The sequence below is a fragment of the Chelonoidis abingdonii genome, chromosome 6, assembly GCF_003597395.2.
Source record: "Chelonoidis abingdonii isolate Lonesome George chromosome 6, CheloAbing_2.0, whole genome shotgun sequence".
Lineage (NCBI taxonomy): Eukaryota > Metazoa > Chordata > Testudines > Testudinidae > Chelonoidis > Chelonoidis abingdonii.
The window spans coordinates 103003827-103075915 of record NC_133774.1 but is presented as its reverse complement, the minus strand read 5'-3'; the positions used below and the strand labels follow the sequence as shown (position 1 = coordinate 103075915).

Genomic DNA, 72089 nt, shown 5'->3' with positions numbered 1-72089 from the left:
ACTGCATCGCCACCTGTGCTGATCAGAGCTCCACGCTGGGCAAACAGGAAATGAAATTCAAAAGTTCGCGGGGCTTTTCCTGTCTACCTGACCAGTGCATCCGAGTTCAGATTGCTTTCCAGAGCAGTCACAACGGTGCAATGTGGCCCGGAGGCCAATACCATTGATTTGCGGCCCCAGTAACGCTAATCCGACATGGCAATACCAATTTCAGTGCTACTCCTCTCATCGGGGAGGAGTACAGAAACCAGTTTAAAGAGCCCTTTATATCGATATAAAGGGCCTCGTTGTGTGGACAGGTGCAGGGTTGAATTGGTTTAAAACTGCTAAATTCACTTTAAACGCGTAGTGTAGACCAGGCCTTAGAATCATGAAACTGATGGAGACAGAATATAAAAGTCAAAAAAGAACTATTCTAAGGACAAAACTCAACTAGAAGCCTTTCATCCAAGCCATTAATATGTAAGTAATCCCAGTAGTATAGTGCATCACCAGAGTGATCAAGTGGAATCAAAAGAATAAAAAATCTGACATCCAAACAAAGAAGCTCCTGGAGATACACAGAGTAATGACTACTAGTCAAGAGGTGGACAGGATGTACATCTGACAATTCAAAGGAGTTTTGCTATCTGTAGAGGAAGCAATTGATAATGAAGAATCTAAAAATAAAATGTCTAAGGAGTCAGCCAGAGTAAAAGATCATCTGGTCATGATAACAAGCAGCAACCAATTGTACATCCTTGTGCAAGAAAGCATAAAAGGAGAAATCAAATAGCCAAAGAAAGGCTCAAAAGATGTACACAGAAAACAATGCAAGGACAGTTGTGGAGAAAGAACGAACTCATTGGTGATCCCAGGTAAACAAACTCATGGCTTGTAGAAGGATACTTCAAAAGAGAGACAGAGCCTCATTATGAGTGCAGAAGAGCAGTTCTTAAGGCTTAATTTCATTCAAAACAAAACTGTCTGAAAGAACTGCTCCACAAACTGAAGAACGTGTTCCAAAAAGGAAGAAGATGGTGGAACATGTGTTGAGTGCACACAGAAGCCTGGCTGGGAGAGAATATGTAAACAAACACAACGAGGTCACCAAGTGTCTCCACTGGAGCCTCAGAAGCAAGTACAGATTTAAACTAACCATGCGATATTATGACCATCAAACTGAAAGTGCACTAGTGAATGAAAAGGCTAAAGATTTTATGGGATCTAGCAATTATCACAGACCAAACAGTTCAAGCAGGCTGGACCTTGATCTAGAAAAGAATATAAATGAGACCATGTTAATTGATATTGCCATATCAGCAAACAGAAACATAAAAGACAAACAAGAAGAGAAGATAGTGAAGTCTGAAGAACTCTTCCATTCAGTGGAATAATTATGGAACATTAGAACAAAGACAAGCTCAGTGATTATTGGAGCACTTGGAGTAATCCCTAAGGATATGAATGAGCAGCTCATGAACATGTTAAAAGCACAAGACATCACAAGCCCCACCCACTAGATGACAGAACACTTAGCCACTGCTAGAATTTTAAGGAAAACCAAAGAACAAATGTGTTTGAGCACCTAAAAAGCAGGAAATCTGTGGAAGGCTTAACAAAACTCTTGACCACCCAAACCTATGGAGTTGGTTAGTAGGTCAGGATAAATTTGAGCCAGCAGCTTTCCCCTTCTTATACTTGAAGATCTTGTATGTTGTGAAAGCTATTTGTTTTTTTGTTAAAAATTCTCATGATGCAATACTGAAAGAGAACAACAACAACACAACAATAACAACAACAATCCTCTAGTAGTTGTTTGATGGCCAGGGTAAAGTGAATTGGCTGGATTCAGTAAAGTTTCTAGCAAACAAGTGTCCACATCACATATGATTGTGATCACTAGCCACTAATTAGCACCCTTGTTCTCAGCAGAGAGGCCAACAAATGAATGAACCAGCACAGAGGGTAAACTTCCCTAGGGAATGTCCACAGAGTCAGGACTGACTCACTTTGGCAGAGCAGTGTAGGGGAAGCTTGCCATGCTGCTGGACTTGTTCCATGGAGAAATGGGCTGTCAGTCTTCAGAGCTGGAAATCTGTCAAGTTCCCTGGGCACTTCCTTCAATAAAAACCTGAAAAGCACAAATGACAACAAAGAGAAAGAGAGTACTGTTTGATCATGTTGTATACCATAAAAATATTGGGGGGCTTTAAAAAGTGAATCTCTACACCACTTGTTTGTTGAGACTTCTTAAGGTATATTATTCACCCAAAAACACTGCACACACATATGCACAAAAGAGTTACATTGAAAACAAAAGAACTACATATAACCAGACCTGGCTGCAATAAGCAATTAAATAATGCTAGTGTGATGGAATGTGACTCACATCTGATGGCAAAAATTACTTTAGTGCTACCCATTTCCAGCGTGTGAGGGTAGGTCGTTCCTGACTCTAGTTTAAGAAATTGGCTCTTACTCCATTGGTGCTAATTACGGTAATTTAAAAAAGGATGGTTGTTTCTTAATGCTGCTTTGTGCTTCTGAGAATATTCTTGGCAGTTTAGAAAACAATAAAATACATGATAAAGAGTACACCTACATCATGTGTAAATTATATTTCTTTTGTAGTAGCCATATTGTATAAAGTCATAATAATCCTATACTGGCTCTTCTTTGATGTCTGATATTTGAATGGCTAAGGGAAAATAGAAGTCTCAGTGCCCTGCTTAGCTTTCTCTCATTTTAAGCAAGTCTTTGTCTCCCTCTTGTGTCAATAGCTTATAGTTAGCACCAGATTCTTTAGACAGCAAAAAGTGGAGTAAGCTCTATAATGTTTATGGAAAGAGCTCAACACTGTTTTTAAAACCATATGCAAAATGTTAATCAAATTCAAATGAATACTTCCCAGACAAAGTAGAGTTCAAGTCTGATAAGATCAGGTCAGAATAAATTGCAAACCAGACTGAACAGAATCAATGCAGTAGCTTTGTGATTGCCAGACTAAAAGATTCAAGATTGATTTTTCCCTCCCACTAAAATATTGCACATAACATTTCTTGGTAGCCTGAAATACTGTATTTTGCAAGAACTTAAAAAGCCAATATCTCAAAACCTCTCTTTTGACAGCCTCACAGATAGCTGAATTTGCATGATCTCATCAAGCAATGACTTTTAAAAACATTAACCTTAGAAAAGAGGAAATGATTAATGCAAAGCATCAGTATAACTAATAGTAGCATGAAATATACCAAGTCAAATCTTAAACCAATCAATTATTAAATTCTAAAACATCTGCATTAGAGTTAGTTTTTTTTATTTCCAAAGAGAATGCAGGGATTAAGGGGTGGGTGTATAGCGGTAGTGAATCCCTCAATCCATTCAGTAATAAGAAAACTCCTTTAATGAAGCTCTTTCATATTGTGAGGGGCCTCCAAAGGTATTGTACTCAAAATTTAACCCCGCTTTACTTTTCATTTGCTTTCTTATTTTAACCATCTGCTAATACTAACCTCTGTGCAAAGCAAACTAATTTTCAATGTTATGGGGTTTAATTTGCCCCAGTATGAAGGAAATTCCAAAATCAGGAATCTCACTCTCTCTCTCTAAAATACCCCACCTTGGAATGCACAGTTTCTGATTTGCAAGCTTTTGAACTGTTTGGGTTTGGGAAAAACTATAGTACACAAAAGTAACAATGCTATATCTAAATATAACTACAGTTTTCAGATGAGCTTTGAAAATCTCTGCAAGAGAGACCTTTCCCCAATGTATTGCAGAAGAATGCACATCATACAGACCAGGAGCACACAGCCAATCTGGAAATAATGAAGGATGGTTCCTGCTGAGCCACCATATGTTTCAAATTACAACAAATTTGGAACAAAAGCACAAAACCTTCTAAAATATAACAAGGTATATTATCTGTCTTTCAAAGATCTAGCTCTTGATCTATATCTCCCTTACTTGCTATAACCCGACCTCTTCTATAACATCTAATCCAATCTTCCATGTCTCTTTAACATGTCATGCTGTTAACTATATGAGCCTTTCCTGTCAAAAATGAAGACCTGAGACCAAATTCTTTTCTGAGTCATAGAGAGCCAACAAGGTTACAAAAATATAATTGAGGGCAGAATCTGACCCAATTATTTTAATAAACTGACATCATCTTAATACTGGAAAATCCCATCTGCATCTATATATCTAAAGTATGAAACTCTTCTTACCACAAGGGTATCTCTCCGTCACTCTGGGAAAATCTTGGATACTATTGCTTCCATTTCTTTCACCATTCCCTGATGACTAGAGTAATCCCAGGAGAATCTGCCAGCTAATTACTGCTCTTGTAATTGTTTGACCTAGCAAATCAAGCTGGAAACTGAACCACAAGTTGCCCAGGTGTGAAACAATCTAATCTGGAAGGCAACCTGCAAATAGACTTATTCAACACACACACACACACAATCCTCCTCTCTACAAGTGGACATTACACCTTGTTGTCATGAGTGACTTAAGAGACATCAGTCTATAATAAAACACATAGGGGTACATTCCCAAAACATTGTGCGTTCCTTTTAGTTGTATGATTTTCCTTATCGTCAATGACCCACTTTCTGATCTCCCTTAAAACAGTGAACTCCCATTGACCTCAAAGGAGTTTCACACAGCTATATGAAAATGTATCCCTCAATCCTTACTACATTCCCACCATCCCAAATAATACAAATGACAGGACTTTGTGCAGTCTCAAGGTTTGCAAACCTATCTACTTTGCTGGGAGGAAGTTGCAGATTTCCAAAATTAACAAACCATTCTTTTCTAGTCAAAGGGAACTGTATGCCAGGGATAGAATAATGCCTGTTCACCAGACTTGCTGAAACAGATGCCCTCTATACTGTATTTATGTTACAATTTTTCTCTCTTACTCCTTTCTTCCTTGTTTTTTCACAGTCTCTCCTAGGCAGAGTAAAAATCCAATAACATTCAAGTTCCAACTGAATCTATAAACCTGTTTTGAATGGAATGGAAATTAGAGATAATTCTCCTCTCCGTATGCAATATTTCACTCATTCCCAATGTAGACAGTGAAAATAATAGAATATTTATCGGGGAGAGACAAATACCTTTTGGAACGCTGTCTTTGGTACAAGGAAAAGCTTTTGACTCCCAGAGTTCTTTCATTTGGCCCGTCTAATAGTATCTGAGATATGGCCCACATTGAAAGTATACGGTCAAAATCTGCAGTTAGGGTAATCACACTTTGATCTTCATTGACGATTTTATCTGAGTAAGAACTGTATTATTTGGCCCATAATAAAAAATAGGGTCCAGTCTGCATATTACTGAAAAAAGGGAACACACATTTGGGAGCTTTCTCTGTAGATATATTAATTCACATACTGGTAGAAAAGCCAAGCTTTCAACTATTGCAGACAGCACACTGAAAGAGAACCAGTAATTTCATTGTTTGTAGTAATCTTGTTTCCTGTGATATCCGGCTACTGATAGATGGAGAATGGATTATTCCAATTTGTTCAATCTTCTGGATCTGGTGCTTTGGTGAGCTACCTAGATATGAACAAAACCCTTAAAATCTCTCTCTTTTTTTACAAACTAGTTATCATGATATATAACATATAGGGTGATAATGATAAATTGGAGGAATGATTGGGAATAGTTTATTGCCCTTTTCCTTGAAAGAAAATGATCAATCTGGTTAATACAACCTTATATCACCACAACGTGGCCAAGACGGGCCACTTTTCTTCTAACTGGTACCCCTTCCTGTTCTTTTCTACCTCTTTGTCTGTAGTTGGATTGTGAGCTCCTCAGGACAGGACCATCTATTCTTTTCTGCTTGAAAAGCTTATAGCATGTAAGGGCCATACCAGAAACAAATGATAAATAAGTGCAGATTCTTTAAAAATTACTTGCTATTCTCAAAATCCAGACAACAATTTCAATATTTCCAACCTTCAACAGCAATAATGGTACAGAAAATGTTTTATAGTAAAAGAACAAGAGAAAACCCAAGGAAACTGAAAGGACACATATTTCAAAATGATAAAATTATGTCATTTATGTTATAATGTATAATAAACCAGTGGAACTCACTGACACAGTATAACAATGAGATAAAGATCTTACTGAAATACAAAAAAGAAAAAAAACAGAGCAATTAGATAATTAGAATGTGAGGGTTACACATTCCTCAGAAAAATCTGATCCTGGCCACAGCCAGATACAAAGTACAAGACTGGATGGGTCACCAGTTTCATCCAGTATAACAAACCCTGTGTTCTGGGAAGACCACTCAGTGCCCAACAGAATTATTAATCACAGTCAAATCAGAAAAAGTTTACTGAATATGTAGTTTAAGAAATTTAAAAGGCAAATAGTAAGTAACGACCGTTAAAAATCACTAAGAAAGGTTATGATGGTCACATATCCATTTACATTGGCATTAGCTACCAAGCCTTCTTTTTTATGAGAAATGTTTAATTGATCTTTATTGAGCAGAGCCTTTCCTTCTGATTGTAAAAGAAATGATTGGTTTTCCCCTCTGGTTCAGTCTGAGGAAGTTAATAGTCCAGTTTTCTCTTGCAGCAGAGATAGTTAATGACTGTTGGACTATAATAAGAAGGATTTACTGTCCAAATTACAATCCAGTTTCTAATCAGCCTTCTCCCTTCAGACTGTTCTATTTGAATTAGTTGATTTTTTTGGATTCCTTTGCAGTTGACAAGGACATTTTATGGTCATTTTTTCCTGTCATTCAAATAATGCATGTGCTTTCACTACAGTGGTACATAATCTATTGTTGTAAATTCTTAAGCAGACTGTAATATACATTGATTTGATAAACTCATGCTGCATCTCCTAGACTAGCCAAAGAGCTTCTCAGCAACAATGGTAGATAGGAAGGCAGCAAAAACTGTACACTACAGTAGAACCTCAAAGTTATGAACACCAGAGTTACGAACTGACCAGTCAACCATTTGGAGCCAGAAGTACACAATCTGGCAGCAGCAAAGACAAAGAAACAAAAGCAAATCCAGTACAATATTGTGTTAATTGTAAGCTACTAAAAAAATGAAGGGAAAGCAGCATTTTTCTTCTGCATAGTAAAGTTTCAAAGCTGTATTAAGTCAATGTTCAGTTGTAAACTTTTGACAGAACCACCATAACTTTTTGTTCAGTTATGAATGTTTCAGAGTTACGAACAACCTCCATTCCCCAGGTGTTTGTAACTCTGAGGTTCTACTGCAGTATATGAAATAAATCATATTTTATTTTTAGAGTCTGAACACATGGACTTATATTGCTCTCATCAATGTAGTATCTGAGTGCCTCTCATTAAGCATCACATACACATTTTGCAAATGCTGTAGAGTTAAAAATATTGAAGATAGATCTAATGTCCTGAGAATCCAATAGAATGAACAGGCTTGACATAATGAGCAGACAGAGTTGGCATTATGATTGGAATGCTTCACAGAACAGGTTTAAAAGGGCTTTACAGTGGAATAAAAGCAGCCACTGTTGTGTCTGATTATTTAGCAGTTTAATACAACAGAGAATGGTTCACAGAAAAGAAACTGGGATCTGGAAAGCGAATATTCCAAAAAGCTCCAACATACGGCACATAACATATAGGGGATCGATCTCCATAATTACTCCACTCCTAATCACACACATTTCCTAAATGTATGTGTGAGAAGGAGATTCAGACACAGGGGCCAGATTCAGACACAGGGGCCAGAATTGTCAATGCCAGAGTCTTTCCAGGATAGATGAATCAGTAAACCTACTATATAAGCTCAACCAATAAATTACATTATAATACAGCAATTTCCTTACTCCCTTGGGAACCCATGTTTAAAACTTGACACAATCTTAACCATCTACTCCAAATGCCATTGCTACTATTCCTCAGCTGCTTTCCAAAATTTTACAGCAATTTGAAAACACCAGGATGCCCAAACCCTTCAGAAGTGAGAGAAACTCACAGATTCTTTTCCACCAACTTTTTTATTGTACCTGTCACTGCTCAAAACTCAGTGGTATTTGAATAGAGCTAATTCTAATGAATCCGACTTCTTTTTTGCTGCAACTAAAGATAACACATTGATTCTCTTTTCAAACACATTTATTGTTGTGCAATTGAGTTTTGTAACACTAAAGGCCCAGTAGAGTTCTGCTATGATCACATATTAATTTTTATGCTACACTGCAGGATATTTTACACCTGGATATATAAAATTAGGAATATATTATGTCTTCTATTTTCCTTGTTGATCAAATGGAAGACTTTTTTAAATATTTAGACAGGGAGAAAGGAAGCAAAAAACAATCCCCATTTAATAGTCACTCTTATTGTCTGGATTTTTTGCTTGGTTATGGATCTTTTACAACTGCTCATTGAAGACCGTGATAATAAAAAATAAAATCCACCAAGATGTTTCATACAGGAGTGTTTAAAAGTTTCTTTCATTAATATTTGTAAAGCACGATGAAAACCTTGGCTTGAATGTGCTGTAGGGATAAACTGGATTGGAAATCAGTGAATGTCATAGGATTATATGGTTGTGGAAAACAAAGTGGATTCCTTAACTATTGTTCATTTCCAGATAATCTAAATCTTTGGCAGTTTTGCTGGGTAGAACTTTTGAAAAGAACATATAGTGTTTCGGGGCACTAGTGGAATTTTGTTCAAGCAACTTTCAAACTTGTTCGGATTTCATTTTATTATGTTGGCTTTCCCCTTTGCTTAGATATTGAGTATTTTGGTACAATCAAAGACAGATGCAGAGATGCAGTGTACTACAACTGATGAGAGATCCTCTTACAAAAGGCATAAGCATTAGACTGCGCAGTGGGTAACTGGCTACATGAAATAGATTTTAAGCTCTTTGGGTCAGGGGATCTTTTTGTTACATGTATCCACAGCACTTAATGTGACAGGACCCTGATCGGGGCCTCCAGGTGCTACCACCGTACAAATAAAAACAAGTCATACGTAGCAATTTATAAGAAAAAAGAAGTATTTGCAACTAGCCTACAGTGAGCAACTTACAAGGAAGCTCTCACTTGATGATGGCCATTCTGCATGATAATATTTGTGGCTTTAGCAACCAAGTGCCATCACTCCCTGATGACAGTGTACAAAAGGAATTAGCAGCCTCCTAAAGAAGAGCAAATAGACATCTGCTGAATAGGAATAAAGGCAAAATTCATGCCTGTTTTGTCTTCTGTAAAATAAAGTGATGGGCATTCTTCATCCAGTGCAGTCAAGATTGACTTAGAATCCAAAGTATGCTAGGCACTTTAAAGACAAATAAAAGACATGGTCTGTGTCCTGCAGAGTTTATAATCTAAAAAGAGACATGACAAATGAGGAGTGAAATAGAGGGATCAGGTCACACAGTGGAGGATATGGGTTACAATTACAAGGTCATATGCTTGCTGTGGTGGTTCTGCACACATCTTGCCTGTGTCTTGTGGCTTTTTATGAAACACTTGCAGCTGAGTAGGGACCTGCACCACCTGCACACATTTTCTCTGCCAGCCAGAGTGCCATCTCTAGTCTTCCTCTGCATTTCAGGTTGGTACCAGTGTTGGTGTCACTAATGATAATCCTAAGTAACTTAGAAGGTAAAAGGCAATAAGAATATAAGGTCTCCCTGTTTCAGGCCTCTAGTGAACAAGAGTCCTTCCATGTTTAAACTCTAATCGACCTCAGAGGCTGGCAGAGGGGAAAGGCCAGGTGCACCAGCCCTTATCAGTTGAAAGGCTGCTCAAACTGGTATGGAGCAAAAATAATGAAGCCTGCATACTTTTGGTCAAGGGAGAGGAGATAATGGTTTACAAAGACAAGGTCGTAATTCACGCCAGCTTTAATCAACTGTTCAATGTAACTCTACAAGGGGGAGAGGGAGGGGAAACGGGGGCTTGCTTGTCAGCGAGAAAAGTTCTCATGGATATAAAGGAACAGACTGCTTGTTTTAACTGGGCTGGATCTGAGGCGTACTAAGTCTCCCAGCTCCGCTTTGGGATACCAAATAAACTTGTGTTTTGCTTCTCCATCTCGGTGTGTTTATTGGCGCTAAGCACGCCGGGCACGGACTACCACTGTTGTTTGCCTCAGCAGTCTATCTGCATGCAACACCAGTGTAATTGTACCACAGCAAAGAATAAATCTCTTCACTTCCTATCCTTATTTAGAAAACTGTGCTTTAATTCCATCTCTAGACTTCATGGTCCACATGTCTGGGTGAGTGGTGGGAGAGTCACTAGAGGAGTTGTATTTGGATCACAGGTAGCAGACAAGAGGGCTATCATGTAATTTGAGATGGGACACACAGTAGTAGTTGAGGAACGTAGTAGATGGAGGGCCCCACATATGACTTCACATAGAGCCCCAGAGAAATTAGGGTGAGCCCTGCTGGGAAATATGGGTTCCTGAGCAACTGACTCTACACTGAAACAACGGCATTGTAGAATTGCTCCATGCTTACTAATTAGAACCAACTGTTTTTAAATGAAGCAAAATCAAAGCAGATTATTGAGATCCCTCTGTCTTATAGTTAATGTGTGATAGATAGGAGATAACTTTTTAAAAATTTCAGACTGCTGAAGAATAGATAAATCCAATTTATAACCTCATTTCCCTAGACCTAAAAGTAGGCAATATGAGTTAAGAAATAAGATATTACAAAGTGTGCTTTAATGGGGTATTAATGCATGCCTATTGAAACTGTATGGTACAGAGCTGAAGGCCAACTTGCTTCTGCTACCCAAGGACTACATTAATGGGCAATTAAAGAATTGCTTGAATCAGCTCATTGGTGGTGGAGTTATATTTTTTTTAAGTTCTTTTTATATAACATTTTAAATTGTTTAGTATGGCCAACAGCATACTGCAGAAAAAATATTGTGCAAGTAGAAAGATTTCTGGCAATAGTAAGATAATAAAACTAGCAATGATTTTCCTTGACTACACTTTGCACTGTTCTCAGCAACTCTCAAAGAAAACCATTTCTGGAGAATTAAACACCTTCTTTAAAGCAAGGAATAAAAGTGATGCACCTGTGGATAAAACTATCTTAAAAGCTGTTTCCATAATTTTGCCAGGAGAGGTATCTACAAAGACAGAGACCTAAAGAACTATGACTTTCATATACCAGCACCTCTAGTTTCATTTTCAAGGGTTTTGGTCACTCTAATAGATGTAGTAGCAGCTATTATGAGATGGGACAGCAGTGTAAGGGATTTCTGGATTTAGCCACCTCTGCATTCCCAAAAACAATGGCTCTTGAACAAACCACAGGTGATAAAAAGGAGTCTCTTTAACGGTGAGTGAAATAACCCTTTCTCCTGGGCAGTTAAGAAGTCTAAACCCCATTTTCAAGAACGACAAAAGGTAGAGACTAGAAGGAGAAAGGGAAAAATAAATAGTTTAATCCCTTTTAAAAGCCAGAGAAGAACAATCATCAGCTCAGTCTCCTTTTCACCAGCTACTTGAGACTGTCTCCCACTTGGAGATACAGGTTTCTGTAGTCTAGATTTCTCTCCAACACTCAGGGAAATCCTTGCACATACTGCCTGACATCTACCCCTGCTCAACAGATTAAAAAGCCTGGCATCTGCTAACCTAACTTCTTATATCCTCTTGATGAGGCACCATGCACAGCTGGTGTCTGTTTCATTCTCTGCTATAATCTCTTAAGAGATAGGAGACAGCTGAGGGCCTTCCACTGCTCAGAGAGAGATTTTTAACTTTTTGTCCTTCAGCACAGGGTCTCATCTTCTTCACCTACTGATCATAATTCTATTTGTGATTGTATATTGTCCCTGTGACATCTACAGCAAATGCTTACTGAGAAAAGTAATGTTAGAAAAGACTTTCTATATGTTAATGTGTATCTAATGTCCCCAGACAGGTCCATGACCCTGAGTTAGAACCCTTGGGCTTTGTGGAAGTGGAAAACGGGCCTTTAAGGAGTGAGCTTCCCAGATAGTTTGAGCAGGGTGCTTTGAAGCTTTTGATATTATGCACAGCCAATTGGAATTGGACACTGAATGAAGCATAGCTCTTCCATGCTGCTTAATCCTGGAAGGTATTTAGGTATTATTGATTAAAGCAGGGGTAGGCAAACTTTTTGGCCTGAGGGACACATCGGGGTTCTGAAACTGTATGGAAGGCCAGGAAGGGAAGGCTGTGCCTCCCCAGACAGCCTGGCCCCCGCCCCCATCTGCCCTTTCCCACTTCCCATCCCTTGACTGCCCCCCTCAGAAGCCCTGACCCATCCAACTCCCCCTACTCCTTGTCCCCTGATTGCCCCCTCCCAGAACCTCCTGATTGCCTGCCTCAACCACCCCCATCCAACCACTCCCTGCTCCCTGTCCCCTGACTTTCCCCCAGGACCTTCTACCCCTTATCCAACCTCCCCAGTCCCTGCCCCCTTACCATGGAAGGTATTTAGGTACCTAACTTCTATTGAAGTAGGAGTCAGGCACATCACTGTGCAGTCTAGAGCACCGGGACAGGCTGGCAGCTCACAAGCCGTGCTGCCCAGCAGGAGCTCGCAACCCCACCACCCAGAGTGTTGGCAGCATGGTGAGCTGAGGCTCTGGGGGAGGGGCCGGGGCTAGCCTCCCTGGCCAGGAGCTCAAGGGCCGGGCAGTCCCATGGGTCAGATGTGGCCCATGGGCTGTAGTTTGCCCACCTCTGGATTAAAGCAATGAGTTAGAACTTAGCTCTGCCACAGACTCCATGTGTGACCTTGGACAAGTCACCAAGAGCTAGATCAATAGGCTCAGCGTTATGGTGTCTGAGTTAGGTGTCCAGGCTCTCCACACAATGCCTGGGGAAAGTTAGGTGCCTAAGAATGGGATCACAAAAGCCATCAAGCTAGCCTCACCACCCCTCCTTCTCCAGCTCCCAGCCCCAGTCTCCTTGCCCAGCCAGTCCCAGTTTCTCTCCCCTACCTCTCCCATTTCAGTCCCACCAACTCCTTGTCCCACTCTACTCCTTTCCCTCATGCAAATCTAGGCAGTTTTTCATGCAGATGGCAAGAAGCACATCCAGGAATTGACATAAATGCCTTCTCTCTCCCTCTCCACCAAATTTCATGTCCCTGCTCCAAAGCATGGGGGCTCTTGAACTGATCAGAGATAAGATTACCAAATTTTAACATTGAAAGACAATTATTTTTCCCAAGCCTCATTCTCAAATTGGCACAACTGTTTGGCTGACATTTTTTCCAAAACATTCAGCCTGAGGCACACATCTGGCATGGAAAATTTCAGCTCAAACAGTTAAAATTTGGCAAAGTTATAAGCAACTGAATACAGGATCTTATAATGGGAAGTGTCAAGCAATCTGTAAAAGAAAGTGTTACCAGTCCCATCTATAACATAGTGTCCATTATTATTTATGGAGTGAGGAAAGGAGAGGTGGAGGGAAAGGTTGTGATAATTAGCTACAAATTTACCCAAATTTTGAGCTGTACTGCGAAGAGTGAGTGAAAGTTCTTAAAATATCACAATCACCTATAACAATAAATGTTGATGGGAAAAGGTGCAAAAGGGAGACCGAAAGACTGAATTGTATAAACAAAAAGTGTAATACACTTCTGGTCTAATACAAGGATTGTGTAAAGATCATGCCTGAAACAAGAGAAGTATAGGTCCTGAAATGAATGGACCAAAATTAGTGTGTCAAAAATCAGGCCTAATTAGTGAATAATGTGGGGATGGGCTATTCCAGTCACCACTTCCTTTTGGGTTCTTATAAAAAAAATTTAAACAAGAAAAATTTTTGAGGGAAAATTAGCAAAAGCAGCAGCTGTCTTACAACAACCTCTGCAGCAAGTTTTACCACCATGGCTGCCATGCCTACTGTCTCCTGGGATCTACCATAATATTGTTGGGCCTTCATCGGTCTGATCCTGAGAGAAGTCTTGATCAGACCAGGCCAGAGAAAGAGACCCAGATGACATTGCTGCTTCCACTTACTTTGAGTAAATCACAACCACCACCTGGATCGTGAGACTTTGTCACTGCCTCAGCTCCTGTGTGTCTTTTTCTTCCCTACCTAATTTCTTCTCTTTCTTAGCCATCTCCTTTTTCCTTCTGTCTAGTAAGAGTCTGCCTTAGCCAGCCAAGATGATATATTTTGCAACACTGCTGTAAGCCAGTGATCAGAAAGGGCAGATAGAAGCCAAGTCATACACAGCCCACTGGTGATACAAGTTTACCAGATCCTGACATGGCTAATAAAATTATGTGTAATCCCTATGTTTCTCCAGCAGGGAGGCTGCAAATGAAAGTCAGCACCAGAGACAGAAGATGCATTTTCTACCTTTGCTGGGTGTGTGTGTGTGTGTGTGTGTGTACAGGAGTTTAACAACAGTAACTTCAGCCCATTTCAACTAACTTCTTTCTCTTTTCCCTAAAGATGGAAGAACCCGTCCTTTAATACCATTTAAGAGACTGTCAAACAAGAGGTGGTTCTTTCCAAAAACTCTTTCTGGCTAAAGGAAAAGGGATCTGGCTGAAATTAAGACCTTATTTAATCCTGCATATTTTAAATGTTTTAATTATTTTTCCTCATTTTTCTAAATCTTTAATTAAAGTTTTAAAAGAATTCTTAAGGGATGTTTGCCATGGTATGCAACAGGCTGAGATCTCTGTCCAACAAACCCCATTTAAAACTGTAATAGGGAACAGCTACAGGCAGGGGCGGCTCGAGGCACCAGCAAAGCAAGCATATGCTTGGGGCAGCTCATTTGCAGGGACGGAAGGGATCCAGCATGGGAGATGAGAACCAACAGAGGGCTCTGGGAGCTGTAGTTCCTTGGTTAGCTCCCTGCCTATAGAGCCATCCCTGGAGCAGGGAAAGAACAACATTTCCCAGCATTCCCCTGGCCACTACCAACTGGAAAGGAAGCGAGGGATCTCATGCTGTGACTGGAAAGCTGCATTGTGAAGGGTAGGGATACCATATTTTAACATTCAAAAAATAGGACACTGCACGGGGGGGGGGTGGTAGCCACCACCCTGCACCATCCACTCCCTTCTAACTGCCCCCCACAGAACTCCCAACCCATTCGAACCCCCCCGCTCCTGTCCCCGAATCACCCCCCCAGGACCCCTGCCCTAACTGTCCTTGCGGACCCCACCCTATCTATGTCCTCCTTCTTGTCCCCAATGGACCCCTCTGAGACGCCTCTCCCATGCCCCCAGACCCCACAACCTTACCTGTTCCTGACAAAACACCCTGGACTCCCATGCCTAATCCACCGCATGCCTGTCCCACTGCAGTGCCCACCGCCGAACCCCTGACTATCTACCCCCTCTCTCCTGCCCCTTACTGCCCCCTGAACCATCCACCCCAATCCAACCCCCCCCTGCTCCCTGTCCCTTCATGACCCCCCAGACCCCTACCCCTTCTCCAACCCCCGTCCCCCTACATGCACTCATGGCCAGCCATGTCAGGATCCGCCACAGCACAGCGCATTGCTGGCTCTAACATGCTTGCATGCTTCCCCATGGAGCCACAGGCCCCATCCAGCACCTGCATTCCCAGATTTTGAACACGCTCAATTCAGGAGGCCTTCAAGATGTTTTAGGCAACTGTTACTTATTTCTCCCTGTCAAGTTTCCTTCCCCACTCTGAACTTTGGGTACAGTGTGTGGGACATGCATGGATCATTTCTAAGTCTTATCTTATCTATGCTTAGATCTTGTATCCTGCCACCATTCCAGAATTTTCAGTGTCTGTGTTCACTCCCTGTCCCTCAAACTTTCCCCTCCTGGGTAGCCTTGAGAGATCTTCACATTCTCCTGGTGAGTCCAGATCCCAATCTCCGGATCTTAAACAAGGAAAATCATCCAGTATTAAGAAAAGGTTAATTAAAGAAAAGAAAGGTAAAGAAACCCTCTAGGAGAGATTAGCATACCTATTACTCTCACAGACACAGAATTCAAAACCCGGACTGGTTCCTCTGGGGCACAATTTTAGTTACACAAAAAAATTACCCAATTTGATTTCTACTCTAATTGCATAAGACAGGTTACAAAGGAAATAAACATAAACCTATTTTATTCCTTTCTAAACTTACTGCTTCTGATTACGAGTGCTTGGTTCTTGATCCTTTTTTCCTCCGGCTTGAAACAAACTCCTTCACAAAGGAGAAAAACTCCTCTTTCCTTTTGATTCTTGTTCCCCATTGGTTCTCTGGCAGGTGTTTAGCTAGTGTAGGTTGAACTTTTTACCTTTACGGGTAACAGATTGGCATACCCTTTTAACCTTTGTTATATTGACATTGCCCCCAATCTCAGACAGTGTGGAACCACATGGGGTTTTCTCCTAGAACCTATTAGACTAAACAGATTATAAAACAATGCACTTTAATTATATACCTACTTATGTAAACTTACAGATTTTTCACATTCAAGGACAATTACCGTTACTTGGGAACTTTCACGTGAGAGTTGCTTCAGCTACTTTGTTAGATCCTGAATGTTGTGATTTCAAATATCAAATCTGGAGAGTTAACCTCATCGAAGAGTTTTTTTGTTGTTTCCTTGGCGCTTGAATGCCACTTATAGCGCGCACGGTGTGTTTGTCTTGGAAACGCCATCCCCTACGTGTGGGTAGCTTTTTCAGTCATACACAATGGCGTTAGCATCTTTTTCACTTGATATTGACAGTGGCTTTTCTTCAAACAGTTTCTTGCTTGCAGAAACCGCAGGATGGACATTTCTTGATTCGGTCCTTCCTGCATGAAACTGTCCTTACCACCACGCTCAGATGCATCTGTGGTTACTAGGATGATTTGTCCAGTCTTGGGGTCTTAGCACAGGGTCAGGACATGAGTGTTGCCTTAAGCTGGGTAAGGCTTCTGACACTCATCAGTCCACTTTAATGATTTGGCTTGTGTTTTTCTGGTCAGGTCTGTTAGTGGTTGGCAGCATTGGCTTGTAGCGTGGTTACAATCGCCTGTAATTATCCCGGCAAGCCTAAGAAGGATTGTACTGTTCTGACTTTGGGACAGGCCACTTGGATAGCCTTCCACCTTGCCTGTAGGGGATTTTATTGTTCTTGACCCACGTGGTCGTCCCAAGGTAGTCATTCTGTTTGGCTCATTTTGTACTTTTTATGCTTTAACACAGTTAGTCCTGCCTTGCCTGATGCGTCGAAGACTTTTTCCAGGTGCTCCAGGTGTTCTGCCATTGTAATCAGAAAAATGGCCACAATCATCTGAGGTAGGCAATGCATTCATTCTCCATCCTGTAGGAGCCATTCTACAAAGTCTTTGGAAGATGGCCGGTTGCATTTCGCAGCCCGAAGGAAGCACAATTAAATTCATCACCCCTGCAGGGTGTATATAGGCTACCTTTTCTCTGGCGGTTCATCTAGCGGTACTGCAGTATCCCTTGGTTTTAAGTCTATTGTAGGAGATGAACTGTGGCACTGTCCAATTTTTCTCCAATAGCTCTCGGTTGTGTGGCATTTGGATAGTTGGTCGGACGAGTTGACAGCATTTAGCTTTACAGTAGTCACGCAAGTATATTTCCCATCTTGGTTTGGGGACAATAGAACAACTGGATGATGCCATTGCACTGTTAGAGGAGCGGTTTTTACCCATCTGTTAGCTATGCTTTGGTCTCCCGTTTCTATATGCATCTGAGCATGAGGAACACCCGGTAGGGTGGGGTTCTAATTTGGGTGAGCATTACATGTGTCAATGGAGTGGTATGGCTCCGTTCAGTCCGTCCTTGGGGTGTCTCGAACCATTTGCGTGCGAATGGCTAGTTGCCAGCACTTTGATCTGTGGCTGCTTGAGACGTTAGGTTGTGGGAGAGTTCACCTCTTCCAAGCCGTACTTTTCCCTTCATTTAGTACTTAGGACTCAGTGTCATCTCCTCTGGCTGTAACTGGACAACTTTAAGTCTCTGGATAAAAGGGCTTTAGAGATAATTAACATGGTACACTTTTAGGGTTTGAGGTGAGGATGCTTATGAGATAGTTAACAGCTCAGGTGCTCTTGGGACTTGTGAATGGCCCTTCCCATGACGCTTCCATCTTATAGGCCTGTTGCGTCTTTCAGACCATAACTGGTCCCTACCTTGAAGGAACGCTCTCTGGTATGTTTTATCTACCAGGCCTTTGCTCTTCCTGAGCATCTTAGGTTTCTTAGCAAGGCTAGAGTGTCGGGGGTGCTTTGTAGGTTACAAGTCTAGAATGTGTTTGCTAACATAAACCCCTCCCATTTGCTTGCTTCACCACTGCAATGGCCCTTACTCGTGGCCTACACAAGTCTGATGGTTGAAAAACTAATTCGGGATGTGGTACAGCCCTGTGGCAAAAAGCAATCTGCAGTGCACACTGGTCCCAATCATTGGAGTGTTCATTTACGAATGTACGTATCATGGCCCCCAAAGTTCCATTAAACCTCTCCACCAGGCCATTGGTTTGATGATGGTAAGGGGTGGCAACCAAGTGATTCACCTCATGAGCTTCCCACAGATTTTTCATGGTCCCTGCCAGGAAATTAGTTCCCGAATCTGTAAGGATGTTGGAGCACCAACCTACCCTGGCAAAAATGTTCACCCCAGAATGACCACTGGGATGACCATGGGATAAGCTCAAGAGCTTTACCCGGTACTTAGTTGGAACTACCAACTGTCTTTGAGGATGTCAGTCTTCCTGGTGTCCACCAGAAAGAGTCTCCTTGTATAAAAGTCCTTGTTCTACAACAAACCGGGATTGATTAGAAGAGCTGAGAGGCGTTGGGTGTTCTGTGCCGCCACCCAAGCTTTCTGAAGGCTGTCAACTGCTTCCTGCTCAGCCTGGAACTGTTCCCTTGAGGCTGGAGACATCAGTTCCTCCTTAGACTGTGGACTTGGGCTTGGTCCCTCTGGAAACGATGTAGGTGATGGGGTTGTTTTCGTTGATTGTGAACCGCTCTCCGCTGGTGCGGTATGTGATATTTCAGGCACTGGCTGAGCCTCTTGGGTAGGGTTGTCTGCTGGTTCTGCCAGTTTAGGTCTGCTGGTGCCCTCTGGTGTTGGAGTTGTAGATGGGTTTGCAAGCACCGGAGTCAGTGCTGGCAACGGTTCTGGTGCTGGTTGCTTTGCCAGTTCCGGTTCTGGGACTGGATTCACGATGGCTGTAGCATTCATGGGTAGAAGATCCGGTTCCACCACCTCTGTCTGGGTCTCTGGTAACATAGACGGGGCCCTGGTGGACGGCTCAGGAACAGGGATGGGTGTGGAAGCTTACTTGGCCTGGCTGAGTGTGACCATTCCCACCCTCTTGGCCAGCTTCACATGGGTGGCCAAGTCTTCCCCCAGTAGCATGGGGATGGGATAATTGTCATAGACTGCAAAAGTACACAGCCCTGACCAGCCCTTGTACTGGACAGGCAACTCAGCTGTAGGCAAGTTTAAAGATTTTGACATGAATGGGTGAATTGTCACTTGGGCCTCTGGGTTGATGAATCTGAGGTCCACTAAGGATTGGTGGATAGCTGACACTTGTGCCCCAGTGTCTCTCCACCCGATAACCTTCTTTCCACCCACTCTCAAGTTTTCCCTTCACTTCGAGGGTATTTGAGAGGCATCTGTGCCTGGGAATCTTTGGTGTGATTGTGGTGTAATGAACTGTAATGGGTAAAAGAGGCATTAACCCTTAACCATCTGTTTATGACTCTCCCAAATCAAATATACTGATCCACTGTAACTTGCTGCAGAAAAAGTAGGATAAAATTGAGCAAGAAATACTTCCCAGTGGTTATTAGGACTGGAATTGCTATTTTCAACAGCCATTGCCTTTTTTTGTTTGTTTAAAAGGAAGACAGTGATATTGCATTGGCAAATTCCCCATAGAAAGAAAGAAAGTGGAACAAAAGAATAAGAAAGGCACCTCAACTTTTCTTCATTTATGGAGGACAGTCTTATAATATGCATCCAGATATCCTCCAGTCACACAAGCTGAAAATTGTTCCACTTAACTGCAGTTCTGTAACCATATGGGAACCAATCCTGTCTGTGTTCTGAGCACATCCAAAATTCCTGCTGAATGACCTGCCCTGGGAGAGAGTTACCAGTGACCCAGGGCTGCGGCGGAAGGAGGGTGTAGGTGGGAGCGGGGGGAAAGTCCAGGGCTGGGGCAGCAGAAGGTGTGTGGGGTGAGGGGGCAATGGTGGAGGGTAAAGGAGGAGCCCAGAGCTGGGGAGCCAGGGGGTGTGGGTGCGGGGGGAGAGCCCAGGGCTGGGGCAGCAGGGGGATGTGACGAAGAGCCTAGGACTAAGAGAGAGGGCAGCCAAAAATTTTTTTTGCTTGGGGTGGCAAAAAACCTAGAGCTGGCCCTGGTTACAGGGTCATGTTAATACCTTTGACTCTTTGGGCCCAGATATTCCATTGGAATTAATATAACACATTCCCACTGTTAAGAGAAGTTATGAACAATTGTTTCTATACTAAGATGCTTAATGGTAAATATTTGTTTATAAAAAATGTTAGAACAATCCCATTCACAGAACAGTTACTTACAACCAGGAGTGGCGCCAGGGTTTCTGATGCCCTAGACGGACGGCCGTTTCACCGCCCCCCGCAGTTCCGGTGGAGCTGCTGCAGTCGTGCCAGCGGGTGGTCCGCTGGTCTAAAGGCTCCGGTGGACCTGCCACAGGCATGACTGCGGTAGGTCCACCAGAGCCTTTAGACCAGCGCATCGTCCGCCGGCACGACAGCGGTAGGTCCCCCAGAGCTGCGTGCTGCCCACCCGGCAAAATGCCACCCCCAAAAAATTCTGGCGCCCTAGGCCATTGCCTAGGTCGCCTAAATGGTAGCACCGCCCTGCTTACAACGAGCTTGATTTCTACGTATTCTTATAGAAACACCCAGTCGTTATGGAATGAATGGTTTGTCTGTCCTTTTCATAACAATAGGAGTCTATGTTTACTTAAAACGACATTACAAACAAGGTACAGCATCTGTTAAGTGATGTGAGACATGCTCTCCCCTAGGGCATGAATGCCCAGATTTTTCAGCATTCCTAGCTGCCAACATCTACAAGCAATTGAGACTGGAAATCATACGGCTGATCATTTTTTATTCTTTTGTTCCACTTATCTCTGGTATCATTCCCAGCTCTGTCACTGATTCCCCAAACATATCTGGCCCAGAATCTGATCTGTTACATGACTCCTGTATTACTTATACAGTAATACTTATGCAGTAATGCTGGAGTCACGTAACTGAGATCAGATTCATGTACAGATATGTCTTATTCATTAATACTTAGGTAATATGAGAATACATCAGTATATTTTACTATAAACAATATGGAGGCCCAAGAGCTGGAATTTACGGTGTGTTCCATATTAATTGTCCCTCTCCTTTACACTGATGTATGGCATAGCACTGGCTGGCCAGCCAAGACTGGATTTTTGAGTATCGGTCCTTTTCTTAACCCCTATGAGTTGGATCCACACCCATCTGATAAGAGACCAGCATCAATAGCACCAGAGCTGCTGCAGACCTCGTGAGAGCATTATCATACCTGTAATCAGCTACAACAGGGGTCTGCAACCTCTGGCACGCAGCTCACCAGGCCGAGCCAGTTTGTTTACCTGCCACGTCTGCAGGTTCGGCCGATCGCGGCTCCCACTGGCCATGTTTCGCCACTCCAGGCCAATGCGGGCTGCGGGAAGCGACGCAGGAGAAGGGATGTGCTGGCCGTGGCTTCCCGCCGCCCTCCTTACCCTGGCAAGCCACATGCCAGAAGTTGCCAATCCCTGAGCTACAATATAGTGAGTAATCAGACCTGTATTTGGTAGAGTATTGTGTTATGGGGGAATGGCTAATTAGGCCTATTGCAGTTTTGAATACAGAGACATTCAGAAAGCTCAGCAGCTCCAGCCTGGCTGCTGGCACATACTTTCAATATTAGACACAGTCCGCAGGCACATTGTCTCATGGACTTTCCAGATTAATTACAATTTTTTACTTTGCTGCTGTGACTGAGAGGCTGGGTGTTTGCCTGTTGTTTCCTACTTTGGGATGAGTGCATTAATATTCAATAGGCTGAGCTGCACGCTTGTAAGCAAAAGTTCATCCCCCAGATGAGGGTTCAACCTTTTACACCCAAAGATCTCAACAGAGGAGGCCATTCCTGAGGAGACTGGTCCCCACAACAGCACAATTCTCATGGCAGCCATGTTCCTGTGAAGTCATTTATTTCAGGCAGCCCCAAATTCCACCTCAGAGGGTAGGGATGTGAGGGTCACTGTTCAGCAGCCAACATGCTCTGCAAGATAATACTGTCTGGGTAACTATTATCTTGTCCTGCTCTATTACATACCATTGGAAGTAGTGCCAAACTCTTGACTCCAGCCTGTCCTGCCACTCCATACTCACAAAGCACCATCAGTTTCTGGGGAAGGAGGGGTGATGCTGTAAATCTCCAGATACCCCTCTTCCTTTTGCACCTCTTTCCAGTTAATATATCCTGGATCTGTCTTGCTCAAAGTTTTAAAATTCTCAAATCTATCTGTTCTTATACTGACCAGAGAACTCTCGTCTCAAAGTCACATGTAAAAATTACATAGAATCAACGTGACCAGACCGCAAACTAACATTTCACAAGAATCGGGGCTTTAGACATTTAATAATTAATGAAAACTTGTTAAAATGTAACTAGAGTCCTCTGATTGAACTTTTAGAGGCATCCTCCTGTCACAGCTACAACTGTCCCTTCTGGGAATCTCTCTGAGTGCACCCCACAGGAGTCAGGCCTAGGGTATTTGCCTCTCCTGGAGGGCAACTCTGGAATTCACCAACTCAGACCAGTACTTGGGTTATAGCTTTCTGAGTACCAACCGTGACTAATTCAGGAGGTACAGCCAGGGTTGCTCCCTGCAAGGGTTTCTCTTTGGGAGCCTGTGACAGCATATGTACAGAAATAGCACCTTCAAAACAAAGCGTGATTTATTTTGCCCAAAAGGTATACAGCGATCAGAAAAGTAAACTTAAAACAACCAAGGATACATCTACTCTGTAGCTAGGAGTGAGCTTCCCCGGGTAGACAGACTCATGCTAGCAAGGCCCAAGCTAGTACATTAACAATAGTTGAGCAGGTGTTTCTGGAAATCAGGACCTCAATTCCACCCACCCCAACCCCAGGCTTGACAGGCTGAGCTCCAGCCCACACCACCATGTCCAAATTGTTATTTTACAGTAGTGTAGCTCACTCCCAGCTGCAGTGCAGGTGTATCCAAAGAGGCCTACATGCATATTCCCCTACCTATATCTATAGTTCAAAGAGGTCCAGCTTATTTCCTCTCCTGGTCACTCTGTTTCTGAGGGTTTGTCTCCACTGAAGCTATGAACATACTTTGCAGCTCAGGTAGATAGACAAACTAGCTCTGCTCATGCTAGCATGCTAAAAATAGCAGGGTAGCCAGGGATAGCAGAAATGGCAGCTCAGGCTAGCTCCCTGAATACAGACCAGCCTGGCTCCCTTAGGTACATACCTGAGTAGCTCTCCTGAGCCATCACCTATGCTACTCCCAGCTACACTGTTATTTTTACATGCTAGTGTGTGTGTCTGTCTACCTGAGCTGGAAAGCACACTCCCAGCTGCGGTGTAGAAAATACCCCGTTTCAGTCAGATTGTCAGCCTTTTCACTGACACATCCTTGGCAGCCTCTTGCAGCTCACTCAAAAAAATAAAAAATAAAAAAAAAACAAAAAAACCCACCCATCCCTTTTCTAGGGTCTTCCCCAGGTTTAGCCTGGATGAAACCAGCTAGGTAAATTCTCTCGCCAGTTAATGGCCCAGCCATTGTTATCTTAACTGTTATGAAGCTATGTACATGAGGCTGACTTATCTCAGTCACTTGTTTTAGCTTTCAGGCTGGGTTCTATAACCTCTCTACAGCTTCCTTTGATTTAGTTTTGTGCATTCAGTCAGGCAACATACAAAACTGAACAGCAGGAACTGAGTCACACATAGTAGTCATAAAAGATATTACAGACATCTTCCTAGGTTGTCACACCTCCCAAGACTGAAAATGCATACTTGTATTTTCAGATGTGACTCAACATGTCTATTGGCCAATGGCCAGAAGACGAGAGGAGGAGAATTAGCAAATTAGAGAATATTTATAGGAGAATTAGCCATCTACCAGAATCCCAAATTGGATTCCCTGTGCAAAATTCAGTAGTGATTAAGGTAATGCTGTGGTATAGTGTACACACCAATTTACCTTTTTGTATGAAAAGACAAAGGTCTTTAGATTTCCTGCTAACAATCCATAATGCTTTATTTTTCAATCACTTAGAACAGTGTTTCCCAAACTTGGGACACCGCTTGTGCAGGGAAAGCCTCTGGCGGGCCAGGTTGGTTTGTTTACCTGTCGGGTCCGCAGGTCCAGCCGTTCGCGGCTCCCACTGGCTGCAGTTCGCTGCTCCAGGCCAATGGGAGCTGGTGGAAGTGGCGCGGGCTGAGGGACATAAAATACATGCTGGAAATAAACTGCATAGACTCGACATTCAGCATGCAGGCAAAGTAAGTGTAACTTACACATCCAGGGGCAAAACAACATAGCACCTTTATTTTACTCCTCTTATCAGTTGCTTTTCCTCATATACCTCTGGTCTGTTCCTTTGTTTTTACACACGCAATAAATGTCAAATCCATGCATTTTTTACACTGCCCAGTATACCCATTTTTTAACCAACATGCATGCAACATGTAACTTACAGTACGGCTTACATCACCACTGAATTTGTCTCTGTTTCGCATGGACTTTGTATGGCTTAAGTCCAGATAGCTTGTAGCCCTGTATGTGAAATCCATATCCCACCACAGCTGAAACAGGAAGCAAGAACTGGGTGATTCTCAGGCAGAAGATCTACAGTTGAGTAAAAATGAACCCACTCATTGGCCAAGCCACTAACAGCTGTCCTAACTTTGCTCAGCTGGAAGCCATTCTTCCAAATATGGTATAATGCAAAGGTTATTAACAAAGGAATATTTCCTTCTGATACCATTGGCACAATAGTATATGAATACTGCAGGATAAGTACCTTGAACAATATCAGAATTTTTTCCAAAAAAAAAAAAAAAAGTCTACACCGGAAGTCCTTGAAGACTGTGCTTTGTCTGACATTCGATTCACTAGGAACTCAATGTTGTTGAAAGAAAATCATTTAATTTGTAAGCATAACTGTATCAGCAGTAACTTTCATTGCATTCCACCATATCAGTCATTAATACTGGGGAGTGGAATATACTAAATAGTTATTTCACATGTACTCTCTCCAGAAGCCAGGCCACACATCTCTTTGCCCCACATAGTGGCTCCCTTATGTAAGTGGCATAGAGGGGTTGTAGTGGCTACCCTGTAAGATTAGAAGTTATTGCATAGCCCCCAATGTCCACAATGATTTCCTGGCTTCCTCCGCCTTCTGGGTCACAGGCAATGAGAGTATTAACATATTTTGCTGTGTACCTAGCAGTGGCTATACAGTAAATCTGAAGGGAAGACTGCACACTAAAATAGGTTCAGTTTAATCAGGTTTTTATGGAGATATCACTTCTCTGTACAGCATAAAAAAGTAGTCAACCAAGAAGCAAAATATCAAAGCCAGAATAGGCTCCTAAATAACCCCTATATGGATTTTTTTAAAACTCTTTTTACTGCATCACAACTGTAGAGAATAGTTAATAGATAACAGGTACTCTACAAGTGAGGTATTGAGCTAGTCTGAAATATCAATTAAAGAAGGACCGCAAAATGCAAAGTTTGAAGATAGAAAATTTTGGTCTAAAAGTTCAGGATTGTTCTGAATTTGAATTTTGGTTTGTCCAAGTACAAAAGTAGCATCTGGCCTCAAAATTCATGTATTTAAAATATTTTGTTTTCAATACAAACAGTTCTTTCTCACATATACAATGAACCTTTATAAACTGACTTAAGTACATCTATAAAGCCTCTCAATTTTAATTATCTACTAATGACTTTCAGATTCAAAGGAAAAAGGAGAATCCCATGCCAAAACGTTTGTGACCAGATTTCTTAATTATATTTAAAAATTACAATTTCTAATCATCCTAATGGCAATTTTTCCTACAATTTCAATCTCACAATTCTCTCAACTCTATTTTTGGCAGGTTAATTCATTTACTGAAATACCCAATTTTCTCTTTCCATGCACTGTGAACTCCCAGAAGATCCATTTTATTTTGTGGGATTTCAAATACTGTGCAGCTTTTGTTTCTGTCACATCAAATACACTTTTATTCTTTAGCTACTTAAAAAACAAACAAACAAACAAATGTTCACATGCTACCAGCTTTTCTATATATCTCCCTGAATCTCTTTGCTCAAACCCTTCCAACCATTCAGGAGTAATCCATGGGTAATTATAACTTCTTAGCTTCCTTAGCCTAAAAGGAGACTATTTATCACAAACTGTCATGAATTCTGATTTAAAATTATCAAGAGCCCAATTACAAGCAGGAATAAAAGATACCTCTTGCCAATTACAGTGATTGATTTCATATAAAACCTAGTAACATTTTGCTTTTTAATTATGCATTCTTATCAAATGTGAAGAGATTCATTCTGATTTTGTTTTCCATTCAGAGAATGCAATACAACAAACATTAATCATACGTTGATATAATGCCAGACCTAATAATACTTTCACCATAATCTGACAATATCTAATCTCTCAAAGAACTCTGTCCATTTTTTATGATTATCCCTGCTTTTCTCTGCTAACACTTACTCCAAGATAGGGAAGGGGGTATAAAATTGAATATAGCAAATAATCCATTTAAGAATTGATCCCTATTACTTTTTTTAAAAAAGCTTTTAGAAGTACCAGCTGAAGAAAAGGAAAAATTAAGAGCAAATCTCTTTAAACCAGAAAAAGAAGAAAATTCAGTTTCAGCTGAAACACTGAACATGATCCTTCAAATCATTTGCTACGTGAATTACCCCATTGACTCCAACGGGGCTACTTGCGTGAGTAAGGATGTGCTCATAATTACTACTAAATCCTTGTGTGTCCAGACTCAGAAAGACCACCAAAACTATCCCCTGAAAAGGCCCAATGCCAAGGAGAGAGACAGCCCTCGCAAATTTTTATCTATCAGATTGCAACAAATAACAGCTAACAGCCTCTAATCCATCTATCCCTTCACAGGTGTTCTATCCCTACTAACTGCTGCTCCTGCTGCCTCCACTTCCCATCTCTCCACAGTCCCATTGCCTATGATCAAAATTTCCTTCACCTGGCTCCCTTTTCAACTGACCTCCCTGATCTCCATGACTGCCTCCAACTTGTATTGTTCTTTCTAAATCCTCTCCCATGAATGAAGAGTCCTAGATAGCAGTATGTGCTGACTGAATCTGAAGGGGAGCTAGAGGGACCTAATGGTGGACAAATCCATCAGCAACAGCCCACCAAGGTGGGCTGTCTGCAGCAATACTAGTTTATTTTACGACACAGGAGGGGAGTCTATGCTAGCAGAGAAGGGCTGCTGAGCTGGGGCGCGATGGAAAGTGTATGCTTATTGAAGGAAGTTTGCACATGAGTATGATGCTGGGACTTTTGGAAAAGGAAGTCTGAAAAGGAACTTGGTGTCATAAACAGATAGCTAAGGGTTAATGTTTCTTTTACCTGTAAAGGGTTAACAAAGGGAACCAAACACCTGACCAGAGGACCAATCAGGAAACCAGATTTTTCAAAGCTCAGGGGGGGAATGTTTGGGTGTGTGTCCCTTTGTGTGTGTCTTTTGTCTGTCTCTCGGCTATGAGAGGGATCTTTCTATTTTCAAGCTTCTAATCTTCTGTTTCCAAGTTGTAAGCACAAAGGTAGAAAAACAATAGGCTTTTATTGTAAAAAAGCTTTAGAAGTACAGCTGAAGAAAAGGAAAAATTAAAGAGCAAATCTCTAAAACCAGAAAAAAATGAAATTCAGTTCCATCGAACACTGAACATGACTCCTTCAAATCATTGCTACGTAATACCCCATTGATCCAACGGGCTACTTGCGGAGAAAGGATGTGCTCCTATAACTACTAAATCCTTGTGTGTCAGAACTCAGAAAGAGACGCACAAACTATCCCCTGAAAGCCGCATCAAGGCAGAGAGACAGCTCCTCTGCAAATTTTTATCTATCAGATTGCAACAAATAACACTAACAGCCTCGTAATCCATCTATCTCCATTCACAGTGTTCCTACCTACAACTGTGGCTCCTGCTGCTCCACTTCTCCATCTCCCACAGGTCTTGCTATGATCCAAACATTTCCTTACACCTGCTCCCTTCAACTGACTCCCGATTCTCTCATGATGCTCAACTTGTATTTGTTCTTTTCTAAATCCTTCTCCCATGAAATGAAATCCTAATAGCAGTAGTTCTGACTGAATCTGAAGGGGAGCAGAGGGACCGATTAAATGGTGGACAAATCTCATCAGGCAACGCACCAAGGTGCTGCTCTGCAGCAATACTAGTTTAGTCTTTAACATACACAAGGAGGGGAGTCTAGCAGCAGAGAAGGCTGCGAGCTGGGCGCGATGAAAGTATGCTATTGAAGGAATTCACATGACGTATGGATGCTGGGACTTTGGAAAAGGAAGTCTGAAAGGAACTTGTGTTCATAAAACAGAGTAGTAAGGTAATGTCTCTTTTACCTGTAGAAGGGTTAACAAAGGGAAACCAACACCTGACCAGAGGACCAATCAGAACCAGATTTTTCAAGCTCAGGGGGAAGTTTTGGTGGGGATTTTTGTTCTGTCTGTGCTCTCTCAGCATGAAAAGTGATTCCTATCTCCAGGTTTCATCCAGTTCTCAAGTTGTGAGTACAAAGTAGAAAAACAATAGGCTTATTGGTTTTTTTTATTCACTGTGGTAGTTTGCTGGAATGTTTAAATTGTTTTTTGATAGGCTGTTTACTTCATTTTTCTTATTGAATGCCATGTAAACTATGTCAAACCCTTGATACAGAAGACGATTTTCTTTCTTTTATATAAAGGCTTTCTTTTAAAACTTGTTGATTCTTTTCTATTGAGCCAGGGGAATAGGAATCTCTGTGCCAGGTTACGGTCCATAGGGAAAGACTGGAGGTGGAAATCTCTTGCAGGTTGCAAAGCTACCTTTGAAGGGACTCTGACCTAGGGTGAAAGAAACTGGAGTTTTGCATTTCAAGGAATTGAAATAGGGTGATCGTCCAGGGCCATCCAGGGAGGGGAAGCCTGGAGAGGAAATAAAGAGGAGACAAGGGGAGGGGGTTATTTCCCTTTCGTGTAGACTCAGGGCATCTGAGTCTTAGGGTCCCCCAGGGAAGGTTTTGGGGAAACTAGAGTGCGCCAGACACTGGGAATTCTGGCTGGGGGCAGTGCTATTAGATCTAAGCTGGTAATTAAGCTTGGAGGGTTCATGCAGGCACCCACATTTTGGACACTAATTCATTTTGGACATAAGTTCAGAATTGGGACTTATGCTTATGATAGTGAGTGGCATGAGCAAATGCTCCTGTCAACAGCAAATGCCAATCTGAATGGAAAGGTTCAAACTATTCAATATGCAGGATCAGGACTAAAATACTATCCAAGTGTATTTACTTCTTATTCCCTCACTAAGAAGGAAAAAAAATAGTCTGAAAAGCCTCAAAAGAAAACAAATGCATTGTTCACTCAGTGTTCTGTTATACTATTTTCTCCACAAATTAAACAAATAAATTGACAATGAGTTTTTAAAACAGCTACCTATCAATAAAACTACTACCTATCAATTGGAATTTAATTCACCAGTGATGTAACTCAATTGACTTCAGTGAAGTTACACAGGGATGAAGTGGTCCATCATTAAGATTATTAAAGCTTTAACGCTGTTCTTTGCACTATATAAGAAGCAAAAGACATATTCCTGCCCCAAAAAGCTTACAGTCTGAACAAGACAGAAAAATCAAAACACAATTACATTAGGATTCCCAGATGACAGTGTTAACAGAATCATTTGTTCCTTTGTTGTTTTTGTTTCAACAAAAGGCTGCTGGCATTTTTATTGGCATTGACTAGTGACTGTGGGCTATGCAGAACAAATGAGTTTCAAGGAAAAGTTATGTGTGGAAAGAAGGTCCCTGAAACCTGGGCTAGGGAGGGAGTTTTAGGTGTCCAGGAAAGCATGGATTAAAGGCATGTAGGTGAGTGGGGGAGGGGTACAGTTCTCTCTGGCAGAGAGAAGGAAGCAAGATGGGAGCCAAGACTTACACCAGCTGGATTTGTTCAGAGCCCCACATGTAAGAAGAGAAGGCTGACGTGATGCAGAAAACGAAGGAAGCTAATGAAGCAACTAAGGAGGAAATATCAGGCAAGAGAAACTGTTTTAGCTCCTGTGATCTGGACTGCTAGGGAGCAAGATGGAATTGTGCTCAGTCGGTGAGGAGGAGGATGAAGTAATCAGGTGTTCCATCGAGTAAAACTCGGAAGTCCAGTTTAACAGAGGGTTAAATTAAAAGGAGGGCAGTCCTTGTGGGGAGGGGAAAACACACAAAATTAAATACCCTACACTGGTTTCAAATATAAAATGCACACAGAAACAAACATCTGACACATTGATTTTACTACATACAAGTATGTGTCTTGTTACATCTCTAAATGATAACACAAATAAAAGGCCTGACCATACAAACACTTACTACAATAATGTTTATCACTATATTAAAGTCAGTGGGACTCCTCATGCTGTGAGTAGGTCTGAAGTCAGGAAATGCCAACATCAGTTTCCCCAAGGACGATGGAGAAGCATTCTTGGAATGTATTTGATATACCAATCAAGTATTTTCAATTACCATTAGTTCTAGCCTCATGTGCGTGTTCACGGTATTTATGAAATTCTGTTTATAGAACCAAGCACATGGTACCAAGCACTACTGAAATTTAGTGAGAACAAGGCATTAATTTGAAAAAAAAATGATTTTTACAGTTACAAATAAGAGTAACAAAACAAGATTTTTTTCCACACAACTGAGATAGCTTATGATCACTATTATATCTGTGTAAATCCATAGTAACGCTTGCAGCAGTGTAACTAAAATCAGAATCTGAGCTACATAGATTACAATACTATTCACCGTTAGATTGCCAATAAAGTTATTTGCTTTGCAAATTTAGGGACCAATCTTGTCAGGTATTGAGTGTCCTCAACTTAAATGGAAGTTGAGGGTGCTCAAGATATTGTAAGACTGGGCCCTTCATCCTTATTTAGTTACCTATAATAGGTCTATGAACTAAAACAAAATTCTTGTTTGTTAAAGTTGTGCATTGTATGCAGCATCACAATAAATGTCAAACCCTTTATGTTTTATTTCATATATGTGCAGCATTGCACTAATTCATGCACATTCATGCTGATGCATCTGCATGAAGCTTCTCATGAACGTTGCAAGCTTCTGAACATCTTCTATTGTCACAGCATTATATAAAGAAGCACGTATTCCTCCCACAGATCTGAATTGAGAGCAAAAACAAACAGTTATTTTTGTACATATCAGTAAAGGTGTGCTTATCATTAACTACACACAGCTATCTTCCCCTCCATATGGGGGATAATTCAAATTCATGGGAATGAGGGTATGTCTACACTACAGGATTATTCCAATTTTACATAAACCGGTTTTGTAAAACAGATTGTATAAAGTCAAGTGCACGTGGCCACAGTAAGTACATTAATTCGGTGGTGTGCGTCCATGTACCGAGGCTAGCGTCGATTTCCGGAGCGTTGCACTGTGGGTAGCTATCCCATAGTTCCTGCAGTCTCTCCCGCCCATTGCAATTTTGGGTTGAAATCCCAATGCATGATGGTGCAAGAACAGTTTTGCAGGTGATTCTGGGTAAATGTCGTCACTCAATCCTTCCTCCGTGAAACCAATGGCAAACAACCATTTTGCGCCCTTTTTCCCTGGATTGCCCTGGCAGATGCCATAGCATAGCAACCATGGAGCCTGTTTTGCCTTTTGTCACTGTATGTGTACTGGATGCTGCTGACAGAGGCGGTATTGCAGTGTTACACAGCAGCATTCATTTGCCTTTGCAAGGTAGCAGAGACGGTTACCATCTGTATTGCACCATCTGTCATTGTAAATTGGCAATGAGATGATGGTTATCAATCATTTTGTACTGTTTGCAATTGGAAACTGGCGATGACGGTTATCAATCATTTTGTTATGTGTGGAAAGGTGGTCCCTGAAACCTAGGCTAGGGAGGGAGTTTTAGGTGTCCAGGAAAGCATGGATTAAAGGCATGTGGGTGAGTGGGGGTGGGGTGAGTGGGGGAGACTGTACCACACAGTCTGCTGCTGTCATGGATACTCCTGGCTGGCCTCACTGAGGTCAGCTGGGGGCGCATGGACAAAAATGGGAATGACGTCCCAGGTCATTCCCTTCTTTATATTTTGTCTAAAAATAGAGTCAGTCCTGCCTAGAATATGGGGCACGTGTACTAGAGAACCAGAGAGCACAGCTGCTCTGTGTCAGAGCCCCAGAGATCCCGCAGAAATGATGAGCTGCATGCCATTCTATGGGGTGCCCATGCAAAACCCCACCCGTTGCTTCCCTCCTCCCCCAAACCCTCAGGCTAACCGTGGCAGTATCCCCCCCATTGTGTGAAATGAGTAATAAATGAATTAAGGATATAAGCAAACCACTCGACTTTTAGTGAGATAAAATGCACGCAGGGGAGGCAGCCTCTCAGCACTGCTGTGATAGTCCTCAGGCAGGACATTAAAGGGTGGCGAGGGAAGAGGAAGCCTGCAGCCTCCGAACTGCTGACTAGTCTATGGGATTACAGACATCTTCTCTTTCAGACATGAAAGCGGGGGGGGCTTGAATGGAGCTCCAAGCCTCCCACGGTGCTATGCATGACGGAACGGTTTACCAGCCTAAGACTTGTATACATACTGCCGGGAATGACCAGAAGTCATTCCCCATTTTACCCCAGGACGCCCCCCAGCGCGACCTCACTGAGGCCAGCCAGAAAGCCGACATCGAGCAGGATGATGACAGTTTCACCAAAACATTACCTTGTATCCGTCTGCCATCAGAGAGAAGAAGGAAGGGTAGGGAATGCTCGCTGTCAGCCGCCGCCAGCGACCAACGTCTTACCCAGCAGCAATGCAAGTAGACATACGGTGACAATGAAAAAAGTCAAAGAAGACGATTTTTTTCCCCCTTTTCTTTCAAAGGGGGAGAAGGCGGGTGTAAAATGGAACGAGATATACCCCTGAACGATCCACCCCGGACAATGTTTTTTGACTCTCAGGCATTGGGTAGCTCAGCAAGCAATGCAAATGTTTTCAGAGACTGCCGCGGGGACTGTGGGATAGCTGCAGTCCTCAAGTCCCCCATCCCTCCCTCCATGAGCGTCATTCTGATCCCATGGTTACCGTTACGCTTTTGTCACCGCTAGCCCACGTTTGTTCGCTAAAGTCCACTGCTGTTGCCCCCTGTCTTGTCTATCAATAGCCTGGAGAATTTTTTCAAATGCTTTGTCATTTCGTCTTCTGTAACGGAGCTCTGAATAGAACAGATTTGTCTCCCCATACAGTATCAGATCCAGTATCCTCCCGTACGTGTCCATGCGGAGCTTTTTTTTGGAATTCGGACTGCATCCGCCACCGTGCTGATCAGAAGCTCTAATGCTGGCGCCTAAGCAGGAAATGAAATTCAAAAAGTTCGCAGGGCTTTTCCTGTCTAAATGCTGGCCAAGTGCACTCGAGTTCAGATTGCTCCCAGAGCAGTCACAAATGGTGCACTGTGGGATAACCACCCGGAGGCCAATACCTCAGTCCAAAATTACAGCCACGCTAACCCCTAATCCGACATTGGCAATACCGATTTTCTAGCGCTACTCCTCTTCGTCGGGGAGAAGTACAGAGACCATTTAAAGGAAGCCCTTATATGATATAAAGGCCTGCGTTGGGTGCAGGGTTAAAATCGCTTTAATGCTGCTAAATTCGGTTTAAACGCATAGTGTAGACCAGGCCTGAAAGGCGACATTCCATCTTTTGAACTATCCACGCAGCTTCCTTTGATGTCAATGGAAGCCAAGCATCTATTTTAGCTACTTATATGGCCTCCATTATCCTAGTGTCTAAGCAACTTTACAATCTTTAATGTATTTAATCTCATAACACTCCTATGAGATACAGAAGTGCTATTAACTCCATTTGACAGATAGGGAACTATGAGCAATTCATGTAATCTTTCTGTGTCTAAGTCACACAGAAAAGTCTCTGGTGGTGCTGGAAACTGAACGCAGGCTACCCAAGTCCCAGGCTAACCTCTTAATCTTCCTCTCCTAAGCATGTTCATAAGAACGGCCATAATGGGTCAGATCAAAGGTCCATCCAGCCCAGTGTCCTGTCCTCTGACAGTGGCCAATGGCAGGTGCCCCAAAGGGAATGAACAGACAGGTTATCATCAAGTGGTCTGTGCCCTGTTACCCAATCCAAGCTTCTGGCAAACAGAGGCTAGGGGCACCATTCCTGCCCATCCATAGATTCATGGAAGATAGCCTTTGATGGACCTATCTAGGTCCCTTTTGAACCCCGTTATAGTACTGGCCTTCACAACACCCTCTGGCAAGGAGTTCCACAGGTTGACAGTGCATTGTGTGAAAAAACACTTTGTGTTTGTTTTAAACCTGCTACCTATTAATTTCATTTGGCGGCCCCTTGTTCTTGTATTATGAGAAGGAGTAAATAACACTTCCTGATTTACTTTCTCCACACCAGTCATGATTTTATAGACCTCTATCATACTCCTCCTTAGTCGCCTCTTTTCCACACCTGCACACAGTATTCAAGATGTGGGCATACCATTGATATAGAGAGAGAGAGAGAGAGAGAGAGAGAGAGAGAGGGGCAATATGATATTTTGTGCCTTATTATTTATCCCTTTCTTAATGATTCCCAACATTCTGTTGACATTTTTGACTGCCACTATACATTGAGTGGACGATTTCAGAGAACTTCCACAATGACACCACTCAAGAAAGATCTTGGAAACAGCTAATTTAGACCCCATCATTGTATATGTATAGTTAGGATTATGTTTTCCAATGTGCACTACTTTGCATTTATCAACATTAAATTTCATCTGCCATTTTGTTGCCCTGTCACCCAGTTTTGTGAGATCCTTTTGTAGCTCTTCACAGTCTGCCTGGGACTTACTTATCTTGAGTAGTTTTGTATCATCCGCAAATTTTGCCACCTCACTGTTTACCCCCTTTTCCAGATATTAATAAACTATGTTAAGTAAGACTGGGCCCAGTACAGATCCCTGGGCACATCACTATTTACCTCTCTCCATTCTGAGAACTGACCAATCCATGAGAGAACCTTCCCTCTTATCCCAGGACTGCTTATTTTGCTAAAGAGCCTTTGGTGAGGTCCCTCACCAAAGGCTTTCTGAAAAGCTGAATACACTACATCCATTGGATCTTCTTTGTCTGCATGCTTGTTGACCCTCTCAAAGAATTCTAGTAGATTGGTGAGGCATGATTTCCCTTTACAAAAGCCATATTGACTATTTCCCAATAAATTATTTTCATCTATGTGTCTGACAATTTTGTTCTTTACGATAGTTTCAACCAATTTGCCTGGTACTGAAGTGATGCTTACTGGCTTGTAGTTGCCAGGGTCACCTCTGGAGCCCTTTTTAAAAATTGGTGTCACATTAGCTATCCTCCAGTCATTTGGTACAGAAGCTGATTTAAATGATAGGTTACAGATGACAGTTAGTAGTCCTGCAATTTCACGTTTGAGTTCCTTCAGAACTCTTGGGTGTATACCATCAGGTCCTGGAGACCTATTACTGTCTAGTTTATCAAGTTGTTCCAAAACCTCCTCTAATGACACCTCAATTTGGGACAGTTCCTCACATCTGTCACCCAAAAAGACTAGCTCAGGTTTGGGAATCTCCCTCACATCCTCAGTGAAGACTGGTGCAAAGAATTCATTTAAATTTCTCTGCAATGGCCTTATCTTTGAGTGCCCCTTTAGCATCCGATCGTCCAGTGGCCCCACTGGTTGTATAGCAGGCTTCCTGCTTCTGATGTATTTTTAAAAATTGCTATTACTTTTGGAGTCTTTGGCTAGCTGTTCTTCAAATTCTTTTTTGGTCTTTCTAATAATATTTTTACACTTCATTTGCCAGAGTTTATGCTCTTTTCTATTTTCCTCATTCAGATTTATCTTCCACTTTTTAAAAGGATGCCTTTTTCCCCCTCTCACTGCTTCTTTTACTTTGTTGTTTAACCACAGTGGCTCTTTAGTTTTCTTACTATGTTTTTTAAATTGGGGTTGACATTTAAGTTGACCTTCTATTATGGTGTCTTTAAAAAGTTTCCATGGAGCTTGCAAGGATTTTACTTTTGGTACTGTACTTTTTAAATTTCTTTTTCATTAACCTCTTTGTTTTTGTGTAGTTCCCCTTTCTGAAATTAAATGCTACAGTGTTGGGCCACAGTGGAGTTTTCCCCGCCACAGAGATGTTAAATTTAATTATATTATGGTCACTATTACCAAGTGGTCCAGCTATATTCACCTCTTGGACCTGATCCTGTTCTTCCCTTAGGACTAAATCAAGAATTGCCTCTTCTCTTATGGTTTCAGGCCTAGCTGCTCCAAGAAGCAGTCATTTAAGGTACCAAGAAACTTTATCTCTTCTTGAGGTGATATGTACCCAGTCAGTATGGGGAAAGTTGAAATCCCCCATTATTGAGTTTATTATTTTAATGGCCTCTAATCTCCCTGAACATTTCAGAGTCACTAACACCATCCTGGTCAGGTGGTCTGTAATATAGCCCTACTGCTATATTCTTATTTTTCAAGCATGGAATTACTATCCATAAAGATTCTATAGTACAATTTAGCCTTACATGGAGTTTACAACCAGCTTTGGGCTGCATTCCCAAGCAACCCGACTCCAAGACGACCCAGTCCTGGCACGCTGGGGGCCACTGCCAGCCTCACACCATCCACCGGCACCTCTTAACAGTTTCACGCCCTCTTGCTCCTCCGTACCTGTTGGTTTTCCCCCAGCCCTTAGTTTAAAAACTGTTCTATGACCTTTTTAATTTTAAGCGCCAGCAATCTGGTTCTGTTTTGGTTTAGGTAGAGCCCATCCTTCCTGTATAGACTTCCCCACTCCCAAAAGCTTCCCCAGTTTCTATGAATTCTAACCCCCTCCTCCCTACGCCATCGTCTCATCCACACATTGAGACCCTGCAGTTCTGCCTGTTTAACTGGCCCTGCGTGTAGAACTAGAAACATTTCAGAGAATGCTACCATGGAGGTCCTGGACTTCAATCTCCTATCTAGCAGCCTAAATTTGGCCTCCAGGACCTCTCTCCTATCCTTCCCCGTGTTATTGGTACCTACATGTACCACCACTACCTCCTCCCCAGCACTACACATAAGCCTATCTAGAGGTCTTGAGAGATCCGCAACCTTTGCGCCAGGCACGCAAGTCACCATGCGGTTCTCCCAATTGTTGCAAACCCAGCTATCTAGGTTTCTAATGATCGAATCACCCATTACTAATACCTGTCTCTTCCTAATAACTGAAGTTCCCTCCCCTGGAGAAGTATCCTCAGTGCAAGATACCACATCATCTGGGAGAAGGGTCCCAACTATGGGATTGTTTCCCTCTGCTCCAGTTGGATGTTCTCCTTCCGAGGCTTTCATCCTCCTCACCAGCACAGAGGCTGTCAGACCGGGGGTGGGACCATTCTACTGTGTCCCAGAAAGTCTCATCTATGTACCTCCATGTCTCCCTTAGCTCCTCCAGCTCAGCCACCCTGAGGGCCAGGAGTCTCTGAGGGCCAGGAGTCTCTGGCCCTCAGAGTCTCTGAGGGCCAGGAGCTCCTTGCACCAAATGCAAACATACGCCACCAGCCCATAGGGCAGGTAAGCATACATGCTGCATTGGGTGCAACAAACTGGGTAGCTCCCACTCTGTTGCTGGACTTCTACATCCAATACAACCCTTTTGTCCAGCATGCTGCCTGAATAACCAGACTGGGAAGAACTGCCAAAGGATTTAGATGGTGAGAACAGGGAGGAAGTTTTCCCTACCTTCCACGCCCAAAGAAGCAGCAGCTCCTATTACAACCTCAGGACTGCCAGTCCCAATACTCCCACTCAGATGATAGTGCTGCTATAGTACTGGGGGAGAATGGCAACCATTTTGGCTCGTTTTGCACAGGGACCTAAAAAACTTATAACAAATGAATTCATCCCGGGCTTGTACTTACCGATGTCCTTTCAGAGAGATCATATTCAATTCCACAGCTTTATCAAGGAATTTCTTTTCCAACACTTCATCACCCTTAATATTGCCAATGCGGAATGGAACATTCATTCTGCTTCGGCTCTTTTTCTCCACAGGGCATCTGAACAATATAATTATTACATTTTGTCCTTAATCTAGGTTCTTTTTTAATCCATCTATGGAAGTTATAATGGATGTATTTGCCTGAGTAATCACGTTTGCATTTGTCTTCATGCTGAAGAAATGATTGGTCATCACAGCCATACATTTTGTGTGTGTCACAAAATGTTTCTCAGGGATTGAGTCTGTTCTCACTGAAGTCAATGGGAGAAGGCGGGGGGATGGGGGGGAGAGACTTACTTTTACTTCAATAGAGCAGACTTAAACCTCAGTCACTATACTGCCAATGAGATGGATAGGCTGAAAGCATCAGATATTACAAAGAGGCTATATATCTTTTCCATATGAAGGCTGCAAACAATTTTCATGGAAAATCCCCCTCTGACTTTCTCCTATCATAACTAACTTGGAAAACTGGTTAAATCTGAGAACCTCTAGTTTTATCCTGAAGGCAAAATATTTCTGCAGAATTTGAATAATATTCGCCAGCCAGTTTGCTACTTATTAAACAGTTACCCTGGTTTAAAATATCAACTTTTGTCTAACTTTGGGTCCCTTCAGCTCATAAATAACTAGTAACCCTCCAAATCTGCCATAATGTTAAGTTTCCTTGAAAAACACTTTCAGATGTATTTGATGAACATTAGCAAGTTATTTTTTAGGCCTGATCTTCCTCCCATTCATTCCAAAGGGAGTTTCTAGACATTGATTTCAGTAAAAATTAGGATTCAGCATTATGGGTGAGTATGAGCATGTCACTCACTGGTCCCTGGATGAAAGGACAAAGGAGAGTTTAGCACCATTTCTAGACCGTACATAGAGTTGGTGTGAAGAGATTGGGGTGGGGGAGCACATACTGCATCTTGTTAGAATATTAAAGCCCATTTTGGCATGTGTATTTCGAATCAGCCAAGGTACTTTCAGGGACATCGGCTATCTACACCAAAATGTAGGTTATAGCATAAAAGCTTCTGCCCATGCATCCTTTAAGGTGCAGAGATGGACTGCTTTTTCCTAGGTACTGAATTTTATGTTTGGACGAGAGCTCTTAATATGCATCTGCAATTGAGCCGTACAGGCTAAGATTTAAATAACTTCCCATCCCATTGCAACAGATTCAGATTCATCCTTGGACATTGACCAGAGAAAAGGAGTTTAAGGTAATGCTTGTACTAATTAACTCCCCTCCCACTGCCCATGATTTTAGTATTTGGAAAAAGTTTTAGCAATACTCTTAATGTTTTAGTTTCACCGTTTTAAAAACCAAGACAAGTTATTGCAACTTACACATAGAATCCATTAGATTTGTCAATAATTTCATAAATCATTTGTGATTTGATTGAACTCTGTTTATCCATAGCTGGAACCCCACCATTGTTCTTTATCCATTCCAGGACCAAACTCATGATATAGATACTGAGGAAACAAAAGAAAACATTATGAAGTCATATTATTGAAAAAAATAGAAAAAAAAGTAATAGTCAGGTTTCATTCTGAAAATTTCTCAACAATTAAGTGGACATATATTATTGTTTTTAATAACTTACACATTTAGCATCTGGACCACATTCCCAATAATGACAACTTTAAAGCAGGTAAAACTTCTGGGCCTAACTGGAGTAACTGTTAACTTCGTAAGTGACAAGTCTGCTGGATGTAACCTAGTTCCTAGTGGAGTTTTCTCCATAAAATAATTGCACCACCTATTGACAAATGCTGTAGTCTTTACCAGGGCATGACTCCCATAGACTTCATTTGGGCATTTTGCCTCTGTAAGGACTGCAAAACTGAGACTAACTGGCAATTTCAGTAGAGAAATCTCAGAGACCCAGGGCTGGAACAGCAGATGGTGTTATAAACCCAGTGCTATTACACTGACAAAGCTCTGTGGATGATTTTGCATTGTACCTGCCTGCTTTATGCAAGAAATCTAGTCTTATTTTCATGACCATTAAACATACGTCCGTGACCCCACTGTCATCTAAAAAGTTATTTTTCACAATAAACTATTATCCTTGTGGTAACAATAAATATTTTATATTTATTAATTCCAATTCAAATCCTAAGCACAGAGCTGGAAGCCAGCTGATTTGTAGCCATGTGAAAACAGTCTCAAAGCCAGTTACTCAGTATTATGTAAAAATCTCCAAAGCCTTTTTGCCTTTCTGCTTTGGCTACAAAACTCTGCTTGTTCAAGTTCAGGCATTTCCCATGACTACACCACTTTACATAAATTGTTTACAAGTTTTTATGGCATATTTCCAAAATGTTTGCTTTTACTAATCTTTCTGTTACAGTTTCTAAGGAAGTTCTTAGACAACATTACCCTACAAATCTCTCTCTTACAGATCTACCAAGAGATTGTTTTAAACATCACTACAGTTAATTTCCCCTTGGATGCTAAATCTTTAAACACTTCAGAAATGCATTGTGGAAGGAGAGAGGTTATGGACTCCCTGTTATAAATTAACATAGCAGCTTATGACTTTGAGGGCTCACCCCTGCAATCTTCATGACAGCAGAGTGTCATTTATCCCTATACAGAGGTCTATGCATCACTTGAACTCTATTTTGAAGATTTAAGTGGTGTATAGCCTTTCCACTGGCTGACTGCATAGGGATAAATTTTGCAAATAGCTCATACTTACCCAAGTCTGTGGGGCAACTTAGGCAAGTAAGGTTTGGAGATCTTAGCCCTAAGTGATGCTCTTAAACCAGTCAGCAAGAGAAAATCCCCTACCCTTCTGCCATGCCAGTCAAAAGGATTTGGAGAAGCTTTAAATATAAAATAAATCCTTGGAACTGAGAAATGAGATTTCTCCAGCAAATTTGCTATTAATTTTCGCAGAGAAGCTTACTGTCAAAGTCAAGACTCTTAGTGCCAATAGGTTAAGACTATTAGCATCACATTAATTTAATTCAATGTTCTGCTAAGTGGCTCATGCAAATTCGGTTAATATTTCCTGCCTATTTGCCAGCTAGCCCTAGAACAGAATAGAGGGAGGCAGAAGGAAAGGAAAGAAGCTTTGCCATTTCCTTACAGAACAGAACAGGCATCCTAAAACCAAGCCAAAACTCATCTGTATCCTGCCAAAATTTAGGTCAGTATTAAACACTGATTCTGGAACATCCTCCAATGCGGTTCACTGGCATGAAGTAAAATCTGGCCAAGTACTGGGTAGGAAGAAGGAAGAGACTTTGGATCAAAGTGACTGCATTTCCCACTCCAATTTGTTATTAATAGATATGCAGTTATAGCTGAAAAGGCACTTCTATTGGAAACAAATTATCACCAATGACTGAAATTTCTCAGTGTTCTTTTCAGCCCAGAAATGAATTTTTGTTTGCATCTCCAGTGTGGAATCAGCACGGTTAGAGTTCCAAGGTATGGTAAGTTTTTTGCTTGTCAAATGGAAACACTTTTGCATTTGAAAAACCATGAATGGCTTGGATTTAAAACTTGGCATGTCCAAATACATAGTATTCAGTACAAAATGTGTACTTTGGCAAACAGGAAAATAAGTGGTTACAAAATAAAGGTTTTTATTCAGCCAGTAAAAACAGCCTACTGAGCATACATAGCACTTTGTTACACAGTTAAGTAAACAGGGAGAGCAAATATCTAAATACATGTACAAAGACCTTTATATTGACAAGGTCAACCCCCCTCCTCCCCTGAACAGCCTGTCCAACTTTTAAGAGGACTTCAGGAGGGACTCAGCAGGAGGTGCCATCTTTGGGCCCTGGTACCTCCAGTTTCAAATGTGCATGCTCCATAGGGTGCGATGCACTTTGGAGTACAAAGCACCAGAGCCAGAGTCTGAAATGAATGTACAGTCTCTAGATTTAGTGCTCCATTAATAAATATAAAAAGTCATATTTCATTTCAGTGATTCACATTAAGTTACAGTGCTCATATCACTGGTAACTTGACCCACTGCACATATATACTAAGTTAAGGCATTAAGGTAGACCCCAAATACAAGGATTATCATGCCTATGATATATACTGAATGTTCGATACGGCCCAATCCTAGTTAATGCTGCAAACAATGCTGAAATTCCTGACATGTGGAAAAAAACAAGCCATAAAATTGTATTAGTGTAAGTTCTGAACAGAAGGATTTTGATCTTAAAAAGCTGTGTACTCTTTCCAAAGTTTCCCAGAAAACAGCATTCCGGGGTACAGGGCATACACTTTTTTTAAAGTGTGTTCTGGATTAGAACAACGGTTGCATTTTATTAAATCACCTTTATATTGCACAAACTGTATAGGAAATGCTTCCAATCCCACTGAAGTCAATATAAAAGTTTTACTATAGATGAAGCAGGATTGGGCCTACATGTCTTTTGAATCTTCCACTAGCAAAGCCTGTTTTCGCTAATGACGCTGAACTGCTGACAGTATGCAATAGCTGTGGAAGAGCAAGCTGTATTCTCATCTAGTCACAAAATTGGCAGATACATTCTAATTCTATGATCTTGATCGCTGTTGATGATTATGAAGCAGAAAGAAGAGTTTTATTTTTGGATGCCAGATTGATCCTGAAGTGGTAATCGGTGCAAATTTACTATGAAAAGCTCTGACGGCGGATGAATACAAGATCACCAATATGCCAGTTTTCACACTCTTGACTACAGTCTCACTTTAACAGCTATTGCAGTAAATGATGTCGCAACAATAGAAAATGTTTTAGGAAAAAGTCATTTAAAAGAATAAGTCTCTGCCGTCAACGTTTTCCAGCAACAAAGATACAGAGGGATTCAGTTGTGCAGGATGCACGTTGAAAGGAAGACCCGAAGTTGTGTTTGCTGAAGGGATCCTCCACACATAGCTACCCTTCTTCCTCCACCCATCATACAGATAAGGGATCAGCCACCTCCACAGTACCATTCCCCACTCCCAGAGGCTACACGGGAAGGAAGGAGGTGCAATGTAGAGGCAAGATATGCCTTGTCCCCTCCACCCTGCAGGGAGGTTCACTGCTTGAGGTATTCCATGGGCAGGGAAAGGGGGCCCTGGATGTGCTGTGGAGACAGAAGATCTAGGTGTAGATGGCTCTGGCCTTCAGTATGTTGCTGGGGATCTGCATGCTCTAGGATCTGAAATGCTGGCTGCTCTGGCAGTTGAAGGGAAAGTGGAATAAGCCCTGGCCTTTGAGGGAAGGTTTTGTGGGAAACGCCATGCAAGGAACTTTGGGGAGTTTCCAACTCCCTGTGTAGGTTTTTCCCCCTGTGCATATTTGGGCCTTAGGTCTGTCTGCTGAAGATGGGAGCTAAATCAATCTGGACTGACTGACTGACGATAAAGACTAAGGACCAAATTCTCTCCTTGCATCAGCTGAGGCATCACCACTGAATTCACTGGACCTACTTCAGTTTATGGTCAGCACAGAATTTGGCCCTAAAACTGCTATAGCATGGCATTATCATCTAAAAACTACATACTGTATAATAACTTCTTTCAACTCCCTCCTTCAACCTTGATTTAAAACACAGGGTTGGGGCTTACAGTAGTAGTTCCCTCACTCAAAGTCATAATGATTTGATTTACTGTACTTTATCCTTCAGCCTATTTGTGACCTGGTAGCAAAATGTACATTCAGTTTCTGAAACCTTTTCTGACAACAGCAGCAGATGCCAGCCTAGTAGTTTGCTGGAGGAACAAGTTACCTGTAGCATGGAGGAGTGTTATATAATGAGCCATTTCCTGCTTGTACTTTATAGTCCAATACTATAGGGCATTCTTCGAGTGCAAACCCCAGCAAATCCTCGCGCACGATTACCACAGTTACTCCAGCACAGCCAATGTTCTTCTGGGCACCAGCAAAAATGACACCAAACTTTAATAGAAAGAAAAGAATTTTCTTGGAAGCAATGACTTAATCAGGAATATTATATAGTTGTAAGATCTGTCTCTTTATAAATTTCAAGACATATGCAGTGTTATCTGAATGGCTAAGAAAACATACCCCAATTTTTGAGGAGTGGAGGAGGATCATTTTGATTTCAGGGGTCACATCCAAATTTCAGATAATCAACATTTTCCTTTGTTTACCAGTAATGCCAAAATTAAATATCTTCTTTCATCTGAGGCAGTTCACTTCAAGAACCATCTCACTTTGTCTACCAAGGGTCCATCCAGTAGCCACAAATTATTCTCAGAGAAACCTGTCTCCATCTGTTAGTACCCCAAAACAATTTGCTTGAAAACACATAGCAGCATTTTCAACAAATCCCCACTGGTCCAGAACTGGAACCCTATAATCTCTGGCTACTCAAAGGGAAGTAAAGGAATGGAGACTCAATGAAACCCAAAGAGGAGAAACTATTTGACCCTATTTTCCCCTGGCACAAGTTGCAATGGACAGTCCGATGCCTATGTTTCACTACAAGTGAAAAAGTACACAAATCAATAACAATTCATACTTCCATAGTGCCTTTCATGCAAGAAAATCAAAGCATTTGAGAAATCCTGGTAAGTATCATATCCCTGTTTCACAGAGAGAGAAACTGATGCACAGAGATTAAATGACTTGACTATGATAAAGACTAAGATTTTTGTCATGGTTATTTTTAGTAAAAGTCAGGGACAGGTCAACAGCAATCAACAAGAATTCATGGAAACCATGACCTGTCTGTGACTTCTGCTGCTGCAGCTCCATGATTTCCCCTGCCACTATGATGACTGGGAACTCTGGGGTTTCCCCTCTGCCCAGAGCAGCTGGAAGCTGACGGGCATGCGGGGGGGCCAGACTTGCACCCACGGTGGCTGGGAGCTGCAGGGTGACCATATTTCCCATAGAGAAAATGGGACACCCCAGCCCTTTGCCCTAGGCGTCTCCCTTTCCCCTGTGTGAGGCTGTTGCCCATACCAGGAAGCCTGAGGCGGTCCCCCTCCAGAGTCTGTCACTTGTCCCTGGAAACTTGCAAGGGGGCCCTTGTCACTGGAACTCTGCCAGGGCCCTGATGGCTGCCAGCTCATTCTGCAGCTCCAGGGGCTGATGCAAAGAATGTCACAGAGGTCTCTGGAAGTCATGGAGTCCATGACTTCCATGACAAACATAGCCTTAACTATGGTCATACAGCTTGTCCACGGCAGAGTCGGGGTAGAATCCTGAAGTCCCGAAAAGACGGTTACTCACCTTTGTAACTGTTGTTCTTCGAGATGTGTTGCTCATATCCATTCCAGTTAGGTGTGTGAGCGCTGCGTGCACGTTCATCAGAAGATTTTTACCCTAGCAACACCCGATGGGTCAGTAGGGTGCCCCCTGGAGTGGCACCGCTATGGTGCTGGATATATACCCCTGCTGACCCAGCCGCCCTTCAGTTCCTTCTTGCCGGCTACTCCAACAGAGGGGAAGAAGGGCGGGTTTGGAATGGATATGAGCAACACATCTCGAAGAACAACAGTTACAAAGGTGAGTAACCGTCTTTTCTTCTTCGAGTGCTTGCTCATATCCATTCCAGTTAGGTGATTCCCAAGCCTTATGTAGGCGGTGGGGTCGGAGTGAAATATGGCAGGAATGTAAAACTGCTGCAGCCAAGGCTGCCAGTATCTCTTGTACTGCTTGCAGCCATAGCCATAATGCCCCAAAGCCAAGCGGTATGGACCCGAGGACCAGGGAGCTGCGCCCGATAGATCTCGTAGCGTAGCGTACACGAGTCAGCAAGGCCGGCCAGATGAAGCCTGAGCACTGGTAGATGCCATGGTGATGTGGCTGGCGGAAATGCCGAGCCAACATCATAACAAGCTGCCAGGGCCCATGTCCATTGTAATCACCCAGATGAGATCCTCTGAGAGGAAACAGGCTAGCGCCTTCCTCCGGTCTGCCCTACTGCGACCCGAGAGTTGCGGGCGTGTTACAAAATGCGTTTGTCCGCCGCTTTCCAACATAATCGCAGCGCTCTACAGACGTCCAGGAGTTGCAACTAGTTGTCCCCATCGCGTTGAGTGCCACAGAAGCAAGCAGGAGCAGGGAGCTCAACCCGGCCACGTGCCGGCGGAGCTGTCGGGCCACTGACAGGAGGAGTCGTGGGCTTCCTCAACCTCAGAGAAAGGGAGTGGTGCTGAGTCGACTTCGGTGCCGGTAACAGCTGGTGCTGGTGGGGTCCGGTGCCGAGGAGGTGCTTCTGTCCGCCGAGTAGCCAGCACTCGGTGCAGACGGTGGGGGGGAAATGAAAGTGCCACTCCATTTTGTTCTTGGCTTAAACGCCTTGCAAATGGGGCACTTAGCTGTGAAATGCGATCCCCCGAGGCGCCGTACACAGGAGTCGTGTGGATCTCCTGTCAGCAACGGCCTGAGGCAGGCCAAGCACGGTCTAAGAACCGGTGAGCTGGGCATGAACTCCGGCACCGGTTGCGGGGAAGGGGCTACTCCCCGAACCCCGCTAACTATTAACAAACTAACTATGCTAGTAAAGAAAAAACGCATAAGTATATATAAATATATATATAAAAGGATTATAACTATATACACAAGAACTACGAGTAGCTAGGGAAGCGGAGGTCAGCTAAGCTGCGCTCCACTGTTCCAACGACCGACACGGGCGGTAAGAAGGAACTGAAGGGTGGCTGGGTCAGCAGGGGTATACATCCGGCACCATAGCGGCGCCACTCCAGGGGGCACCCTGCCGACCCACCGAGTGTTGCTAGGGTAAAAATCTTCCGACAAATGTGCACGCGGCGCGCGCACACCTAACTGGAATGGATATGAGCAAGCACTCGAAGAAGAACCTCATCCCCTGCTGTAACCACTTGAAGAAAAAGCTAATACTCAAGAGCCTTCAGGATCACTTACGACAATACAAACATCTATCTATCTTAGAGGATTCTTAGTGTAAGGTCATGATTGCCTCTCTTTTAATGTGGTGAACAGTGCTGAGCACTCACATGGCACTAAACATAAAATCTGATGTGTCCAATTCTTAGTGAACAAGATAGCACATTAGACACACAATATTCAGACTGGAGTGCCTAATTCCTTATAAAAATACCTAAAAAAAAGGAGGCCTGTGCTCCAACAGCTTCAGTGGGAGTGGAGAATGCTCAACACAGTCCAGCCACCTTTTTGTCTAATCCAAGTTTGAAGATGTTGGACTGCACTTTGTAGAGCGAGCATGTTTGATACTGTACCTTGGAAACATCTACTGGTCTGGACAAGAAATTTGATGACATATCACACACCAAGACTGCTCCTTTGACATCAGGTACAAAGTCAAACTCCACACCATGAACAGTCTCATTAGCACAGTAGTAGACATAAGAGGCATCTGGTCTGAGATTCCAGCTGCTTATGTCAGGAATTTCTGAGACAAATAATAAGAGGAGAAACAAAGGTTACCGAAAACAGCTAGAATCAGCACTCTGATTTTACTGGTGTGTAACTTTACTTTGGCACTGAACTTTAAATTGCTGTTGAGAGTGGTTTTATTACACTAGGTAACAACAGTTTTTACCAGCAACAAATCAAATTCACCTGTAGTCTAGATACAAAAAAAAGCCTACTGCCCTGAAAATGAAGAATGTACCCACCCCTAAAGCCTCTAGTCTGCACCCACTGAAGAAAAAGGAAAAACTCCAATTAACTTTAATGGGTCCAAGAGAGCTCATAACATTATAGGCAAAAATTAGGAAAGAACAAGATGATGTTAAAGCCGCGGCTACACTTGCAGACAGAGCACTGAGAGTTAAACCTGTCTTTGGAGAGTGCAGTAGCGAAAGCACTGCAGTCTGTCCACACTGACAGCTGCTTGTGCACTGGCGTGGCCACGTTTGTGGCACTTGCAGTGGCACTGAGAGCTGCATTATGGGCAGCTATCCCAGCATGCAAGTGACTGCAACATTCTTTTCAAATGGCGGGGGGGCGAGGGAGGTGGGATGGAGTGTGACAGGGAGTGTGTTGTGTGTATGTGGGGGGAGAGAGAGTGGGTTTTAGGGGAGGGGGGCTAAGAGCATCCAGTCCATCTTCCTGTCAAGACAGGATTGTTCCCCATCACAGTTTCTAAGGGCTGCTCAGTCTAGTTTTAAAAAGTCCTGAGGGATGGGGCTTCCCTTCCTTCCTCAAAAGGAGAATATTGAACAGTCTAATGGCTCTCACTGTCAGGCAGAAAGCATAGATGATGTTGGCAGTTCAAAAAAAAGTTTAAAACATAAGAACAGCCACACTGGATCAGACCAAAGATCCATCTAACCCAGTATCCTGTCTACCGACAGTGGCCAATGCCAGATGCCCCAGAGAGAGTGAACCTAAAGGTTGGGCACTCAAGTGTTTAACTGGTTCTATTCAGTAACCACACAATCATTTCTGGAATGATTCAAATGGGGAGAATTGTTCTGCTAGAGCAACTTGAAAATCTTGTTAGATGTGACTATATGCAAGATTTTCAGATACAGCAAGCTAAATGTCAACTTACTTGTGTAACTTCCAAGTTTAGGATGAACAATGTTCACTTTGGCATATTTCTCTGCCTCTTTAGCTGCCTTTGCTGACCAAGCTCCAGTAACCACATAATCTGCACATCTTCCTTCTTTCAGTCCAATAAGGTTAAGTGGAACAGCACTGAACTGACCAGACCCACCCCCTTGGAGGAAGACGACTTTGTAGTTTTCCGGAATATTTCTGTGTAAAAGAAGAAAATTAGTTTTCTATTTCAAACAAAATTATGCACAGGACTTAGTACACTCTTTGCTGCTACACTTGCTGCAAAAGTCTTATGAAAGTTTTAGATAGGGTCATTTCAAAGACATGAAAGCAAAAAGTTAACAGTTTGGTACTGGTTTGATCTAGTTATGAGGAGCCATATCATTGGTCAATACAAAACATTTTAAGATGGTCTCACAAAAAACCTTGCTCGTTTCTGACACTAACAATAAACAAAGCCATTCCCTAGTACTAATTTTACTGTAGCATGTATAAACAATAAGTAAGATGATGTATACGTACAACAGAATTAATGTTCATGAATGGATTTATTGTTAGTCTCACAGAAAATCATGTTTTTCCATTTCTTTTAATATATAATTTCAATGTCAGAAACAATCCGTTAAGAAAAAAGAATGGACTCCTGAAGGCAAAAGATTTACAGACTGGTCTATTGTTACGTTAGATGTATGCTAAAAGTGTACCATTAATGAGCTTAAAAGTGGAGTTTAACTTTAGGAGACCAAATTTTAAAAACGTGCATTTACAATTGTATCTAACAGGATTGCTGTTGTTTAGGAGGTCTATATCCATGACAGATTGGAGTTTTAAAAACATGCTATTTTGAGTTAATACGATTCTATAAAAGCATATGAAAAGTTTCTTAACCTAATAAAAACACTTTAGGCATACTCAGATAAAACAAAAACTAGCAAACGAAAGATGAATTTCAGTCCCAAATTTACATATTTTCTTATCGCCATAATATCTGAAAAACAGGTGCTTTGATGTGAAGGGCTTTCACATTAATCATAGTTAAAAATACCCAAAACTTACAGCAATTCACGTAAGAGATTTTCAGCTGTGTTTATAATTTTTGAGAAATCAGATGTCCTATGGCTCATTTCTATAGGGTGGAAAAAAAAATAGAGGTAATGTGAAAGAAAACCATAGCACAAACTTGACTTTATAAAACAGCTGGATAAGCAGCAAAGCCTTCTGTAAGCCACTTGTCCCCGATATAAACCACAATGCTTAATATTTTAATAATACTTTGCTCACATAGTTCCCAACTGAGCAAAGCACTTAATCACATTCGTAAGTCCATCCCTAATTCAGCAAGCAGCCACTCCAAAACCCACTGAATTCAATGAGAGCCTTTCCATTGAATTCAATGAGCACTGGATCAAGCTCCAAGGCACTAATGCATGCATTTAAGTGCTTTGCCAAGTCAGAGCTGGTGCCTTTCTGCTGAAGAACATGAACCACACTAAAAAGGCTGGTATGTATTATTCCCATTTTATAAAAAAACTGAGACAGAGACATTAAGACCCAATTTTTCAAACACGGAAACTTAGCCGAGTAAGGGGCTAGATTTTCAGATGTGACGTGCATCTGCAGCTCCAGTTAAGTTTCATCCCACACATGGGTGCACTACACCTCTGAAATTCAGAGCAATTTTTAAGATAGCTAAACATGGCACTAACCATCTAAATTTGAAATCTGGTGCCAGGGATTTACCTAAGACCTCAAAGCAGACAGTGACAGAATTTGGATTAAAACCCAGGTCTCTAGCCAGACTCCCAGGCCCATGCTCTCCCTCCCTCCCTTTTAATTCTGTTTTTGGTAACAATCCAAGAATATTTTCAGTATAGAGCTGCTCTGTAACCAAAGTGTAGTTTTTAAGAGGCTTCTTTGTTTAATAATCCTGTTGAAGAGCTAAGAATCATTAATATTAATTCTCGTTATCAGACCTGTACTCACTGTATGTGTAGAAGTATATGACTTATTACAAAATAAGGCCATAATCCTGTAGAGCAGGACTGCTAAGTGCATTGCATAAACTTTTTCTTTTCTTCCTTTCTTTGTTGTTGGTTTTGCAAGTTTGGGCTCTGAACAGTGGAACGGACATGCATATGGTACAAAAGACAGCAAACAAGACACCATATTTCCTTCTTAAATATAAACGTGGCTTCATATAAATTTGTAAGATTTATACAATATAGATAAATATAATATAGTGGCATCAAAAAGGCATTTCTTCTCCACTGACAAAATTAATGAACAAACATCTGTTGCAAAGATCCAGAAGCACTAGCTATGATTTGTTGTGTTCCTTGACTCGAGGCCTCAGTGTGGAATCGATAAAATATAAAATATCTCTGTCCACATGTCACTTCATAACCTTCTAGTGGATGATTGTTTTCTTCTCTACACTAATGCGTAAGCAGATCCTCAGGACTCAGACACCTTCCAGAGGTTAAAGGGGTAAAATTTTAAAAGGAAATGCGACACTTGATTGAAATCTACAGCTCAGAATTTCTTATACTTATTTCATAATCCAGCTAAACTTCTAAACTCCGTAGAACACAGAATAATTTTGAAAAAGCCTTACCAAGTACACTTATACCAAGTCCTTTGTAGTCCACCAATTCTTTTTGTGCTTCTAGCAATACCTATCCCTCCCCAAAAAAAATAAAAAATAAATCAATTGTGTGCCAGTGTTGAAGCATAAACATCCCAATTACTGCAGACTGTGGTAATGTGACATTTCTCAGCCCATTATAAAATTACTGAAGTTTCAGATACTACTACAACTTCACCTTATCTACAAGCTTGTCAGATGATGGAATAATCAAATCATGTGCCTACTGTGGGTATTCTTCATCTCAAGTCATAGTTCTGTAGTTCAGTGTCCAGACTATTACGGTGTTTGCATGGTTTTGCTGGATCTTTCCACCTCCTTTGTGCTGATTTAACACCACCAAAACTTGGAGCATACATTAGCTCCTTCTATCCGTAGATCATCAATAAAAGCAAATTGGTATTATCTACAGTATACAGATGGGGAAACTGAGGTTGAGAGTTATGACCAGAAGCAAACTTGTGAATTCTGGGTGGCTTACCTGGAGGCAAATTAAAGAGGTTTGATTTTTCAGAGCATGGGTGCGCAACTCTTCCTGATAATCACCTTTCTTTAAAAGTGTCTCCAGCTGGGCACCCAGTAAATAAATAAATAAAACGATGTGCCCCCAAAAAAAGTCACTGGTCACTTTTGAAAGTCTACGCCTAAGTGACTTGATGCCCCAGCATGTCCTCTCCTGTTGCTATCATACACCAGTGAGCTGGACTCAGGGTCTAACCATTAAACCATGTTGCCCACAATTGGAATAATTCTTGGCTCACAAAATGAAAATAATATTCTCTCTGTCTCCCCTCAAAGGAGAGTGAAGAACTCAACAAAGAGCTCGCCTTGGCAAACATAAGCACATCATTTATGGATTTGCCAAGGAATCATACACTCTGGAGAATTGCACAAACTAAGTGTGATGCATGATCAGAAAGGGTTAAGCATCCTGCAGGATGAATGACTCAAATTCAACCCTTAAAGAAATATGGGGAGATAATGTTGGTGTGTTTTGTGTATTTACATATACACTGGTAGGGGTCAACAATGTAATCAACAGTCCCTGTCTATGCTGTATTCTGTTAATTCAGAGATCAAAAGAACATCTTAACATTTAAATGAACTGTAAACATAGGATGTCTGTATTCATCTCTTTTAAATGTATAGCAAATCTGCGAATGGTGGAAAGACAGACAATTGTGTCAGGGGTGGTCAACCTGAGCCTGAGAAGGAGCCAGAATTTACCAATGTACATTGCCAAAGAGCCAAAGTAATAAGTCAGCAGCCCCCCCATCTGCTCCCCCACCTACCCACCCCGCTCCCAGCACCTCCCACTCACCAGCAGCCCCACCAATCAGCACCTTCTCCTCCTTCCCCATACCTCCTGATCAGCTGTTTCGTGCTGTGCAGGAGACTCTGGGTGGGAGGAGCAAGGGCATGGCAAGCTCAGGGGAGGGGGCAGGAAGAGGTGGAGTGAGGGCAGGGTCTGTGGCAGAGTCAGGGGTTGAGCAGTGAGCACTCCCCGGCACATTGGAAAGCTGGCGCCTGTAGCTCCAGCCCCAGAATCGGTGCCTATACAAGGAGCTGTATATTAACTTCTGAAGAGCCACATGTGGCTCTGGAGCCACAGGTTGGCCACCCCTGCCTTATGTTAATCTGTGTGATTAATTACCGGGTGATGCTTAAGAAGTAAATCTACTTCAAAGTCATCCTGGTTGCCTATTGTTTACCCAGAACTCTGTGGTCAAGTGGATGTTAGAACATTGTACAAAAACCCTTGGGTCCTGATCCTGTCATCTCAGATCTGCTTATGCTTCATTAGGGGAAGTTTGAGTCACAGGACTGAGATCCCAGTTAAGCCGGTACACCCTGAATATGATATTTGGACATTGGACTATAACCTATGGGCTAAATTCTAAAAGAACTCTTTGCAACTAGAAAGCTCACCATCTCTGCTATGAATCAGAACCGCAATAATTGAACTCATGTCTATGAATGTTGATCTTTTAACCATGCTCTCTTCTTTTTTAATAAATTTTACTTTAGTTAATAAGAATTTGCCATAAGTGTGTATTTGGGTACCATCTGGAATATTCATTAACCTGGGAGGTAATGTGTTCGATCGTTTGGGATTGGTAGAAACTTTTCTTTTGTATATGACGAAATAAGATTTTCAGAATCCCTCATCAATCTTGACTTGGCTATCTGAATGGAGGACTGAGACTGGGTTACTTTAAGGGAAACATGTTGTTGGGTTCTAGGCAACCAGTGAGGAGGTAAAAAAAGCTGTTTGTGCTGGCTTGGTAAATCTAGAGTATTGGAATATCCCTCAGCTTTGGGGATTGTCTGCCCCATTCTTTGCAGTTCACCCTAACTGACTGACCTCAGCTGACTCCCCTGGGATCCCTGTCACACTAAGCAAACTGCCTTCCCAATAAGAAATCTGCATGACCTGTTGAGGATACCAGGTGGTCACCACCTGACTGATCTGGAAAGAGTGTCACTTTTGATAGCCACAGACTGTGAACTTTGGACTAGTGGACAGCACATGCAGATTGGCTCAGGAGGAAAAAAAATCATCAAAACACAAGCAAGATACAAAAACAGTGTTATGTATTAGTAGCATTGTTTTGGGAGAATTTGTAATTAAAAGGGAGGGAGGGAGATTACTTTTACAAAGAAATATGCTTCTTCCTCTCTCACACAAATGATCCCCCTCTCCCAAGTCTTTAAACAAAATGGGCAAAAGTCAACAGCTCTTGGCATTCCTTTGTTTCGATGGGAGTTTGGGGAATGCAAGGAAAGCAGGATTAGACCCTACTAAAACTGAAGTGAAACATTCCATTGCAAGAGTACTGCAATTTCCAAACAAGGGGGGCAAAAACAAACTAACGAATTGTAGAGCCTGATCCTGTCCTCCCTCACTCACAAAAATTGTCCTTAGGTCACACAAGTAATCCCATATAGTCACGTGACTACTAACACTTCGCAATTAAATGACTGCAGGATTAAACATTAGAGCAGCACCAATGAAAGAGTGCTTTCCTGGCTAAATGCTCTGTTAGAAAAAACAAGTTTATTTGCAATATAACCTACAACATATTTCCAGAGAATTCATTGGATGCCGCTCCATAGACTCCTGACTTTGAGAAACAGCAGCAGCTACGTAACAAGAATGTGTTAGAACAAACCCAGACACAAAACTCCTAAAAACAAAAAATGCTGACAGTACATAACCATTGTGTGGAAAATTGGAAGCTTTCAATTAAAGCATGAGCCATTCCTCCACCCAGATGTAATTGGATAACTGGTAGCTGCTGATGCAACTTTCCAAAGGATTGAGTTTATACTTTAGACCAGGGATCGGCAACCTTTCAGAAGTCACATGCGAGTCTTCATTTATTCACTCTAATTTAAGGTTTCGCGTGCCAGTAATACATTTTAACATTTTTAGAAGGTCTCTTTCTATAAGTCTATAATACATAACTAAACTATTGTTGTATGTAAAGTAAATAAGGTTTTTAAAATGTTTAAGAAGCTTCATTTAAAATTAAATTAAAATGCAGAGACCCCCCCCCGGACCGGTGGCCAGGGCCCAGACAGTCTGAGTGCCACTGAAAATCAGCTCGCGTGCCACCTTCGGCACTCATGCCATAGGCTGCCTACCCCTGCTTTAGACATCATCATATTTTCCATATAAAAGCGATTAAAGAATGCTCCTTCACTTAGCTTGAGCTTTAATTTGCTGTAGTTACACTAATGAATCTGCAAATACTTACCTCCCATAGTGAAATGGTGTATCCAACACTTAACTACAAAATTATCAGGTTTTGCAGTTAGGAGAACTAGATTACTTTGACTTTGTCTTTTGCCCAGTAGTAAGGGCAAGTTTTATTTCTAGAAAGAAAACTCACTGGTGTGTTAATAGTATGCTTTTTTTTTTTAAGCTTAATTTTTCAGTCTGCATATCTGTAATGACAATAAAATGGGAACCCACCCCTTTTCACAAAACTGCAATATGCCACAAAAAACTGACAGTGAGAATTACCTAATATGCCAGTGAGTTATACCTGAAAGCAATGCACTAAGTCTCTAACCTTGGAACAAAAATAATTACAGATGACCAACATGCTTCAGGTTTAGCAGCTAAGGGAAGAGGACTAGTAGCTACCCACTTGGGTTAACAGTAAAACAAGTCACTTGCAATGCGGCATTGCTTTAACCGTAGGTACTGGAGAAAGCAGCCCGAGAGGGGCGCTCTCCCTTAACCACAGTTTGAGTTTCAGGAGAAAGATCCCTGGTTTCAAACTGGAGTTTGACCTATCACAGCCCCTGGCAACACTGACCCCTGGCAGGTCTCCGAGCTGCATCTGCGGTGCCGAGCTGAGGATACTTTTAACAGGAGAAGCAGCCAGCCAGTCGGTGCCAGCACGCCCGCAGATTTCTCTAACTTCAGCTGCATCCAGCCTCTGCTTTACCCATTTCAATCCTTACCCCTCCCTTTCCCCCCAGGGCGCACCGCGTCCCCGGCCCGTGCTGAGCGATCGGCGACGGTGCGGGGGATAGGGAGCTGCCAGCCTGAATCATCCCCAACCCAATTCCAGACGAGCCGGATTTACCCCGGTGCTAAATGCCGCTGAGTCCATCTCCCCCCATCTCCGGTGCAAGCCCGAACGTTCCCGCTGCAACAGCGTCTTGTTCCATTCCCGGGGGCGGCCGTGGAGGGGGGGCTGCTTTCCTCCCCCTGCCAAGCCCCCGCGCAAATTCCCGTTCCCAGAGCAAGCCGGGTCCCCCCCGCCCCACGCCAGGCTGCCGCAATTCCCCCAGCCGCGGACCCGCGGGTACTCACCGAGCGCGGCAGCTTAGCGGGTCCCGCGCCGAAGTTAACCACCTGCCTCTTCGCGTCCATGGCCGAAAGATGCTGCTCCAGCCGCCCGCAGGCCCAGATAGAGCACAGGGCGATAATCACACTCAGCGGCCTGGCTTCCTATTGGCCCCTGTCACACGGGTCTGTTTATACCCACGCTCTGATTGGCCGCTAGGATGCCAGTAGCGCAATCATCGGCCAGTGGCCACGAGCCCGCAGAGTGATCGTCTCTTCCCTCCCCTCCGCCCCCCCCCCCAATGCAAGGTAGAGCCGAGATTGCGACAGTCTGCCGCCCTAAACTAGAGGCGGCGAGGAGGCTACCTGGGACGATGCTCTACAAGTCGGTGCTAGCCCTAGCCATGCTCCCCTGCATGCCGCCTCTTTCTATTGGCTGCCCCAGGCACCTGCTTCCTTCACTGGTGCTTGGAGCTGGCCCTGGTCGGGACTCTGGGGGAGCCTCTTTTCTTGGAGCATACTGACTCCAGGGCAAGAAGCTTACACAGCTTTGACCTTCCTGGGTCTGACCTGGGAGCATTCAGCATCCCCTTTTCACACCATGTGCTTCCCACAGCAAGTCTGCACAGGCAGGGCTTCTGGGGAAGCCAGAGGGCCCTGCACCTGTCGCTTAACCAATGTAAAACAGACATAAGAACGGCTGTGCCAGGTCAGACCAAAGGTCCATCTAGCCCAGTATCTGTCTGCCGACAGTGGCCAATGCCAGGTGCCCCAGAGGGAGTGAAGCTAACAGGCAATGATCAAGTGATCTCTCTCTGGCCATCCATCTCCATCCTCTGATGAACAGAGGCTAGGGACACTATTCTTTACCCTTCCTGGCTAATAGCCATTTATGGACTTCCACCATGAATTTATCCAGTTCCCTTTTAATCATTGTTATAGTCCCAGCCTTCACAACCTCCTCGGGTAAGGAGTTCCACAAGTTGACTGTGCGCTGCATGAAGAAGAACTTTCTTTTATTTGTTTTAAAACTGCTGCCTATTAATTTCATTTGGTGACCCCTAGTTCTTGTATTATGGGAATAAGTAAATAACTTTTTCTTATCCGCTTTCTCAACATCACTCATGACTTTATATACCTCTATCATATCCCCCCTTAGTCTCCTTTTCCAAGCTGAAGAGTCCTAGCCTCTTTAATCTTTCCTCATATGGGACCCTCTCCAAACCCCTAATCATTTTAGTTGCCCTTTTCTGAACCTTTTCTAGTGCTAGAATATCTTTTTTTGAGGTGAGGAGACCACATCTGTACACAGTATTCGAGATGTGGGCGTACCATGGATTTATATAAGGGCAATAATATATTCTCAGTCTTATTCTCTATCCCCTTTTTAATGATTCCTAACATCCTGTTTGCTTTTTTGACCGCCTCTGCACACTGCGTGGACATCTTCAGAGAACTATCCACGATGACGCCAAGATCTTTTTCCTGACTCGTTGTAGCTAAATTAGCCCCCATATTGTATGTATAGTTGGGGTTATTTTTTCCAATGTGCATTACTTTACATTTATCCACATTAAATTTCATTTGCCATTTTGTTGCCCAATCACTTAGTTTTGTGAGATCTTTTTGAAGTTCTTCACAATCTGCTTTGGTCTTAACTATCTTGAGTAGTTTAGTATCATCTGCAAACTTTGCCACCTCACTGTTTACCCCTTTCTCCAGATCATTTATGAATAAATTGAATAGGATTGGTCCTAGGACTGACCCTTGGGGAACACCACTAGTTACCCCTCTCCATTCTGAGAATTTACCATTAATTCCTACCCTTTGTTCCCTGTCTTTTAACCAGTTCTCAATCCATGAAAGGACCTTCCCTTTTATCCCATGACAGCTTAATTTACGTAAGAGCCTTTGGTGAGGGACCTTGTCAAAGGCTTTCTGGAAATCTAAGTACACTATGTCCACTGGATCCCCCTTGTCCACATGTTTGTTGACCCTTCAAAGAACTCTAATAGATTAGTAAGACACGATTTCCCTTTACAGAAACCATGTTGACTATTGCTCAACAGTTTATGTTTTTCTATGTGTCTGACAATTTTATTCTTAACTATTGTTTCGACTAATTTGCCCGGTACTACGACGTTAGACTTACCGGTCTGTAATGCCGGATCACCTCTAGAGCCCTTTTTAAATATTGGCGTTACATTAGCTAACTTCCAGTCATTGGGTACCGAAGCCGATTTAAAGGACAGGTTACAAACCTTAGTTAATAGTTCCGCAACTTCACATTTGAGTTCTTTCAGAACTCTTGGGTGAATGCCATCTGGTCCCGGTGACTTGTTAATGTTGAGTTTATCAATTAATTCCAAAACCTCCTCTAGTGACACTTCAATCTGTGACAGTTCCTCAGATTTGTCACCTACAAAAGCCGGCTCAGGTTTGGGAATCTCCCTAACATCCTCAGCCGTGAAGACTGAAGCAAAGAATCCATTTAGTTTCTCCACAATGACTTTATCGTCTTTTAAAGCGCTCCTTTTGTATTTCGATCGTCAAGGGGCCCCACTGGTTGTTTAGCAGGCTTCCTGCTTCTGATGTACTTAAAAAACATTTTGTTATTACCTTTGGAGTTTTTGGCTAGCGTTCTTCAAACTCCTCTTTGGCTTTTCTTATTACACTCTTGCACTTAAGCTGGCAGTGTTTGTGCTCCTTTCTATTTGCCTCACTAGGATTTGACTTCCACTTTTTAAAGGAAGTCTTTTTATCTCTCACTGCTTCTTTTACATGGTTGTTAAGCCACGGTGGCTCTTTTTTAGTTCTTTTACTGTGTTTCTTAATTTGGGGTATACATTGAAGTTGGGCCTCTATTATGGTGTCTTTAAAAAGGGCCCATGCAACTTGCAGGGATTTCACTTTAGTCACTGTACCTTTTAACTTTTCTGTTTAACTAACCCCCTCATTTTTGTATAGTTCCCTCTTTTGAAATTAAATGCCACAGTGTTGGGCTGTTGAGGTGTTCTTCCCCCCACAGGGATGTTGAATGCTATTGTATTATGGTCACTATTTCCAAGCGGTCCTGCTATAGTTACCTCTTGGACCAGCTCCTGCGCTCCACTCAGGATTAAATCTAGAGTTGCCTCTCCCCTTGTGGGTTCCCGTACCAGCTGCTCCATGAAGCAGTCATTTAAAGTATCGAGAAATTTTATCTCTGCATTTCGTCCTGAAGTGAAATGTTCCCAGTCAATATGGGGATAATTGAAATCCCCACTATTATTGGGTTCTTAATTTTGATAGCCTCTCTAATTTCCCTTAGCATTTCATCATCACTATTACTGTCCTGGTCAGGTGGTCGATAATAGATCCCTAATGTTATATTTTATTAGAGCATGAAATTTCTATCCATAGCGATTCTATGGAACATGTGGATTCACTTAAGATTTTTACTTCATTTGAATCTACATTTTCTTTCACATATAGTGCCACTCCTCCCCCCCTGCACGACCTGTTCTGTCCTTCCGATATATTTTTACCCCAGGAATGATTGTGTCCCATTGATTGCTCTCAGTCCACCAGGTTTCTGTGATGCCTATTATATCAATATCCTCCTTTATCACAAGGCACTCTAGTTCACCCATCTTATTATTTAGACTTCTAGCATTTGTGTACAAGCACTTTAAAAACTTGTCCTGTTTATTTGTCTGCCCTTTTTGATGTGCAGATTCTTTTTTATGTGACTGTTTATCATCTGATCTGGCCCTTACATTATCCTCTTCCATCCTCTGCTCCTGACTATAACCTGGAGATTCTCTATCATCAGACTCTCCCCTAAGAGAAGTCTGTGTCCGATCCACATGCTCCTCTGCAGCAGTCGGCTTTCCCCCATCTCCTAGTTTAAAAACTGCTCTGCAACCTTTTTAATGTTTAGTGCCAGCAGTCTGGTTCCACTTTGGTTTAGGTGGAGCCCATCTCTCCTGTATAGGCTCCCCCCATCCCAAAAGTTTCCCCAGTTCCTAATGAACGTAAACCCCTCCTCTCTACACCATCGTCTCATCCACGCATTGAGACTCTGAAGCTCTGCCTGCCTACCTGGCCCTGCACGTGGAACTGGAGCATTTCTGAGAATGCCACCATAGAGGTCCTGGATTTCAGTCTCTTCCCTAGCAGCCTAAATTTGGCTTCAGGACATCTCTCCTACCCTTCCCTATGTCATTGTACCTACATGTACCACGACCACCGGCTCCTCCCCAGCACTACACATAAGTCTGTCTAGATGCCTCGAGAGATCCACAACCTTCGCACCAGGCAGGCAAGTCACCATACGGTTCTCCTGGTCATCACAAACCCAGCTATCTATGTTTCTAATGATCGAATCTCCCATTACTAACACCTGCCTTTTCCTAGCAACTGGAGTTCCCTCCCCAGAGAGGTAACCTCAGTGCGAGAGGCAACCCCAGCACCATCTGGAAGGAGGGTCCCAACTATGGGAAGGTTTCCCTCTGCTCCCATTGACTGCTCTGCTTCCCTGGGCCTTTCTTCCTCCTCAACAGCACAGAGGCTGTCTGAGCAGAGGTGGGACAATTCTACAGTGTCCCAGAAAGCCTCTGGTCTCTGAAGGCCAGGAGCTCCTTGCACCGACTGCACACATACGCCACCAGCCCACAGGGCAGGTAATCATACATGCTACACTCAGTGCAATAAACTGGATAGCCCCCATTCTGCTGCTGGGCTTCTGCCTGCATTGTCTCCGAGTTAATGAAAGGGTGGTTTAAAGAAAGGGGTTTTGGAATATGGTTTGGATTATAGGTTTCAAGGGGACTACAGGGGAACAGATAGGACCGACAAGGGACCCCCCCTCCCTTCCCACTCCCCTTCCAAACTCACTGTTAGCAAGCCAAAAACAGATTAAACTTTGAGATAGATATATCAAGGTAAACATACACACAGAGCTGGAAAGAACCCTGAAAGGTCATTGAGTCCAGCCTCCTGCCTTCACTAGGCAGGACCAAGTACTGATTTTTGCCCCAGATCCGTAAGTGGTCCCCTCAAAGATTGAACTTACAATCCTGGGTTTAGCAAGCCAATACTCAAACCTCTGAGCTATCTCATGTTTATTCATTGACAGGAACACAGTGTAGAACAGAGTTTGCTATTACAGACATCAATGAATTTCAGCCAAGTCCATCTTGGGAATCCTGGATTCCCCTTTTTCAGTCCCCCCACACAGACTGCCGGCCTCCAGCCCCACAACCTCTGACACCCCCCCTTGATGCCCCTCCTCCTTCTCTTTGTCTCGCTTCCCGCTTCCCAGGCCAAAGGTGTCACCTAGTCGCACCCCCCGCCTGGGTCTCAGGTTACGTAGGTGCAAATAGCTGGCAGTTTCACCTGCCCTGAGGGCAGAGGCAAAAATCACACACCCAATTCCCACCAACTAAGTATTGGTGTAAAACACTGGGAAACTAAGGCACGCACAGTGTTAGTACTGTATAGGACAGCAAGACTCACATGCAACATAACAAGATAAATACAACTATACTTCATCACATCCACAGAACAAACTACAGGCTGCCTGGGATGGGCCCTTTAAGGTCATCAAGCAGCTGAATGAGGTAAACTATGTAGTGGAACTGTCTAACTGGGCTCACAGCCAATGGGTACCATTGCAACATGAAGAAGCCATACTTTGACAGGGAGAATTTGGTACTGGCAGTGTGTGGCCAGTGAGAGGACCAGGGAGATGGCCCCCTTGTGGATCTATTCCCTGCGACAACGGCCAGCCCTTTGCCAGAATCAGTTCCTCTCTCGGACCAGCTAACCCCTGCCCAGCATTACTTTCCTATTTTAGCTTTTCTTGTTAAGATTGATTTTAAAATTTCTCTCTCTTTCATATAAATATTATCTCCTGAAGCTTCAACTTGCCAGGAAATGCACACAGAGAACTCCCACTGGAGTGAATGTAGATTGGGGTGCAGAGCCTCTGGTATGATTGAATCCCTTTAAAGTTAAACTGCGTTCTTTAAAATGACACTTCCAAATAGTTTAGACAAAACTCTAGATTATGATTAAAGAAAGTGCTTGAGGTGATGGGGCAGGGAGATGTAAAAGAAGTGACATGAACAGATATCAAGTATCAGAGGAATAGCCGTGTTAGTCTGAATCTGTAAAAGCAGCAGAGAATCCTGTACATTCATCTGACGAAGTGGGTATTCACCCACGAAAGCTCATGCTCCAAAACGTCCATTAGTCTATAAGGTGCCACAGGATTCTCTGCTGCATGAACAGATATGTTTGTTTTCTTCTTTTCCTTTTTTTTTTAATTAATATGAAAATTCCTTTTCAATTTTTGGGTTGAAAACTCCAAAATGACAGCCTCGTGTCAATTATACAGCTGAACAGAGATAGGGGATATTTTATAACTCTGCTTACATAGGGCCTGATCCTCTTCTACAGGATCAGTGGCCAAACAGAAATTGATTTCTATGGCAGCAGCTTCAGGATCTTCCAGTACTGTGCTAGAAATAGATTTGTAATTATATGGATTTATTTTTCTGTGTTTCTACTTTTATTTAGGTTTGCATTTCTTCATAATCTCCCACATATCAGGTGATGTTATATATTACATATTTGGCAGTCCATGCAACAAAGTACATATATTTGGAATCCTTAGCCACCTCACCAGTACTTTGGTCATCAATAATAATACTTCCCCTCAACCCCCAAAGTACTCTGACTTCTACATATGTAGTGTGTTTCTATTATGACCAGGGTTGCTATTTATTAATTTGTCTTTATCATATACCACAGCTTGAGAAGTTTCCTAGAGACATTTTTAAAAATATGAATATAGTGTAAGACTTGTGAGATTATGAGGTGTAGAAAAGATATTTTCATTTAATTAATTGACATTAATACAATGGAAAATTTATTTTTCCCTTTGTGTTTCATCCAAATCTTATTTCATTCCAACCGAGGATGTAGTGATTACAGAGGTTAAAACAGTTGGATGAAATTGTACCCTGCAGTGGATTCCCTCCTCTCTATTGATCCTTCCCACAGTGACTTCTAAGGCCTGGTCTACACTACGCGTTTAAATCGATTTAATGGCCGTTAAATCGATTTAACGCTGTACCCGTCCACACTACAACGCCCTTTATATCGAAATAAAGGGCTCTTTAAATCGATTTCTGTACTCCAAAGAACAACAGTTACAAAGGTGAGTAACCGTCTTTTACAGTTCAAGATGAGATTTGATTACAGAAGAATTGAACCACAGAAATATATAGCAACACATAATGTCAACAGTGTTTAACGGTCTAATCCTGTCTTAATTTTCTTGTAACTTTTTTGCATCGATATCCTTCATTTTTCAATTTAAACTTTGAGTAAATCACAGCATATTATCAACATAAATTGTAACATGGGCAGTTGGAATTTTCATTACAGGAGTGAGTATATTGCATAATACAAGGCCAGCTTATGGAGTCTCTAGGCCACCGTCTACACTACTACGTGATAAAATCGAATTTGCTAAAATCGGTTTTAATAAAACTGATATTATAATTTCGATTTCATGCAGCCCACACTAGGCACAGTAATTCGGCATTGTGCGTCCGGCTCCGAGGCTAACGTCGATTTCTGAAGCGTTGCATTGTGGGTACACTTCGTCGTAGCTATCCGCCATAGTTCCCAGCAGTCTCCTCCGCCTCTTGGAATTCAGGGTTGAAATGTTAATGGTCGCGGGGGTTCTGGGTAACATGTCGTCAGTCATTCCTTCCTCCGGGAAACATCACCTGACAATCCTTCGCGCCGTTTTTCCGTGATTGCCCTGGCAGTCGCCATAGCACGGCAACCATGGAGCCCATTCAGCTTTTTTTTTTTCGGCACCGTATGTGTACTGGATGCTGCGGAGAGAGAGGCGATACTCCAGAGCTACACAGAGCATTCACTGCTTTTTGCAAGATAGCAGAGATGGTTACCTGTCGTTCTGTACTGTCTACTGCTCGGAAGAAAACTGGCAATGAGATTGACGGTTATCTCTCCCTCTCTGTAACTGTCCGCTGCTATCATGAGTGCCCCTGGCTGAAAATTTTGAAAAGCAAAATTGGGATTGACTCACTTGCAACGGTCAATTCCTCCTTATGGTTTCTAAAAATAGAGTCCGTCCTGCTAGAAAATAGGCAAGTGTAATAGAGATCCAGTGTATCAGAGCACGACAGCTGCTCTAGTGTCAGTATTCACGGGGTTACCCCTGCAAACAACTGCAGCCCGTGCTTCCCTCCTCCCTCAACCTTCCTGGCTACCGTGGCAGTGCCCTCCCCATCTCTGTGTCTTGAAGTTGTAAGGAATACAAGAATAAGAAACAGAGACTTGTTAGTGAGATAAATGCAGGTGGGGGGAGGCACTTGGAAGCAGCCTCGGGCTATGACCAGTCCAGGCAGGACGGACTCTATTTTAGAAACCATAAGGGAGGAATTGACTCATTGCCAAGCGAGTCAATCCCAATTTTGCTTTCAAAAATTTTCGCCCCAGTTTCGATGATGAAGCTAGTTATTAGCCGTTCTGTCCTATCTACTGGGAGTAACCAGGAATCATTGCTCATGATATTGAGCAATTATCAGGCATGGGGTTCTCGGGATGGTGGGCAGTCCTTCTGCACTGTCTACCACCGGGGAGAGGGAGAGGAGCGGATACTGCTCTTCACTGCTGTAGCATCCATCTACCAGCAGCATTCAGTACACATAGGGTGACATTGAAAGTAGTCAAGGAATGATTTCTTTCCCTTTTTTTTCACGTGGTTGGGGGGGGAAAGAAAACTGAGGAGCTGTTCCTGAACCACGCCAGACACTGTGTTTGAACCTACAGACATGGGAGCTCAGCAAGAATGCAAATAATTTTAAGAGACTGCTGTGGACTGTGGGATAGCTGGAGTCCTCAGTACCCCCTCCATCCATGAGCGTCCATTTGAGTCTCTGGCTTCCCGTTACGCTTGTCACGCAGCGCTGTGTATCCTGGAGTTTTTATTCAAACGCTTTGGCTTTCGTGTTCTGTAACGGAGCTGGATACAACAGATTTTGTCTCCCCATACGCGATCAGACCTAGTATCTCCGTACGGTCCATGCTGGAGCTCTTTTTGGATTTGAGACTGCATCGCCAGCCGTGCTGATCAAGGCTCCACGCTGGGCAAGCAGGAAATGTAATTCAAAAGTTCGCGGGGCTTTTCCTGTTTACCTGCCCGCTGCATCCGAGTTCAGATTGCTGTCCAGAGCGGTCAGTGTTGCACTCTGGATACCGCCGGAGGCCAATAACGTCGATTTCCGTCCACACTAACCATAATCCGAACTGTTAATATCGAAATTTAGCGCTTAACTTCCTCTCATCAGGGTGTAGCTACAGCAAAAATCGATTTAAAGAGCCCTTTATTTCGATATAAAGGGCGTTGTAGTGTGGACGGGTTACAGCGTTAAATCGATTTACACGGCATTAATCTGCATTTAAAACGCGTAGTGAGACCAGGCCTTAGAAGTCACTTGCGAAGGATCAATAGAGGAGGAGGAATCCACTGCGCAGGGTAAATTTCATCCAACTGTTTTTACCCTCTGTAATCACTAAAATCCTCGGTTGGAATGAAATAAGATTTGGATGAAACACAAAGGGAAAAATAAATTTTCCATTGTATTAATGTCAATTAATTAAAAATGAAAATTATCTTTTTACACCTCATAATCTCACAAGTCTACACTATGATTCATAATTTTTTAAAAATGTCTCTAGGACAACTTCTAAGCTGTGGTAATGATAAAGACAAATTAATAATAGCAACCCTTGTCATAATTAGAAACACATACAGTATGTAGAAGTCAGAGTACTTTGGGGGTTTGAGGTGAAGTATTATTATTGATGACCAAAACTGGTGAGGTGGCCTAAGGATTCCAAATATATGTACTTGTGTTGCATGGACTGCCAAATATGTAATAGTATAACATCACCTGATATGTGGGAGATTATTGAAGAAATGCAAACTAAATAAAAGTAGAACACAGAAAAATAAATCCATATAATTACAAATCTATTTCTAGCACAGTACTGAAGATCCTGAAAGCTGCGCCCATAGACAATTCAATTTCTGTTTGGCCACTGATCTGGTAGAAGAGGAATCAGCCCTATGTAAGCAGAGTATAAAAATATCCCCTTCTCTGTCAGCTGTATAATTGACACGAGGCTGTCATTTTGGAGTTTTCAACCCAAAAAATTGAAAAGGGAATTTTTCATATTAATTAAAAAAAAGAAAAGAAGGAAAACAAATATCTGTTCATGCAGCAGAGAATCCTGTGGCACCTAAGACTAAGGACGTTTTGGAGCATGAGCTTTCGTGGAGTGAATACCGCACTTGGTTCAAGATGAATGTACAGGATGTCTCTGCTGCTTTACAGATTCAGGACTACACGGCTATTCTCTGATACTTATTACTGTTCATGCACTTTCTTTTACATCTCCCTGCCCCATCACCTCAACACTCTTTAATGCATAATCTAGAGTGTTTGTCTAAACTATTTGGACAGTGTCAGTTAAAGAACGCAGTTTAACTTTAAAGGGATTAATCATACCAGAGGCTCTGCGACCCCTAATCTACATTCACTCCAGTGGGAGTTCTCTGTTGTGCATTTCCTGGGCAAGTTGAAGCTTCGGAGATAAGTATTTATATGAAAGAAGAGAATTTTAAAATCAATTTAACAAGAAAAAGCTAAAATAGGAAAGTAATGCTGGGGCAGGGGTTAGCGGTCCGAGAGAGGAACTGATTCTGCGCAAAGGGCTGGCCTTGTCGCAGGGAAATAGATCCACAAGGGGGCCATACTCCCTGGTCCTCTCACTGGCCACCACACTGCCAGTACCAAATTTCCCTGTCAAAGTATGGCTTCTTCATGTTGCAATGGTACCATTGGTGTGAGCCCGTTAGACAGTTCCACTACATCAGTTTACCTCATTCAGCTGCTTGATGACCTTAAAGGCCCATCCAGGGCAGCTGTAGTTTGTTCTGTGGATGTGATGAAGTATAGTTGTATTTATCTTGTTTGTGCATGTGAGTCTTGCTGCTCCGTATACAGTACAACACTGGGCGTGCCTTAGTTCCCAGTGTTTACACCAATACTTAGTGCGGGAATTGGTGTGGTGTGATTTTTGCCTTCCTCAGGGCAGGTGAAACTGCCAGCTATTGCACCTACGTTACCTGAGACCCAGGCGGGGGTGCGGAACTAGGTGGACACCTTTGGCCTGGGAGCGGGAAGCGAGACAGAGAGGGGAGGGGGCATCAGGGGGGGTGGTCAGAGGTTGTGAGCGCTGGAGGCCGGGCAGGTCTGTCTGGTGGGGGGACTGAAAAAAGGGCGAATCAGGATTCCCAAGATGGACTTGGCTGAAATCATTGATGTCTGTAATAGCAAACTCTGGTTTCTACACTTGTTCCTGTCAATGATAAACATGAGATAGCTTCAGAGGTTTGAGTATATGGCTTGCTAAAACCCAGGATTGGTAAGTTCAATCTGAGGGACACTTACGGATCTGGGGCAAAAAATCAGTACTTGGTCCTGCCTAGTAAGGCAGGAGGCTGGACTCAGATGACCTTTCAGGTTCTTTCCAGCTCTGTGTGTAGTGTTTTACCATTGATATATCTATCTCAAAGGTTTAATCTGTTTTGGCTTGCTAACAGTGAGTTTTGGAAGGGAGTGGGAAGGGAGGGAGGAGGTTCCTTGTCGGTCCATATCTGTTCCCCTGTGTTCCCTTGAAACCTATAATCCAAACCATATTCCCAAAACCCTTTCTTTAAACCCACCCTTTCATTAACTCGGAGACAATTGAGGCAGAAGTCCCGCAGCAGAATGGGCTACCAGTTTATTGCACTGAGTTAGCATGTATGATTACCTGCCCTGTGGGCTGGTGGCGTATGTGTGCAGTCGGTGCAAGGAGCTCCTGGCCTTCAGAGAACCACTTCGGACTTTAGAGGCAGGCACGCTAGACGATGGATGGTAGCTGCCCTTGAAGAGAAAGCAGCAGAGGAGAGCTCCTGTGACCCGATGGCAACTTGGCCTAGAATGAAGCGACTTCCAGTCGGACAGCTGATAAGAATGTCCCATCCTCTGCTCAGAAACGAGCCAAACTGTGTGCTTGAGGAGGAAAGAAAGGCCCAGGGAAGCAGACTTGCAGTTCAATGGGAGCAGAGGGAACCTTCCATAGTTGGGACCCTCCTTCCAGATGGTGCTAGGTGGTTCTCGCCTGTCTCGGGGGGGAACTCCAGTTCTAGGAAAAGGCAGGTATGTAGTAATGGAATTCGATCGATTAGAACATTAGTAAGCTGGTTTGTGATGACCGGAACCATTGGTGACTTGCTGCCTGTGTGCGAAGGTTGTAGGATCTCTCGAGGATCTAGACAGACTTATGTATAGTGGTCTGGGGAGGAGCAGTTGTAGTCGTGGTACATGTAGATGTACCATGACTATGGAGAGGTAGGAGAGAGATCTGGAGAGCCAAATTTTAGGTGCTAGGGAAGAGACTGAATCCAGGGACTCTTATGGTGCGATTCTCAGAAATGCTTCCAGTTCGCCGTGCGGCCAGTAGGCACGGCAGAGCTTCGGAAGTTTCAATGTGTGGATTGAGAGATGGTGTACGAGAGGAAGGGGTTTACTGTTCATAGAATGGGGAAACTTTGGCGATGGGAGGAGCCTATACAGAGAGATGGGCTCCACCGTAAAACCAAGTGGACCAGATCTGCTGGCACTAAAGTCACTAAAAGGTTGAGAGCAGTTTTTAAATTATGAGCGGGGGAAACCTACTGCTGCACGAGGAGCTGTGGTCAGACACAGACTTCTCGTAGGGAGAGTCTATATGATAGAGATTCTCAGGTTATTAAGTCAGAGGAACAGAGGACGGAAGAGATAAAGTACAGGGCCCGGATCAGATGAAACAGTTCACATAAAAAAGAATCTGGCACATCAGAAAAGGGCAGACAAATAAACAGGACCAATTTTTAAAGTGCTTGTACACAAATGCTAGAAGTCTAAATAATAAGATGGGTGAACTAGAGTGCCTTGTGATAAAGGAGGATATTGATATAATAGGCATCACAGAAACCTGGTGGACTGAGAGCAATCAATGGGACACAATCATTCTGGGTACAAAATATATCGGAAGGACAGAACAGGTCGTGCAGGGGGGGGGGAGTGGTTGCACTATATGTGAAAGAAAATGTAGAATCAAATGAAGTAAAAATCTTAAGTGAATCCACATGTTTCCATAGAATCTCTATGGATAGAATTTCATGCTCTAATAAAAATATAACATTAGGATCTATTATCGACCACCTGACCAGGACAGTAATAGTGATTGATGAAATGCTAAGGGAAATTAGAGAGGCTATCAAAATTAAGAACCCAATAGTGGGGGATTTCAATTATCCCCATATTGACTGGGAACAATTTTCACTTCAGGACAAAATGCAGAGATAAAATTTCTCGATACTTTAAATGACTGCTTCATGGAGCAGCTGGTACGGGAACCCACAAGGGGAGAGGCAACTCTAGATTTAATCCCTGAGTGGAGCGCAGGAGCTGGTCCAAGAGGTAACTATAGCAGACACCGCTTGGAAATAGTGACCATAATCAATAACATTTAACATCCCTGTGGTGGGAAGAACACCTCAACAGCCAACACTGTGGCATTTAATTTCAAAAAGGGAACTATACAAAAATGAGGGTTAGTTAAACAAAATTAAAAGGTACAGTGACTAAAGTGAAATCCCTGCAAGTTGCATGGACACTTTTTAAAAGACACCATAATAGAGGCCCAACTTCAAATGTATATACCCAAATTAAAAAACACAGTAAAGAACTAAAAAAGAGCCACGTGGCTTAACAACCATGTAAAAGAAGCAGTGAGAGATAAAAAGACTTCTTTTTAAAAAGTGGAAGTCAAATCCTAGTGAGGCAAATAGAAAGGAGCATAAACACTGCCAAATTAAGTGCAAAGTGTAATAAGAAAAGCAAAGAGGAGTTTGAAGAACGGCTAGCCAAAAACTCCAAAGGTAATAACAAAATGTTTTTTAAGTACATCAGAAGCAGGAAGCCTGCTAACAACCAGTGGGGCCCTTGATGATCGAGATACAAAAGGAGCGCTTAAAGATGATAAAGTCATTGCGGAGAAAACTAAATGGATTCTTTGCTTCAGTCTTCACAGCTGAGGATGTTAGGAGATTCCCAAACCTGAGCCAGGCTTTTGTAGGTGACAAATCTGAGGAACTGTCACAGATTGAAGTGTCACTAGAGGAGTTTTTTGGAATTAATTGATAAACTTAACATTAACAAGTCACTGGGACCAGATGGCATTCACCCAAGAGTTCTGAAAAGAACTCAAATGTGAAGTTGCGGAACTATTAACTAAGGTTTGTAACCTGTCCTTTAAATCGGCTTTGTACCAATGACTGGAAGTTAGCTAATGTAACGCCAATATTTAAAAAGGGCTCTAGAGGTGATCCCGGCAATTACAGACCGGTAAGTCTAATGATCAGTACAGGGCAAATTAGTTGAAACAATAGTAAAGAATAAATTGTCAGACACATAGAAGAACATAAATTGTTGGGCAAAAGTCAACATGGTTTCTGTAAAGGGAAATCGTGTCTTACTAATCTATTAGAGTTCTTTGAAAGGGTCAACAAACATGTGGACAAGGGGATCCAGTGGACATAGTGTACTTAGATTTCCAGAAAGCCTTTGACAAGTCCCTCACCAAAGGCTCTTACATAAAATTAAGCTGTCATGGGATAAAAAGGGAAGGTCCTTTCATGGATGAGAACTGGTTAAAAGACAGGGAACAAAGGGTAGAGGAATTAATGGTAAATTCTCAGAATGGAGGTAACTAAGTGGTGTTCCCCAAGGGTCAGTCCTAGGACCAATCCTATTCAATTTATTCATAAATGATCTGGAGAAAGGGGTAAACAGTGAGGTGGCAAAGTTTGCAGATGATACTAAACTGCTCAAGATAGTTAAGACCAAAGCAGATTGTGAAGAACTTCAAAAAAGATCTCACAAAACTAAGTGATGGGCAACAAAATGGCAAATGAAATTTAATGTGATAAATGTAAAGTAATGCACATTGGAAAAAATAAACCCAACTATACATACAATATGATGGGGCTAATTTAGCTACAACAAATCAGGAAAAAGATCTTGGAGTCATCGTGGATAGTTCTCTGAAGACGTCCACCACAGTGTGCAGAGCGGCAAGTCAAAAAGCAAACAGGATGTTAGGAATCATTAAAAAGGATAGAGAATAAGACTGAGAATATATTATTGCCCTATATAAAATCCATGGTATGCCCACATCTCGAATAACTGTGTACAGATGTGGTCTCCTCACCTCAAAAAAGATATCTAGCACTAGAAAAGGTTCAGAGAAGGGCAACTAAAATGATTAGGGGTTTGGAGAGGTCCCATATGAGGAAAGATTAAAGAGGCTAGGACTTTTCAGCTTGGAAAAGAGGAGACTAAGGGGGATATGATAGAGGTTTTTATATATAAAATCATGAGTGATGCTATTTGAGAGAAGTGGATTAAGGAAAGTTATTTACTTATTCCCTATAATACAAGAACTAGGGTCACCAAATGAAATTAATAGGTAGCATAGGTTTTAAACACAAAATAAAAGGAAGTCTCTTCCACCATACAGTGCGGCCAAGTCAACTTGTGGGACTCCTTAGCGAGCTCTACCACGC

The 72089-nt window shown here is 42.6% G+C and overlaps 1 protein-coding gene across 2 annotated transcripts; it reads right to left on the bottom strand.

Annotated features, from left to right (window-relative positions):
* Window positions 1-29708: 29708 nt before the first annotated feature.
* Window positions 29709-56496, bottom strand: PSAT1 (phosphoserine aminotransferase 1). Of its 2 annotated transcripts, XM_032790449.2 has the most exons (9): window positions 56369-56496; window positions 51508-51568; window positions 49950-50019; window positions 48886-49091; window positions 47606-47778; window positions 44143-44312; window positions 39757-39885; window positions 38333-38470; window positions 29709-31525 (listed from the first exon to the last, which is right to left on the bottom strand). In XM_032790449.2, exons 1-9 carry the CDS (start codon window positions 56426-56428, stop codon window positions 31411-31413), a joined length of 1122 nt encoding a protein of 373 aa, XP_032646340.1. In that variant the 5' UTR covers window positions 56429-56496; the 3' UTR covers window positions 29709-31410. The 2 variants fall into 2 exon arrangements, with proteins under 2 accessions (XP_032646340.1, XP_032646341.1); XM_032790450.2 differs by lacking the exon at window positions 51508-51568 and having other exon boundaries at window positions 56369-56451.
* Window positions 56497-72089: the final 15593 nt, after the last annotated feature.

Coding starts and splice junctions, on each gene's coding strand:
- PSAT1 (XM_032790449.2), bottom strand. CDS start 56,428: ATGGACGCGAAGAGGCAGGTGGTTAACTTCGGCGCGGGACCCGCTAAG. Junction 51,569..56,368: donor CCGCTAAGCTGCCGCGCTCG/GTGAGTACCCGC, acceptor GGGGAGGGATAG/GTATTGCTAGAAGCACAAAA. Junction 38,471..39,756: donor AAATCTAATGGATTCTATGT/GTAAGTTGCAAT, acceptor TATATTGTTCAG/ATGCCCTGTGGAGAAAAAGA.